Here is a 67,649-nt window from a genome sequence, read left to right as displayed (position 1 = left end):
ATGCATTTAAACGAATAGGCCTACATATTTCCATGCGTACAATATTCATGTAACAGTGACGTCATCATGAATCATCAAAAAGATATGTTTCCAGCATAGACATGAATTTATCTAAAATTTAAAACATGTCTTACAATTAGGAGTTTGTTTTATAATGACGATGCCAATTGTCTTAAAGTCCTTATCACGACATGTCTTTGTGTTCACACTTATTCAAATCATGAGATTCTTGGCACTTAGATTACGACTACAATTTATTATGGTTTAGATACTTAACTGACATACGCATACCATATTCAGGTATACGGGCATTTCGATGAAAACATCTAAATACAAGGTATAATTATAATATGAAAATCGAACTTGATACCAGCCCTTATGGGCTACCAATGGAGACTAGGCAGAATCGCAGTTATCATGGTTATGTATTCAGATTTTGTTTTGGGTGATCAATTCGAGTCCCTCGAGCTGAGATTCCGGAACTGCAATGAGCAAATCATCATAATGACTAACAAAGTGACTGAGAATAATACATGCACCAGTTTCTGTTTCATAGAAAGTTGTTACGTTTTCCAATCCTCTGTAGGCACACAGGGATTTGCAAATCACCTTTGGCTATAACGCCATGGTCGCGTGCAAAATGATTGCAGCTTATCTAACTTGTAGTTTCCGAATAGGGGACTACCGTGCTTATACATATTAATCGGATGATAGACCCCGTCAAAGAGTAAATTGCGGATATCGTATACCATTGTCAAATCCACTTTTTGTTCTGTACACAGTTTCACTGGACTCTTATGAACCACTGAAGCATTACCAAATCATGGAGTATAAGAATAATCTTATGTTATTTCCTTGAAACGGCTGCATTTGTATGAGCGGGAACAGTTTGGCATCATACATGACTAAATGCATGTATTATACAAGGTTTCAGGACACTTTGAACCGTGTCCCCCCCCCCCCTTCCCTAGGCCCATTAGTGTATGATCTTTGTCCTTTGAATACATTGCCCATATTTTTCAACGAATAAGCATCTGGATGCAACGTAGGTATATATAAAATGAACTTTTTTAAAGGAAAATACATTTAACCACTTCAGAAATAACTATGGAACAAATAGCATAATATTGACACGTTCCCTTATTCCTAAATGACGTGACAGAAAACTTTCCTCACCGAAATCATTCTGTCGTTATTCAAGTACAAGACATTGATGATTATATACCTAGTTCGATTAAAAGTATACATGGAGTCATTGCAAAAGTATCTAATGAATAGCATGCTTCAGAACTACATCATTGTCATTTATTCTATGACGCTAATAATAGAGTAATTGTTCCGCCATACTGCCTGGCAGGTTGTAGTCCTCCTACGACGTTTGTTCAGCAAATAAGGCACAAAATAAAATTTTGTGAATTTTACACGCTGTTGCCAAAGTATCTAATCTTCTTTACCACTATTCTCAGACAAGTCATAAGGTATGCTGATGCTGTATGAATTAGAAACGGAAGCTTCACAAATATTCACCATCTAACAAGGTAAAAGCGAAGTGATGTCTTGCCCACATATCGAATTTGTGATTACACTGATTTTCAAATGTAAGCTCATTGACTTTTTGACTGTTGACGGAGTCGGACTTCACCAATATCAACACTTGACAGCCATCTTTAGATGTTCTGGGGAGTGAATTTGGTGGTCATATAGCTCAAAAGTGTGGAAAGTTATTAAAAGAACACCACAATACTATGTCGACAGTGCTTACAAGGTGAGATACAAAGAAAGAGCACGAAATGACATTGTAGAATTTGACAATGACCTACAATATTTGACCTTGAACGCTGGCACCCACAAGGTGGTAGAAGTAACTTCATCCAATCGTACATACATATGCAAAGTTTCATTTGGATACCTCAAACAGTACTTAAAGGGGAATGAAACCCAAATGTACCCGTGGATTGGAGCAATATCATAAGAACACATAAGTGAACATGGAAAATCGTATGATCCAGTGGAAGTTATGCATTTTTTAAAGTTTCAGTGTCACTTTCATGTATGGAAACGTATATGACGAAAATATCAAGGGAATTCCATAAAATCTGATTCTAAATGAAAAGTACAAATTGCCTCCACTTATTTGTCGTTGCCATAATGTTAAGGGTAATATTACCCCCACCCCCTTCTGGAAGAAGTAAATCAAGTGCTCCTTTTGTAATGCTAGAAACGTGAAACTATGCCTATTTTCTTTACATTTCTTTATATAATTTTCCATAGTTGACGTCAAAGATGTAGCTTTCTCATCTCGTAATGGCGGCACTGAAACTCTAAATATATGTGTATATATAGCTCTTCAACGGATTTTCCGATATTCCTCAATTTGTGACGATGTGTTCAACTGCTAAAGTAATCTCCCTGCATTAACTTGTCCACTTGTACTTTTCGTTTCATTTCCCTTCGTGATACAACGTTGCCATAATCGATAACAGACTGATGTACGAACGGAGGGACAAGCTGAACAACATCATTTCTCTGGTGACAATTCCTTGTAAAAGTATACACCATGAAAACTTTAGGCTGGTAAACTATATCAAGACAATTATTGAACAATATTGTTAATGAAATGCCGTAGGTTTTTCTTCGTGATAGTTGCCTGTACAGATCAAGGCTTGCAATGTACTGCTGAAGTATGCATCGGGTGTTTCTGCCTTGTCTGGGATACTGAAAGCCACAGAGCACAGCAGGCCGGAAACATTGTAGCGAAGGAAGACACGATTGTATACAGGAATTCGGGCAGATTTCACAACCATCCAGCCAAATAGTGCGCAGCATTCACAGTGAAGATTGTGGGATTTAGTCCTGCCAGGTTCTGAAAGAGATTTTGGCATGAATAAATAATGACTGAATAAAATTTCGAAGGAAATAGGTCGTTTACACTATAGGCGGTTTTGTTGCTTACATAAACTAACAGGTTGCAACTATGACCATTGACCAGAAAATGGAAAATTAAATTGATTGCATAGATCTACTTCAGGTTTCTAACGTCTTTTGCTGAAATAATGAGAAATGGTTTTGAAATAGCTGCGATATCCAAAACAGAGCAATAATAATATAATATAGGACTCACTTTTTATCACGATCGCTGCGTTTTATTTTGTTTTTGGATGGCTCATCCATTTCAAAACCAATTTTCATCAAATAATCTTTAGAATTCCTCTTAGAATGGCATACTCTCTATTATTTCATAAGTAGGTTCTTGGTATATCACAAAAAGTTAAAAGCCCAAATCCTCACCTCCACCAATACTATACCATCCCTTTAAGCTTTGATATTGGTTTCTAAACAAATCCGGTCGGATAGATTTATTTCAGCTCTTTGTCATATAAGTAAAACATGATAATGTTGCAAAGAAATATTCCTCTTATATTTCTAGTCACAAAGCAGATGGAATTCCCGTCTCCCATAAAAAAATAAAAGTGCAGCACTTACTTTGTCACAGACATACAGCATGTCCTCTCCAGGCAGACGGGGAATTAGGAGACAGCATGCCGACATCACTAAGTTAGAGCTGAAAAAAAAAAAGAATAAATGTGGAATAGCCTGAGTAAAGTCATGTTGAAAAGAAAAATGTGGCGAATTTGGACTGAGATGAAAATACACACCTTTTATGTAGGCCTGCATACATTTATGACATAGGGCATATTCAAATATTCCCACATTTTTCCTGACCAACTCAAAGTCTTCATAACATAAAATAACAAAGTAAGACAACATCAAATTACATGCCAATTTAACATCAGTTTGCTGTATATTTTACACAGTTAGGAAAGGAGTAAGACTTATAGACCTCAGCCATTCAGCCGTTGCTGAGCTTGCCACAGATGATGGTCCGGGTGCTGGCCATGGCAATGGGTGTAATGATGCCCATTATGGTTGACACCTCTAATCCTGCTACCACACACACAAAAAAGTGAAAATATAGCCCCCTCTACTTATTCATAACATTGATTTGATTTACTTTGATAATACTGGTTACAGAAAAGTAGATTACCCCCCCCCCCCCAAAAAAAAAAAATTAAATAAATAGATAAATAATAATAATAATAAATAATATGATATAAAATAAGATAAATAATATATAAATAAATAAATAAATAAATAAAAAATGAAAAAAATGAAGATTCTTGCGGGGTAGAGATGCTGCCTGTATGAGTTACAATCCATCATGGAGTTTTCAGGAAAAAGTCCAAAAAAAAAAAAAAAACTGAGAAGACGTAGAACGGAAAAGGCAAGAATGAATGATCGCAATGGTCCACTTGAGTAACATATCTCTCGATTATAGATGGTATCAAAAATTGCACTATAGTCTTATCAAATTTTCCGCAACCCACTAAACGGTGGCTACGTTATAGTAACTGATAAAACTGCGTTCATGTGTAATAATACGCTTTAATATAATATACTTCACGGATATCACATGCTGAAAATCTAGATGAATCAATAACCTGAAAATACATATACAAGTGTACATGTATTACGGATTAATCCATTAATGAAACTTACATATTCTGTTGAGGAATCACTCTGTCCTTCAGAATTGCATATCAGTTTACGTGATCAGGAGAATGCGCGCAAATTATTGTATCTTGCTTGAATACCTGAAAAGGAAAATCAAGTGTCATGAGTTCAAGGCCACTGTTCATGCGTGTGTAATAATTTTGCAGAAGAGCTAACTTATGTAAATGTGACTACATAACTCTCTCCATGGCAGCTTAATGTATAGTTCAATTTTTATGCACTGCCTTGCTGCATACAGGGTGAACTTAAGTCTACCACTAACACTACCTGACTACAGAGAATTATCCCAGCATAAAGATAAGCGTGCAATGTTTGCCATTATAAGTTTAGTTAGTACACTAGTCTATTTATCCATAAGTTTATCAACAATTATTCATCAACTTCAGTTCCGTTCCTTTTATTCGTTATTAATCAAATGTGGTATGGCACGACGCGATGTATTATCCTTGGGGATGTGTGTTTGTGTGTGTGTGGGGGGGGGGGGAGGTGGCGTAAAGGTTATGTTAAGGATACACTTCCTATAGGAATATCCGATTCCACGTTTTCTTAACTATTTTGTTTTGTTGTTGATCGGTAAATATAAAGAATTACTTGAAATTTGTAATTATGTATGTGTTCACTGTATTGTGAGTATAAATTATGCTTGTATAATTGTGTATGTAGTAAAAATTGTATCATTTATAATGTGTACATGTACATGAATATATGTGAGTTTATGCATGTATGTAGATATTCCTATGTGCACGCCCATGTACCAACAAAAAGAATTTCCTAAATGAACAATAAATCTGAAATCTGAAATCGGAATGCCATGACGTCTTTAGCAAGACATTTTATCGCTAAAGCTGCTCTAATTCCACAGAATGGTTACGAAACAAAACAAAATAGAACAGAAAACAGCACGCATAAAACTAGCCAGTTTTAACAGAACTCTAAAATGAACATTTTAATATTACTGCCTGCAAGCCTACATTATAAGACATGGCTATACAATCAAAAACATAACAGATACAAGAAATTTGATGAAGGGTAATATCGAGAGTAAGGCCTTGGTCGAGAACATTGTGGATATTTCAAATCATGCTTTACGATGATGTTTTAACTCACCATTTTCCACGTGGTAGGAATCTGCGGGGTCTTGATATTATGAAGTGGACAAAATAATTTTGAAGTCAGAGTTGCAGTAAGACGCTACGAAAAGCCTCAGAAGAGCTGATCTGCTATGGAAATGGAATTTGCGCTAGATGCTCAGCTCAAACACGCATGCACGAGCTGTACAATGAGCCATCTGGGAGTCAACTTATGTGCACATAAGTTTGCACGACTCAACAATTTATTGAATTCATAAATCATGTTCAAGAAAAGAATGAACATGCCCACACCAGGTGACCAAACTACTGGGTCCGTGAATTGACACTCTAGGAAACATCCATGTCATTATTTTGCATCGAATGTATTCTATGGATTAATAGGCGTTTAAAAAAAAATTCCACTTTTGATTCTTAATAATTCAGTAACTATATATCAGATAACACTATCATTGATATGGGAGATAGTTGTATAGTGTACAATTTCGTTGGAGGTGGTTTAAAACACAAATCAGTTTCATGAAATCCATGATCAATTTCACAGTTAGGTTACAGATTTTGCTCTATTTCCAACCCTCTGTACAAAATTTTCACTTTGCACAGGGGTCAATGGGTGTGTATGGGAGTATGTGGTTAACACCCTGACATTGGTGTTGAACAATAGCCAGGGTTTTAATGCTTTATTATTTATTCATGAGAAATTCCACTATCACAGCTAGTCTTTATTCATTCTAAAATGTGGTGTTTGCAAGCACACGGAAACATGTGCTTACATTTTTCATGTGCATGCATTTTACCCTTAGGCTTTACCGTGCATGAATCCATGAAAAAAAAAGGGGAAAAAAATCAACCCTTACAAATAAATCGTGTAGTTTGCACCCTTATATATCCGCGAGTTTGCTCTCTAAATGATTTTAGTTTATCATTTCCTTTACGTTCACTTAATAATATATGCATACATAAAATGTGACAATGGTATGAATAAAATGACAATGTGACAAACAAACAAACAAAGCAAACAAACAGCAAAAGATATCAAGTGAAGGGGTGAGTGAGAAGGCAATTGGCCTTATTTAAAACTAATCTCGGAAAAGTAAATACATTGTATATACAGAGAAAAACATTGGCACACACACACACACAAACAAACACACACTCACACATACACACACATGCATACACAGACAAAAACATGGACCAGCGCATATTAGCAATACACAAGATGTCATTTTCACAAACACACCCTATCTTGCTATTCTCTTATAAATTCGTAAAGTTATTGGTAACTTCCAGAAAACCTTTCAAGTAAAATACGTTTTAAAGCTTCCTTAAAACTTTGTACCGTTTTCTTACATTTCACATCAGAGTGGATGGAATTCCAGATTTGAGGGCCTTGAAAAAATATTGACTTTTTTTTTCTGTCCCGAGATCGAGTCGCAACAAAAATCTTTGGCGTGTAGTAGGGTTTGACTCCATCATCGCACAGTAGGCATGCAGGGAATGCTGTGACATATTCCATTTCGATTGGTCAATACCAGACGAGCAGTCAAGTATTCTTCGTTAGCTTGTTCGCAGACCCTTTCATCAAAGACTCAACTTCATTTAAAGATGCTCCGATGAATGATTATGAAATTATGGGAGAACATCAAGTTTTATGATGTCTTTAAAAAAAAAAATGTACATAGTAGCACCACGACGGTATGCAATATTGTATTCAAGTGTCAATCAACATCATATGGGTCTTTCTTTGAGACTTGTTATGGGCTCAATATTGCACCTTAGCAAGAATGAACCACAAACAGGAAGATGTCTTTGTAATGGTAATTACGTTTCGACATCCCAACCAATAAGAGATAGGTTAGGTGAATGTTAAAGACACGGGGATACACGAATAGAAATTGCTCAAAAAAAAAAGAAATAAAACGAACATTATTCTAATAGGCATGCCTGGGCAGTAATCTGATGTTTCTATTGATAGAGAATTCTATTTGAAGATTCATATCAGTTTGCTTTGTCAGAATCATGAGGAAAAGTGATAAAATAAACCGGCTATCCAGGGTACAGTTTAAACACTTTCACATGAAGCAGCTCTGATTAACACTTTTGCACAATAATATTTCTGTTCAGAATTGACTTTTGTTTTATATGTTTTTATCTTAAAGTATAGGATTTCATTTGAAGCAAAATATAGCCAAAATTATGTAAACGTCCAAAATGAATCTTCAGATTGCTCAGTGAGAAGGCGGCATCGAATCCCGATCAGCGAAGGCACAAATGCACCTGTGGAATTGTTTTGTACAGCAATAGAAATCTGACGACTATTTGAATAATTACATCCAGTTGGAACTTCATCTGTTAAACCTCCTAGGTTATGTGTACAATGTGATTGGTCAATACCAGACAAGCAATCAGGTATTCTACTTTTGTTTTTTTAGTAGACCCCTTTCATCATGGACTCAACTTAATGTGAAAATATACTCTCGATGAATGATTATAGAATATGAAAGAAATTTAAGTTTCCTGATATCAAAAAATATATGTTCATAATATCAGCACAAGGATATGTAATATTGCATTTTAGTGCCGAGCAACACCATAGGATGGCCTTTGTTTTGAGACTAGTTTGGGGCGTAATATTGCACCGTCAATGACCGTGGCAAGATCGAACCCAAAATGAACCATATAAGAAGCAAAGTTCCACCATTTTCTCAAATCGTGTAGTTTGCACCCATTTTCGCGACTTCGAACCCTTCTAGCTCCCTTATTGAACCTTTTTTTCTTAGTGTGTGTGTGAACAACAGATATTGTATAAGAGCCACATTCAAGGCTATAATGTTCCGCACGAATCTGATTTCATTGTACACAAGTTCATTATTTCAAGTTCAAGTTCAAATTTATTTCATATTTCCATTTCCTCAATGATGACATTACAAAATTATTGACAACAAAACAAGAGTACAAAATATATACAATCATGTCTTTTGATTGTAGAAGAAAAAGAAAAAGAAAATATACTTGACACAAATGTACATGGTCACATCGTATGAAAATGTCACTAGTAAGTATAAGAAATATGATGGGGCCTACATAAAAGCTTTAAAGCTTGTAAAACTGTAGGTTCCCGAGTTCATAGGCATATAATTTTACACGGAGAACGGATATGTTTGTCTTGACCAACAAAAATTACACCAGTACAAAAAAATAGATGAGTAATAAACTAATGAACCACATAGATATCGCACAAACCAGACTGCATACAAATCTCGCAGTGTTTGAATAACAAAAATGCTGTATTATTAAAAGATGTATCGGTACCATGAAATAACTTAAGTAACTTGGTGCTGCGGACAAGGACAAAAGACTGGGAGCATAAAAAGGTTGCTAAAGGCTTGGTAGTGTGTATCCACTAAGTAATAACTGTTTTAATTTGCGTTTGAAGGTGAATAAAGATAAGGAAGAAGTGATATCTAGAGGGAGATCATTCCAATATCTGGGTCCAGTAAATATAATTGTCTTCTTTGCAAAAATAGTGCAATATTTGATGACTCCTACAACATTTAGCCAGAAATTTATCAAGCTGCTGCAATAACCTAGACACGAACGTAGAAACAAACTAAACAAGAATCTTGCTTTCAACTATGAATGCGTGAATTATTCCACTTGATTAAATAACTGATTGAAATAGCTTGCATAAAAATTAGCTCTTATTCCCAACCAAAAATATACAAGCAAAACAAAGTGACGAATGCATGGATTGAAATGAATAGTACTTGAAAGTAAAGACATACACACAAACAATGTCAATTACAAGTGGCTCTGAATATCTTTTGAAAGCTCCAATAACATCTACGGTATTAAAGAATTATACACTGCTGAAAATGTTTGGAAATCTCGAGTTTGATTCATTACCGATACCAACCAAGTTGTACTTTGTCCATTACACAAACCATAATCATGCTGACCTCAAATTATCTAACATGAAGAAGCCACCTTCTTATTGTTTAACATCAGCAGAACACATCAGGTTACTGTCTCAGTCCACAATTATCATGTCCTTCTCGGCGTTAGTATAAAACTTCTGTATAGTTATAGAAATGCATCCGTTTGAAATATACCCAGCCTCATTTTGAAATGTCAATGCAAATTACACAATAAGACATAAAGAAACTATAATTAAAAGGACGGAAGACAGAAAGTGTAATCAGAGGAACATTTATGTCTGTATATCAGAATAATATACAAGAGTAGGTAACTAAATATTTGAGTTCTGAGTATTGAGAAAATTATACTTGTGTCTGGAAGACAACATTGGGGCACCTCATTCCCCCCCCCCCTTTTTTTTTTGGGGGGGGGGGGGAGATAACCCAGCGAAGAACTGGAATTCAAATGTCATCGTACTACGTAGATGACAGGTAATCCACGATGTGCAAGTTCAGGTTTACTTGTGATGATATATTATGTATGGTTGTGTTTATCTGTTTTTTTAGTGTGTATGTGTGAGTGTACATAATTATGTTAATGGCTTTGTTTCTAACCTTTTTCAAACAATCTATCTCAAGGCAGGTCCCCATCCCATCTCAAATAAGTTGTCGTTGCACTACCTTTAGTGTGTATGTCTGTGTGCTCAAATGGGATGTTAGGACTTATAAGAGACCAAATAAAAAATGAAAAGGTATTTCATAACCCCCTTTTATATTTCTCATGAATAAAACAGAAAGAGAAATTAAAAAAACACCAACTTTGGCATGTTTGAAAAGAAACCTCCTGGCGAAAAGACATTTATATATATTTTGTTATGAAAAATTATCTGATGCAGGTGGATTACGTTGTAACTCGAAGTCAAAGTGGAAACATCCACGTGGTCCCTACGACCGGGGGAGGGGGAGGGGAAGGGTTAAGGAGAGAGTATGTAATGTGAACACTATAGCTTCAGATTCCAAGCAGGAGACACCCATTCCTGCCTACATTTCATTTCCGACAAGCTGCACAAATACTGAACTCTACCTATATAGGTTGATCCATGATACATTATTTACTACTAATATTGGTAAAGTGCAGCCTGGAGGCTTAAACTGTAGTGGCAGTTATTGGTTGCCTTTGAACCAACGATGGTGTATAAGAGTATAAGGTACCAAGAAATAAAATATGTACATGTAAACATGGAATGAATCATAGCTTACTCTTTATTAGGGGAATGGGTGTGCCCGCACTGTCAATACTCTCTCTCCGTCTCTCTCTCTCAAAAAACAAACAAACAAACAAACTTTGATGTAGTGGTATGTGGCTACAGTTACTTAAATCTGATTACTTGCAGCATAATTTAGGTTATCCTTACTGCTTTATGTGATAATCTATTAGTCTTCGAACGTGTCATCTTTCAAGAAAGAGCTTCTTTCTGTACTATCATAATCATCCAGTTCAGATGAGGGAGGTATGAATGGGGCAGTTTCCTCCTCTTCCTCCTTGCGATAGTGGTTGTGCTCGTCGCCAATTTGAACTTTCTCCACAGTGCGTGGGGACAGGATGATTTTGATGTTGACGTTCCCTGAAGCACTCCCGCGGATTCCTGACGACTCCTCTGGGTGAGTCTTGTTAGTCTCCTCAGCTTTAGAAGCTACGCCAGGCTGCTGGGCAACTTTCGCAGTGGCTCCAGGTAGGTCAACTTTCTTGAAACTTTTGGACGAGTCCGAGTCAGAGTTCAAAGCAGCTTCAGGTTCAGGGTTACCCCGCAAATGAACACTGTTACGTCGTTTGTTTCCATGGTGACCGTTTCCATTCTTTTCGGATCCAGATCCGTTCACAGACGACATACTCTGGGCATTGTCGTTTGCCATGGGTACGATGGAGCGGCGACGCACTCTTCCGTTGGAAGGGTCGACTGCTGCATCGGGTCCGCTTTCCCCGTACAGAGGGACGGCATCACCGTACGAGTTTTCAGTAATCACCTTCGTTGATTGAGGGATGGTTGTCTGTCCTTCAAATGGAATGTTGGTATCAGAGCAGACTGGCCGACCATCGACGCGAGACTCCATTCCTTCCGCACTGGTAGCTTGGGGTGACAACAGAGCTTTGTGATACTCGGAACGAAGCCGTGAAACAGGAGTCGATAGAGCCGAAGAATTCCGGGTAGAAGGTGTACCATGGCTTGACACAGTACTTGACGGTCGAGAGCCTTGCATGTATTCTGTAATCATATCCGGCATATAGCTGGAAGTAAAGCAACAAAGCAGTTAAATCAACTGATCACACATAGATTATACGTCCGACTTTCAGACAACAAGCACTGTTTACTATTAGATACATTATGGTGCAGTATGCTACCTACAATGCAGATGGCAGACAGCAGACGTCTAATGTACGTGAATGTGCATGAATAATCAAACTGAACCACAGACGATTTATTTTATAATGTAACACTTTTTTTTTTTTCTGGGAACAAATTCAAATTCTTAACTTCAGATTGAAGGGAACGTATCATTCCAGTCATATGCCAATGCTGTATGTGAAGGCATGTCGAACATTATTACAAATTGTATTGTTTATCAAGACTTTCGCGCATGCCACAATGTGTAATATAACCCTGAAATTCTCTGTAACAAACATATGTAATGTACTATGTATACAATTAAAACGTATATAATCCAACTACTTTTTTAAGGGAAGGAACGCATTCAAAGACAAACTCACCGTCTGAATATGTCACGGAATACCGACTCTTCGGGAAACTGCGATTGCGGTGAATATACCGTAGGATTGTAAACTCCTGTGAAATATTAGAAAATCTGTATTCCGTCAAACTGCATGACACAATACCAAAGAGAAATAGCTACTTATCAGGATATAACAGTGTTAATTCTAGTCATCAAGTAGCCTACTTACAAGTTCACCCGTCTTTGTGATAAATGCGTTTTGGAATGACGATGAAAGCAAGATATGTTTATCCTAGACCTGCATGAGTCATGTAAATGATATTATTTTCGTGATCTTGTGCAACTGATTGACAAATTGCCCTTCATCGACGTAAATAAGCACTGAATTGATCAGTGTTTTAGTAGTAGCCATGATAAAAAATCATGGGGGTACATACTCGAGCAGGATTCGAACCTACGACCTCCTGATCACCGGACAGGCGTCATCTCCACTAGACCACCGAGCTTTCGTCCGAAAGCAAGTGTTGGTTCTAATCCTTATAGCATGCATCGGGTACTGCTTTGTTATTCAAATTCATGAATTTCTTCCGTCGAGATGTTTTCTGTGCAACTGATTGACAAATTGCCCTACATCGACGTCGATGTAGGGCAATTTGTCAATCAGTTGCACAGAAAACATCTCGACGGAAGAAATTCATGAATTTCGTGATCTTGTTCATATGAGATTCTAATTGCAGCGTCAAAAGGATATTTCTATTCATTCCAAACATCATTATTTTTTGTCGCAGTTTGTAAAATCTTTCGTCATCTGACTACTGTTAATATATCAGGTTGCAAGACATTATTTCCATTTCTCTCTTTCAGTTATGATACACAGACTTTGACGATCAACACATCGTAACAATATCCCCCGGCTAACTATTTGTGCCAGACATAGATATGATCATAATTATTTTGTTCTCCATTTCAGCTACTATATTGTGAGGATATTCGACAAGTCTCCTTGCAGCAAATACAAACATCTGAGAAATACCTTATACAATCGAGCAAAACGTTTCATCGCCGAATCTTATATTTCATTCATTCATTCATTCATTCATTCATTCATTCATTCATTCATTTTTTTTTCAATTTCTAACAGAAACATCTGAATATCTTACAAAAATTAAATACAAAAATTTTGACATCACAGTTATTAAAAAGAGGTATGTTTGCAGGATATTTTTCATCATACGGAAATGCTGGAAATTGGACCAATGATATCAAATTTGGGTTTTTACAATTTTCTCTTTGAAAATACAGACTGATATTAAAAATGCTCGTGCAAGCATGACCACATATTCATGATTAAATGATGAAAAATTAAACATGAAGATAATTTGGTTTCAAGTGTATAGATGGTCTTCATACTTGATGAGTGTAGATTGGGTGATTGACCAGGGGACGACCGGGGTGTCGATTCGGTTGATTCAGGCAGCATGGCCGACTCGCCCGACCCTGAACTCTGACCGGACGAAGATCGTCTCAGGTAATGGAAGAAGGCAGCGATGCCGAGGACTAGAACGATGACGAGAATGGAGGCGAGGGTGATGACGACGATGATGTAGGTCCTCGAGTGCCCCGATAGGTTGTTTTCCTGTGATGATTTCCCGATATTGAGGTCTCCTATGTGATAGGTGAATAATATAGAATTCTACAGAATTTGTGAGCATTGTGACATGATGAAAACCTAAAATAACCAGCCAGTTCAGTTCGTCAGACGAGAAAAGAAGCAACAGCTAGCATAGTTGAAAGGCTGTGCTAGACATGCCCTTTCCACAATTTATATTAATGAGTTTTCTTTGCCTTGTTTAAAAATAGAGGGAGCTCTAAATGAAAAGTTCATTTAAGGCGTTCTAAATAGGTTCACATGATTCATATAGTAAATCCAGATTTTGTGGTTGTTTGTTATCATCAATAAATCATTGTGTGACCACTTAAAGGTCCAGTTTACCTTTGGGAACAGTGATTTTAAAAATGTTCAAGATATAACATTTGATGCATATGTGTAGGTCTGTTGTATCACAAAACATCCTACCATATAACACTTTCGCAATAAAGCCTAAAATATAGGGAGATATCAGTATTTTTCTCAATAAACCGTAACTGTAGACGGTTTATTCTGGAAGCATTCTTATTATAACTATTGTTCACATTTTGTGAATTTAACAATACTTAACATCGATTATACGGACTCAAATTTTTACAGTGGTTGTTTCTATCCTTAACTCACATTTCAGAACTATTTTAAAGCACTAATGCTGGGTTTTTGTTTCATCTGCAAATGGTAAATTATGCCTTTAAACTGAACTGGCTGCTGCTCTGTATGTTTAAAAAAAAGAGACATGCGGGTTTGTGGAAATTTAAATTTTTTAGGCAACTTCTCCAAGCTAATAGTCGACTCAGTTGGAAAGAACGTCACACACTGAATAGTGACTAATAAGGCCTGCATATTTTATTCACATATAAATTTTTGAAGCAGTATCATTTTTGACAAAAAGAAATGCATAATCAGGAAGAACAGAATAATAAGGATGTGATCTCTGGTTCACTCTTTTATGATTAATAATTGATTCGTTTATTGATTTTCTTTTTTTTTAGGGGGGAGGGGAGGTGGGAAGGGAGGGCTATGCATTTGTATTATAGGCCCAACTGCAGCTTAATTTGGCAGACCTACACCGTGATTACCAGAGTTTTGTCATCTGGCCAGGGGGAGGCTTAAATATAAACATAAATTATTATCAAAAAGATGATGCAATGTACATCACTAGATTTGGTTGAGAAGAGAAGCTATGGCAATAGAAATTAATGTATTGACAAAGCCATATCATGACTCCCTTAGCATCGATTCTATTACCTTGTACGTCTACATGGGTGAAGTGCAACAGGACAGTTACCTGACTCCATATCGATTACATTGGGTTGTTGATCCACCTCATTGTTTGCCTGTATTATGGCATCCGTAGGTGGCGCTCTGTCCGTTTCCTGTGCTTCCCACCACTCTTGACACTGCGGTGTGTTCCGAGGGTTGTCTGCGCACCGGTTCGGGCACGCACTCGAGTCGAAGAATGCACCTGGATTGTCTGCGTCTTGAAAGAATCTGCAAACCATTTGGTCACGAAGTATAAAATAACAGTTAGAAATACAGCTTTCATCGTGCAGTACAAAATGATGCATTACATTATGTGACATGATAAATTTGTCGGTAGTGTTTTGATTCAGTTAAAGAGATGCTCTAGCTTCGGTTGAGACGAGAATGCAGAATGTAACTTTTTGTGAGATAATGAGAAACCTCCTATGAAATATTAAAGAGCATATCTAGGAGGAATTCAGAGCTTAATTGATGAAAACTAGTTTTGAAATGGTCGAGGTATCCAAAAACAAAGATGCCCCCCCCCCCCAAATAAAAAAAAAAGAAAAAAAAGTGCGACCCACCTTTTATTGGGACCACTTTGTTTTACTTTATTGTTTATTGATATCTTGGTCATTAAAAAAAAAAACAATTTTCATCATAATTTTATGAACTTTGAAGTCCTCCAACAGTAGTATGCTCTTTAATTCATAGGAGGCTTCTGATTATCTTGCAAAAAGTTACAGTCTGAATTCTCCGTCTCAACGAAAACTAGACCATCCCTTTTATTATTATCATCATTATTATTCATGGTTTATTGGAATCGTGCTGAATTGTGCGCATTGTACATAAAAAGCACGATGCATAATAAATAACAAAACTGTCTAATGCTTTTTCTGCAAATACAATCATGAAATCATAATCACATACAGAATAAAATGCATAAAAAGTATACATAAAATTCCAATACTTTGCTACGAAGAAAATGCCTCTTGGTGCATTTCGAACATCTGTTGAGGTGCCTCAGGATTGTGTCTTTGATCATGATGGTGTGTGTGTATTATGTGTATGTATGCGGATGTGTACATAAGGCCCCGGAAGCCTGGGGAATAATGGGTAGTCTGGCTGAATCCGATCTTTACACCTATTGACTGCCCACCGAGTTACATTCGAAGATCGCAAATAGCGCCCGTCAACGAATATGTGAGTCGAAACACAAACCCTTATCGGTAACGGTCGACTCCAGTCGAGTTTCTTCAGCTGTGTGTTTACTTACACGGGAAATAGAGATTAATCTGGACACGGAGATTCTCGAAGATATCCGAGCAGGCCAGCCTTCCCTCTCTCCATGGCAACTCCACGTACGCTACCGGGTCTTCAACGAAATTAAAGATCACTATCACCTCTGTAAGATAGATAATTATGTAGCTTGACACCTACAAAAGATACTTGCATCAGTCTTACCCAGGTAAGCATGAACCACACACTGCATCGCTGGTACTGTCACATGCTTTGAGTACTTCAGAGTTGACACAAATACGGCATGGTGTACAAGAATGGCGCGTACCGCCTGGGGAGAAAGTTCCCTCGTCACACGGGAGACAGCGCGCATCGCCGTTCTTCCCGTTACCACACTCCTGGATTGCCAGCCAAGAAATGCACGTAAGAAAACAAAACAAAGCAAAGCAAAATATAAAATAAACTGAAACAAACACAACTTTAAAGTTAAAATCAGATTCGAAATAAGAAAGCTATAATATACAGAAATTTCATATGTTTTCCACGAAACAGCAAGTAGGCCGATCAGTTATAATCACACAGGCAAGATTGATAAAGAGATACTTTTCTAAGAGTTTGTTATATGCCATGTGATGTTTTAACGACGTTTCTCTGTTCCCTTTAATAATGAAAAATAAGGTGGCGCTTAACGTACTTTCTAGGAATTCTGTGTTTTATATTAGCCACAATAACACAACAACACAGTTTGCCGCAAGTTTGTCACTTATGGGACCAGCCATGTTATGCTGGAATCTTGTTTACTTTCTATTAATGACAGGCAAAGTGAGCGTACGATGATTCAAATTCAGCTCATCTCATACACCGACACTACGTAAAAGTTTTTGACACAACTATATAAGAGCAGAGATTTTGACTTCAGTTAATGTACCTTATGGCTCGGTCACAAATACCATTTATATAGAAGTGCTACGAACGCCGTACGAACGAATTTTAGACAATTACGTAAGATCTTCTTAAGAAGGCCGTACGAAACCAGCGTTCGTAGACCATTCGTAAGTTCGTAGCCTGGTCGATTGTCTTGTCCAAGATTTTTTTTTTTTAACTTCGTACGAAACCCTCTCTTCGTAAGGCGGCAGTATATACGAACTCCAGAATTCGTACGAACAGTGACATTCGGACGGACACATCGCTTTTACGAACCTTTGTGACCGTACCTTTATGAAGACATTACAATTACATTGCACTTTGTCTACATCTTACAAAGATTGCATAAAAAGGGAAAATAGCTCTTGTATTTTTAGTGTGTCGCCATCAAACCTCTGCAGACAAAACACAAGAAAACAAATCCTGAATATTCAAATTGTGTATAATGCTTCACTGCTTGGATTATCCATTGAAACACTGGCTTTCAGTAAATGTACTGTACATGTATTTGATAAAGGTCAAAGGTGCATGTGAACACCGAAATAAGTCCAAGAATTCTGGGGACCAAAGCTGCTGATGTGGGAAAAATATTCTCGACCTACAGATGCCGGAATAAAAACCACAGAGTTGATTAAGTGGAATATCGAAAACTAGTGAAATAGATACTTCGAGACAGAGAAGTATATTGATGAATCGCTTAGTACATTTACAGACATAATATTAAATATGGATAGACTGATGAGAAATATAGTGACTGCATGAGGTCGAAAGATGATAATTCTGATAATAAAAGTGACCCACCTTATCAAGTGCTTCTCCAGGTTGGCACTGTACACACATCTTACATAGACCGTCTGTCTTCCCTAAGTAGTATCTGTTGCCATGGCAATCATCGCCACACACAGGAGGCACAGGATCGCTGCACTGCTGTGTTGAGGAATGACAAACTGATTCCTTAGAACATTCAACGATTCGCTCATCCACAGCCACTAAAAGCATATATCTTCCGTTCTCTTGGCTTCATAAAGACGAAGAGATTCCAGTTTAACTGGGTACAAGTTAATTAGCCGGAATGAATATACTTACTACCAGATAAAATGTGAGGGTATAGAAATGTTTTGTTTGATGATACTTTAATCTTCTCGTGCATTCTTTGTCCTCGTATTTCATTTTTCCTCTGTTGTTATCATCAACACCGGTGTTTTACTTTCTTTATTCTCTTTATTGATGAAACTATCTCTATCTTTTATTCAATCCCAAGTAAGATGAAACAGCGGAGTATATATATATATATATATATATATATATATATATATATATATATGACACGTAAAGATGACACGTAAAGTCTTCATGAAAGGTTGAAAAATGGCAGAATAGTGTCTTGCAAAATTTCGTCGTGAACCAAACCATTGTCTTTATCGAGGACAACGTGAAGGGAATCTTTGTCATGAGAGATATCACAAAGTTCTGAAGAGATAAAATATGGTAGTAATGGGTTTGTTATCTCTGTGCGTTCTACGTTTTTTCTGATATAAAAATCATCACCATCGCCATTATACCATTGTCATTTTTTCTCTTTCTTTTCCATCCCATTATTCGTCACCTTCTCAAGATATGTGAGTTTTTTTAATGCAACCGATTGACAAATTGCTCAGCATCGACGTGGAAGAATTTCATGAATTTGAGCATGGTTTTATTTTCCTAGTATCGTGTGTTCTGCTTTGTTTGCTAACATCCATCGCGGTGCAGTGGTTGCTTGGTATAATAGCTGGAGTAAATGTCTTTGTCCTGTTGTACCTCATTCGGGTCCATGTCACGTGTCTCAGCCCACTTGTTGCACTCATCATTGTCGGGTTCAGCGTCAGCACATTGGTAGGGACAGGAGTTGATGTGCGCGAAGCGATCAGACCCTCGGTAATAGCTGTATGGAACGAACATTGATGGAAGATTACCAAAAGGTTCATCTTAAAGCAAAAAAAAAAATGTGACAGAATAAACAATGATGGAAAAGGAAAAAAACAAACAAACAAACAAACAGAAATAAACTATAGCATGGGTATTTCATGACCAGGTAATATATTATCATTTCATTTCTCTTTTATGATAAATGAATTCAAACCAAGAGAAACTAATGATGTTCTCTAAATAACTATGGAAACTTATTCTTAGTGAGGCCTGTGAGGGAGAAATGTACAAACGCAAATTAATTCAACCGCAATGAACCTGAATTCCGTTCACAAAGCACAGGGCACGGTCATTGTATACCCGACCTCGTCATGTTTTTCCATCCATCACGTCCTTCATGTCCTTGTTGTGGAACTCTCGTAATACAGCTACATGATATTTTTTCAAAGCAGCAGCAGTCACGCATGAGAAATTCCTTGAAGAATTCCCAATACACGTACCGTGATGGAAACACATTTCTATAGGCAGCCTCACATTCGCCCACACACACTGAGCACATAAGAACAACAATAAAGAAAGAATCTAGGCCTATTCTGAGGGGTGGGGTGCGTTCAAATCCTTGAGGAATTTTCAAACCTTTTGAAGGGGGAGGGGGTTTTCCCCTGGACGCCACCAAAAGATACGAGGCTAGCTGACTTCAGAATCCCCCCCCCCCCCTTCCCTGTACAACGATATTCAGCACTCACCCAGGTAGGCAGTCCCCACACGTTCGGTCGCTCGTCGACTCGCACGTCGACGTCTCCACCGTGTTGACGCATGAGGTACACACCGTGCAGTCTCCGCGGCCATCGACGGAAAAGGTACCCTCGGGACACGGAGTACACGTCCCGTTGCTGTGCCTTCCGTTCCCGCATGGCTGTTGGAGTAGATGGTGAGAGAGTTACCAAGAAGTTACCAAACAGTTAAGACCATAGTCGTACCCAGGATTTTTTAGAGGGGGTGTTCAGTGGCGTACCGTGGGTCAAGACATTGGGGGGGGGGGGGGGGGGGGGGGCGCACCTCATGGAAGCAACATCAGAATTGCATAAGTGTGCAATTAAATGCGAGCGAGCGGAGCGAGCGAGGTTGAAAATTTTGACATTTTACAGTCCCCAAACTGCCGTTTGTAGCTATATATATATTTGATTTGGAAATTAAGGGGGTTGCACCGGGTGCAACTGCTGGCAGTTGCTGGCAGCAACATCAGGAGAATGGCATAACAATTAAATGCGAGCGAGCTTGAAAATTTTGACATTTTACAGTCCCCAAACTGCCGTTTGCAGCTATATTTTTTCGCTTTAGAAATTAAGGGGAGGGGGCGCACCGGGCGCAACTGCTGGCAATTACTGACAGCAACATCAGGAGAATTGCATAACAATTAAATGCGAGCGAGCGAAGCGAGCAAGCTTGAAAATATTGACATTTTACAGTCCCAAAACTGCCGTTTGTAGCTATATTTTTTTCGCTTTGGAAATTGAGGGGAGGGGGCGCACCGGGCGCAACTGCTGGCAATTACTGACAGCAACATCAGGAGAATTGCATAACGATTAAATGCGAGCGAGCTTGAAAATTTTGACATTTTACAGTCCCCAAACTGCCGTTTGCAGCTATATTTTTTCGCTTTAGAAATTAAGGGGAGGGGGCGCACCGGGCGCAACTGCTGGCAATTACTGACAGCAACATCAGGAGAATTGCATAACAATTAAATGCGAGCGAGCGAAGCGAGCAAGCTTGAAAATATTGACATTTTACAGTCCCAAAACTGCCGTTTGTAGCTATATTTTTTTCGCTTTGGAAATTGAGGGGAGGGGGCGCACCGGGCGCAACTGCTGGCAATTACTGACAGCAACATCAGGAGAATTGCATAACGATTAAATGCGAGCGAGCTTGAAAATTTTGACATTTTACAGTCCCCAAACTGCCGTTTGCAGCTATATTTTTTCGCTTTAGAAATTAAGGGGAGGGGGCGCACCGGGCGCAACTGCGGGCAATTACTGACAGCAACATCAGGAGAATTGCATAACAATTAAATGCGAGCGAGCGAAGCGAGCAAGCTTGAAAATATTGACATTTTACAGTCCCAAAACTGCCGTTTGTAGCTATATTTTTTTCGCTTTGGAAATTAAGGGGAGGGGGCGCACCGGGCGCAACTGCTGGCAATTACTGACAGCAACATCAGAAGAATTGCATAACGATTAAATGCGAGCGAGCGAAGCGAGCGAGCTTGAAAATTTTGACATTTTACAGTCCCCAAATTGCCGTTTGTAGCTTTATTTTTTCGCTTTGGAAATTCGGGGGGGGGGGGGGGGCGCACCGGGCGCAACTGCTGGCAATTACTGGCAGTAACATCAGGAGAATTCCACATAACGGTTAAATGCGAGCGAGCGAAGCGAGCGAGCTTGAAAATTTGGACATTCTACCGTCCAAAAACTGTCGTTTGTAGCTACATGTATATTTTTTTCGCATTGGAGGGAGGGGCCGGTGCCCGGTGCGCCCCCTGGATCCGCCACTGGTAGTCATGGGTGTCGGTTTATGTTCATGATTGGGGGAGGTATGACCAGCGAGGGGGCGTCGAAGTGACCAAGCGGGAGAAGGATGTCCAAAATCTGCAGTTTATATAGAGCGTCCCCTAATTTGTTTGTGTTTGTGAGTGTGTGTGTTTCATATAGATGGAAAAGTTAGGAAATAGGCAAGGTCAAGTCTTATTATTGGCAATGCAAGGCATTTTAATATAGACTAGTATGTAAGGCAACACTGCAAAATCAATGATCAAGCTTTGATAGCAAATGTGTACAACCTATCAAACATTGCGCAACATTGCAGCGACTCTTTTTGCCATTCCGATATTCTGAGTACACTGCGCACATCCTGCTTGTATTCAAAATGCCAACCAGGAATCACGCTGAATCACAATCTTTTGTCGTCTCCGGGCTTTTTGAACAATGTTATACCTCTTTAATTATATGGTTGAAAAAAAAATCTTAGAAAAACATCTTTTTTTCTTGATCATCCTTTCATGTCGATTTCAAAAGCAGTTTACTAACCCTTGAATTACCATTTTCGTATTTTTTTTCTTTTTTTTTCTTTTTTTCCTTTTTTTTCTTTTTTTTTAACCAGCGGATTGGGGGGGGGGGGGACACGTGCCCCCATGCCCCCGTAGTTACGCCACTGTTCCTAGACCTAGATATCTAGTGAATTTTAGGCGCAATAAAGTCATCCAACCACAATTTGTAGACTCACATTCAGTTATCTTTCAGTTTTAACTTTCAGTCATTGAAAAAATTCATATCTACTATTACTAAAGATTACCAAGTCCATGGGCTATTACTAATTACATTGAGTAGCGAGTAACTTGCTACTCCCAGAGCTTCCAGAGCTTGCTGCTTCCAGTAGGCTACTATACTGACTTTACTTGGTAGTCAGTGGCGTATCTAGGGAAAACGGCGCCCGTGGTAAAATTGCGCCCCTAATTTCTGAAAAAGTGTTCAACCCCAACCCCATCCCGGTAGGGACTTTAAAAAAGTCCTCATGATATGCTTTTTGAAGCACTTAAGAGGGGTCTTTTGAGGGTGATTTGAATGTAATAGGCAACCCTAAATTTTGATATATTTTGGCGAGCGAGCGCAGCAAGCGAGCCGAAATTTTTTATATTTCAGTTTTATACATAACATGGAATTCTTGTCATTTTTGGTTATTAAATCTTCGAATTACAATTCTAATCATAGCGACGGCCTTATAGATAACGATTTATACCAACAGTGTCCAACCCCATCCCGGTAGGGACTTTAAAAAAGTCCACATGATATGCTTTTTCAAGCACTTAGAAGGGGTCTTTTGAGGGTGATTTAAATGTAATAGATATTGAAGAATTTTGGCGAGCGAGTGCAGCGAGCGAGCCGAAAATTTTTGTGTTTCAGCTTACAAAACATGGAATTCTTGTCATTTTTGGTTATTAAATCTTCGAATGACAATTCTAATCAAGATATAGTGACGGTCTTATAGATAACGATTTATACCAACAGTGCTCAACCCCAATCCCATCCCGGTAGGGACTTTAAAAAAGTCCACTTGATATGCTTTTCGAGCACTTAAAAGGTTTTTTTTTTTTGAGGGTGATATAAAATCTGATAAATTTTGATAAATTTTGGCGAGCGAGCGCAGCGAGCGAGCCGACAATTTTTGTATTTCACCTTACAAAACATGGAATTCTTGTCATTTTTTGGTTATTAAATCTTACAATTCTAATCAAGATATAGTGACGGCTTCATAGATAACGATTTATGCCAACAAACTAAGGACTTGGAAAAATACTCTAAATTACTACGAGTGGAGTGAGCCGAAATTTTTATATTTCCACGTCATCATTACGTTTTGTTCTTCTTATTTTAAAAGATTTTTTTTGTTTTGTTTTGGATAAATTTTGGCGGGCGGGCGCAGCGAGCGAGCCGAAAATTTTTATATTTCAGCGTTACAAAACATGGAATTCATGTTTTGTTTTTATCTTGTTTGATATGGTTTTCTGCTGCCCCCCCCCCCATTCTCCTTCCCCCCCCCCCCCCCCCCCCCGTCCGGGCGAGGATTTTTTTTCTTCTTCTTCTTTTTTTTTTCCTCGTTTTTTTTTCACGTGCCCCCCTTGCCCCCCCCCCGTAGATACGCCACTGTTGGTAGTTGATACTACTAACTTAGCATGCAATGTGCTGCAGCGCAGCATGCATTGTACACACATAATATTATGCATCATACACAATTTACGGTACCGCGTGCGGTATAATACCGGTAAACGGTGAACATTATGCGCAATGTATCTTCGCGATTCGGTCAGAAAGCAAAGCAGGGATCGGGAATGTCTACTGTTTGCGCGTCAGCTTCGCGCGCGGTGCGGTAACGTAGTATTAACACGTACTGTACACGAGTTCTTTAGTGCGTATAATACTAGTATTATGTAACTCCATAATGTATCATCATCCACGCAAACATTAAAACAAGGAAGAGAGAGAGAGAAAAAAAAAATGAACGCAAAAGAAAGGCGGAATTCAAAACGGAAATAAAAGCGGTAAAGACAGCTTTTGTTTTATTTGTCAACATCTAAACATTGCTGAAGAGGGGTGTTGAATAGCTCCACCTCCCTTTTGCCCAAGGGAGGTGTTTGAACACCTCAAACACCCCCCTTTTGGCAAAGGGGGTGTTTGAACACCCAAAACACCCCCCCCCCCCCTCGGTACGCCCTTGGTTAAGACAAAGCACCCATCCTTGGGAAGTTCCTGAAATAATTAAGGCCTAAACGACATTATAATGTGACTTCGTTTTCATTCTAATGATATCAACTTCGATTGATCAGTGGACAATTCTAAGCTAACTTATTTTACACCAAATAGGAGATTGATACTACCAACTTATCTACAGTATTCAGTGGATGCAATTTATCTAGCATTGACAGGTAGCTGTACAGCTGTACATTGCATACGATCATCTATTTTGTCATGACAGGGCCTACAAGTCGGATTCGTGTTAAAATAGCATTTAAACAAGGAAAAGTAGAAATTACGCGGTGCGTAATGTATGTCCCCGCCGGAAGTAGCATTTTGTAGCAAATGTACAATACAGGTCAAAAATCAAGGTCAAAGGTCAAAGAAGTCAAAGGTCAAAATTCTGTGTAGAAGTTCTGAAGCCCTCACCTAGTGCCATCACATAAAGCAAACGGAATTGAAATCGGGTTAGAAATGGCGAAGGAGTAGCATTTTGTAGCAAAATGTACAATACAGGTCAAAAATCAAGGTCAAAGGTCAAAGAAGTCAAAGGTCAAAATTCTGTGTAGAAGTTTTAAAGCCCTCACCTAGTGCCATCACATAAAGCAAACGGAATCGAAATCGGGTTAGAAATGGCGAAGGAGTAGCATTTTGTAGCCAATGTACAATACAGGTCAAAAATCAAGGTCAAAGGTCAAAATTCTGTGAAGAAGTTTTGAAGCCCTCACCTAGTGCCATCACATAAAGCAAACGGAATTGAAATCGGGTTAGAAATGGCGAAGGAGTAGCATTTTGTAGCAAAATGTACAATACAGGTCAAAAATCAAGGTCAAAGGTCAAAGAAGTCAAAGGTCAAAATTCTGTGTAGCAGTTTTGAAGCCCTCACCTAGTGCCATCACATAAAGCAAACGGAATCGAAATCGGGTTAGAAATGGCGAAGGAGTAGCATTTTGTAGCCAATGTACAATATAGGTCAAAAATCAAGGTCAAAGGTCAAAGAAGTCAAAGGTCAAAATTCTGTGTAGAAGTTTTGAAGCCCTCACCTAGTGCCATCAAATAAAGCAAACGGAATCGAAATCGGGTTAGAAATGGCGAAGGAGTAGCATTTTGAAGCAAATGTACAATATAGGCCAAAGGTCAAGGTCAAAGGTCACAACTGAAATTCTGTGTAGAAGTTTCAAAGCTCCCATGTAGTGCTATCACATAAAGCAAACAGAATCAAAATCGGCTCATAAATGACAGAGAAGTAGCAAATTGAACATTTTGATCACACACGGACGCACACACAGACGGACGGACAGACAGACGGACGGACGGACGGACGGACACACACACGTACGGAGCCCGTTTCATAGTCCCCTGCTCGAACTCGTTCGGCGGGGACAAAAAAAGGAATACCAGTCCTTTAGAGAAAGAAAGAAGGGAAAAACGAAGAGAGCTAATGCATCATGTACGTTGCAGAAAAAGCGGAATCCGTTCCTTTTTTGTTTTGATCATTAATGCGACACACACACACGCACACACACACAGAGAAAAAAAACCCAACAAACTCGGGGTATTTATAGTCTGATTTTGGATACAGTAAGTGTACGCATGCACAAGTTAATTGCCACTGTCTTTGAGTGAATGCCACTATAAGTATACTACTAATAAGCCAGTTCGGAGTTCTAGTTTGAGCATGAGCAGAAAAAGGTCATTAATTTTGTACCGAGAGACAAGCTGGTTTTTAATTTCACTGAGATAAGCAACTGTAATGCTATGATTATTCATGGAATCCTTATAAATAGTGCCTGCCAGTACATCCACCTGACAGCAAGCCTGGTATTTGGCAATGTTAACAGAAAAAGTTTGTTAATGTATTCCAAACAGCACAATAAAATAGATGCTTCCCAAAGTGTTGATTGACAAACCATTCTGGTCACTTCATCTACACAGGTTCATTCTTTGTTAGAATACGAGTTCCATAAATTGCTATGTTGGGCAAGCTGCTGTATTATGTCGCTTTGAACTTAGTGAAGTGCCTAACCAACTGAGAAAAATGAAAGGTCATTTGTGCCCATGTGCACATGAGCTATCTCCGAACTGGCTTATTTGTGTGATTCCACAGAGATTAGCGGTGCCTAAGCAGGAGATTTCCCGTGGATGTCACATGACCAAAAACATGAATAAAACTGGCGATCGAGCCGGGCAGCAAGCATTTACACTGGTTAAAAAAAACCAAAACAAACAAAAACAAACAAAGATACAAACAAACAAACAAACAAACAAACAAACAAACAAACAAACAAACAAACAAAAAACACTAAAAGAAACTGCCGAGTGTCGAAAAACTCCGCCCCTCAGAAAGTTTTTCTCGATTCCGGTCTTTCGCTTGCATACCGGTAGTCGCATGTCTATCATCAACTTCCGAGAAAAAAACAAACAAACAACAAACAAACAAAACCTAAATCGTGCGCCTATCAAATAAGGCATGTGGCAGTGTAAATGTCCCTATTAATGACATTGCGGATGGCTTGTGGATGCATTCATAAAATATTTCTAGTTAGTTGTTGCACCGTCCATGCTTGCTATGTATTGGGGTATGTTCTATATACGTCTTTGTTTAGTTGAAGTGATTTCCTATATCATATCAGGGAGGATATCCACCCCCAATATTGGTAAAATCTAAGATAAAAGAAAAAAAAATCTCTACAGAACGTTCCAAAAAAGAACAAAATTCTGATAAAAAATGATAAGGGAAATATGACATTTTTAAATTTTACTTTTCTTCGGAAAACATTTTTTGATCAGTCCTTATAAACATACAAACGAGCGAGTTGATGATGTCACGCCCTCACAATATTCATGTATGTTGTAGAGAAATTCAGGCATTTTATTTCTTAGTTCTTTAGCTAGAGTAGAGGCAAAACATATTCCCATACCAAAATTATTACATGTTCCCATACCAAGATATATTACAGTTAACATTTGTCATTTTTGGGGTGGTTTTAAGACACGTTTTATATCTATACAGTTGAATATGAGATTTTTGTCATTTCTGTATATGAAATGAATGAGAATTGTGAGAGAATGACATCATCACCTTGGTAATTTGAATAGTAGTCATAACGACCGGTCAAGAAGTGTTGTCCGAAAAATTTTGAAATTTCGAGATGTTATAACTTTCTCAGCGTTTCTCCGATTTTGATCATTTTTGAGAACGTTCTGTAGGATCTTTTTTTTTTTCATCAGAGTTTCTCTATCTTTATGGGCGGATTAATTTTCTCTTTAAGTGTGGTCTGCTCAAATCTTACTAATGCCTTTAATGTTGATGCCAAACGCTGAATAACGCGAGTGGCTGAAAAAGATTCAGAAGCGTGATGGTATGTTTGTACATAATGGCCCGAATTAACGAAGGTGGTACAGTCTGAAAGACCGTAGTTTTGATGGGTTCACGTCACGAGACCGACACTACCGACAATCGTCTATTAAGGTAGCGTTAGGTATTCGGAAAAAAAAACAGATGCATCCATGAAAACAGCTATTGTATTTCACGATATAGTGTACTGTTCGGAAGATAATGACACAATCCACAAAATGAAGGTGAATCCCTGCGATATACATCATAGTTACAGAGAAAATTACAAATAGATCTTACTGCAAAACGTCAAAGCAGGAGGGTAGAATATCTAAAATAGAATAAGTAACTAGTGAATCGGGAAAGAGAAGAGGTAAAATTTATATCTTGTCCATATTCTAGCTAAAAACTGGTAAAGCCTATTAAAGATAGCACGATGGCATTATCAATGCTCTAAATTAATCCATACATCGTTATTGTCCTCTTTTAAATTCATTTGTGTTTTTTGTCTCTTTTTTTTTGGGGGGGATGAAGAATACTTATTCTTCTATATTTTTTTTTTTTTGGGGGGGGGGGAGCGGGGGCATGAAGACTACTGTTCAATTTGTCTACTTGATAACAATGTCGCTCCCTGACACACTTGCCCCCCCCCCCCCCAGAAGTATGTAGAAATACATATTTGATAACGTTCATAATTATGTAGATGGTCATTAACTCCATCTTTCAATTGATAGCGTTACGAAATTACACCCGCCAGTATGTTATTTTTCCGTTCATGGAACACCCTGTACAGGTGATTGTCATGTAGATGGCGCTGTTTATCCTGTCGGTCTCGTGGGCCTTCTTTGCCTACTGTCGGTCTCGTGGGCTTTCTTTGCTTAGTGTCGGTCTCGTGAGCCTTTTTAGCTTATTGTCGGTCTCGTGGGACTTTTTTGCCTACTGTCGGTCTCGTGGGCTTTCTTTGCTTAGTGTCGGTCTCATGAGCCTTTATTGCTTAGTGTCGGTCTCGTGGGCTATGTTTGCTTAGTGTCGGTCTCATGAGCCTTTGTGCGTAGTGTCGAACTCATGGGCTGTATGACTCCTGAGCCGTATAACTCGTGGGCTGTATGACTCATGGACCTATTATTGATGTCGGTCTCGTGGACCGTATGACTCGTGGGTGTCGGTCTCGTGGGATGCCCCCGTTTTGATTGGGGCGCCAAGTGTCGCATGGCCTATAATTTCGTAACGAAATCAGTCATTTCGTCGACGAAATGATTGATTTTGTAACGAAATATTCCATGCGATACATACTACGGTCTTTTCCCATGGTTTAAACCATGGACAAGATTGTGCCATAATCCTTCATGAATTCGGGTCAGCTGATTGTTTTTTGTTTGTTTGTTTTGTCATTATAAATTGTTTCTTTATAGTTATTACCTTATTTAAGGCTTGTCCAGCTGGACAGGAAGGACACTTGAGACAAGAATTGCCATCACCACTTAAATAGTATCCATTCCCCTCGCAGTCGTCTGCACACCTCGGTGGGGTGGGGCTGCAGAAAGCCTGACATGGAAAAAGACATGATATTATTTACATCTTATGTATTTTTTTCTTTTTAGACATGAGAGGAATTAGGTAAGGTAACTATGTACACTGATGTACGCCAGAGATATGACATCACAGGAAGACATTGTTCACATGCATGACCTTTACTGGTTGATGTATATAGTGTACTCGTAACCAGGATCATTACTAACAATGACAGTATACCACGTGATCACAGGACAAGACTAGTAATGGATGAACTTGAAAATGCGAAACACATAATCATGGAAAAATAACATAGCAGATATATAAATATTTAATTATTGTAACCTATTGCTGGATACACTTGGCAAATGGGAAACTGACAACGAAGCTAATCAAGGCAGGTTCCTTTTATATATAATATTCGTTCTTGAAAAAAAAATGTATGTATGATCCAAACGTTACGAATATTAGCTCAGTAAATGACTATGTAAGCATTTTGTTGATTTGTTGATTTGTATTGATTTTGACATGCAGAAATAAAAAACTGAACTGAACTGAACTGAAAAGGCATATTTTTAAGACCATAGGACAATAGACAACCACTGAAACTAAAATAAACCCTGATTTTCAAGTCAATCATTTTCCCAATAAAGGAGGTTTGAAATCTAAACATAACATACTATTGTACGTTCATTATCGCCTATGAAAACACTAAGCACACAATATGTTACACATTGAAATAGTAATACTAAATCAATCCTATCTACAGTAGGGGCCTATAATATCTATATTCAAGAATTACATAAATCTTCATCACTAATCACAAGAACTCAACTTCAAACTTACTTCTTAATATGGCGCAACCCTCCTCACAAAGTTATTACCTGTTTTTGATTGTTGTTAGGGTTTTTTTCTGCGTTTCATAATTCTCAGAAATTGCTATCTTGTAATACGATCACATAATTACACTGATTTTGCATTTTACAGAACTATACAGAAACGCTTACGCCCCTTGTCTTATCATGTCACGAATTTCCAGGAATGATTCAGTGTACTTTTACTTGAGTTTCAATGAACTAGAAGAGTGAAGGCCTCCAAATTCTTTAGAAGTTCATGTTGGACACAGCAGACATCAACCTACAAACTAATTTCGTATTTACATCCTTGTTCAACGCAATCAGCTGTGGAGACATGGACGAAGAGTTTGTGTTTTATTTACACGAAGTTTACCACATCAAAACCTCAAGTGTTTACTTTCGGTATACCGGTATGGAAAGTTTCATATCGCTATAATAGTAATATTTCCCAGAGGAGTTTATTCATTGTTGTTGTTATCTTCTTCTTTTTTTCAAGTGGACTTTTACATTTAGGATTCAGAAAGATTCATCCATGGTATCATGGAAAAAAAAAACACCGATGTCTCATCAATCCTGAACTCAATCCTGGATTTCAGTAGAGAGATAGATATAGATAGATAGATAGATAGATAGATAGATAGATGGATAGATAGATAGATAGATAAATGGATAGATAGATAGATAGATAGATGGCTATACAGATGGCTAGATAGATGGAGAGATAGACAGATGATAGATCAGATAGACAGATGGATAGATAACGGTCTTAAGTCCGCTTCGCATTCCGTGAAAACTGCACAATAAATTGCATGTTATTCTCTGAACGAGCATCAAAAATTTGTAAAGAGTTCATTTCTATTTCTCATTTACAGCTCTTCTGGTGTAAAGCAAGCCAATGATTTCATGATATGCAAAGTGTAATGATTATTATCTTTGGTCCGTACTTTTTTCCATGCATCATGATAGTTTCGATGAGTTTTAACAAGTATATCTTTTATTTGTATTAGAAACCTTTGTGAGCGGATAATCTTTCTTATCACCATTAACTTTTTACCATTACAATCGCTGTTATGCCCAGTATCATTGCTATAATTTTAACCATAACTTACATTATCACTAGGATGTAATAACTATACAAATTTAATGTATCATTACCGTATTCATCATGTTCAAGTCTGCTGAAAAGAACGCAGTGTCCCACCCAGTGTGATCACAATGCGTTTACGTATAGTCAGCTATGTGAAAACGCTCGAATCTAACAGTGCAAAGATCATTTCACAGCGATGTGTGTATTTTTTTCACAGATCGCAATGTTCCTTTTCACCATGTTTGCATTGTGAATGTTAAAACGCTCGAATTTAGCAATAAATGACGATATTTCACACTATGTTCACAATATGTGCACAATGTGTTTCACATTGCATTTTACACTGTGGGACACTGTGTTCTTTCCACCAGGGCAGGACTAATATGATTATTAAAACGCTTTAGATGAAGGTTTGGGCTGTCTTGCAAACAATTACTCACTCTTGGCAGTGCGTTGACTTCTTGGGTGATGAAGAAAAGAAGAAAAAGTAGAACTGCGACTCCAAACAGATTTGGCAATCCAGCATTTGCCGCCATGTGTCTTTAAAGGTGTCCACATCACATGTCACAACCAGGACATCGTCAGTTTATGGTATCTGAAAGGAGATAGAGAGACTACAAGTATCATCTACTCTGCTTCGCACATTCTATACAATTCCACACAATTTCCCAATGAGTTATTTGTAGCCAACTAGCAACAACTTGCTAATAATTATTCAAATTGATGACTTTTGTTTGTTGGAAGTGATTGATAAATGGTCCTTTGTTGACGCAAATAAGCGCCAATTATTTACGCAGTGCTCACAGCAACAGCCATGATAGAAATCATGAGCATGTACATCTCACCCAAGTATGATTGTATTTTCATGATTTTATCGTGGCTGCACCCAGAAATTCGTAATGATAATCAAATCTTGTAACACTCCATATTCAAAAGCTGACGGCGTCTTTCAATAATTCTACTTTAAAAAAATGAACAGTCCTAAATACTACTTTGTGAGTTTCACTCACAAGAAGTTCTTAGCCTCGAACTTCTTCTTATAGACAGCATCTCTTTCTCCTGAAAATTATACATTACGATTATCAACGCCCTTATTGATATTTTTATTGATATATTGCACATGGAATTGGTCAATGATTATGACTTTGATTAAAACTAACGATGCTTGGAGAAGGCAGAAAATATAACAAGAATTTTTATGAAATGTTCTGGAGTCGAAGCGTTGAGGTATTCTAAGAGATATAATTGAGCTGCGCAGACCGGGTGCGTATTAAACCTCTATTGAAGTTTCATTATTTTGCCTAGAGAGGAGAAGAAGAAATGAAAATAATACTGTGTATATAATACCGTATTGTGAGGATTAATCAAGGATAATAGGCCTACATGTATTTCATTTCCCAGAGATCCCCAACTGATTCTGTCATCATTGCGTTCGTGATCTTGAACGAAACAGATTCTCAACACTTTGCTTTTTTTTGTCTTAGACTAGAATGAAACCTAATTATCATAAGTGAATGCATCACCTGTGTTCTACTTTTACATAGTACAACATGACAGTGAATTTTGAGGATTTTTTTTTTTATCCATTCAAAAGTTATGAGTTTCTGAGGTGTCGGTGCCACCATCGAGGACTTAACATTCCGTGTCATCATCCGCATGGACAACAGTAAGAGGGTTAAATGATTTTCACACATTGTAATTTGTGTTGCATAATACTAAAGCACATAACTTTCTACCTCCAATTCAAAAAAGGGGAAATAAAATTTTTATCCTTAACATTTTGTTAGCATAACGAGGAGGGAATGAAGCTTTTTAGGAAAATGAAATAAAATCTGTGGAATTCTATGTATCTTCTTTATATCGTTGTCCATGCGTGACTTCATAAACTGCAGTTTTCTTCATTGCAAATAGATGTCTATAATCATTTGTGTCAATAATAGTATGGAACACATCAGTGAAGATTAACGAAAATTGGACAATCCGGAGGCACCCAAAATGTATGAATTATGTTAAGTGTTGGTGACACCATCAGTGAATTATAATCCCAACCCTAACCCTAACTAACCATAACCATAACACTAACCCTAATCCCAACCTGAACCCTAACACCAAAACTTAACAAAATTTATAAATTCATGGATTTCCTCGCCGACTTCACTGGTGTGTCTGATACTAGTATTGTCGAGTGTATAGGTATACACAAGCCATGGGTCACATTTGGGTTTCTTCCCTTTTAAAGATATTTGCAAATGATCGCTACTTATACCCATAATCATTGATGCAATACCGTTGAACTACAGACTTATTATCAGATTTAATCTTACAATGGTCTTTGGGCAGTGCCTATACCCCGCACATCTTAAAAGTAATGTTGACTTTACAATAATAACAATCACAGCAGTATTGATTTAAAAAAAAAAAATGTTGACCGCTGTTTTACCTATGAAAACAAGTGGCTAGATAAATTCCGCGTAATGAAATCAACAAACTCTTGCCAATAGCAAAATTGGTATATAAAATACCTTGCATGTATGCATATAGAAATACAATCTCTTACGGTGACGCAAAGATGATAAAGTCTTGCGATTTTTATGTCCAATATAGAGAAGGACATACAGTGTATAAAAGTGATATTTATATTATGCATGATTATGAAAGGAACCATTGGACGATATAGTATGAAATATCGCAATGATAGCATTTTCAATATTGTTGAGGTAATACACTAACATTGTATTTTTTTTTTGGGGGGGGGGGGGATACCGTATTTTTATGTTACGATGGCTATTGGTATATAGCCATATAGTTTGAGTTCATGGTTGTATATTTTTACAGTGAATTGTGTCGTCAGATCCACCGCCTCATCTGCTGAACATGCAGTTGTAGCAAGAACGGTTATTAGTTTTTCTATCATTATAACATAAACAAGAAGTTGAAAGGGGCACTATAAAAATCAACTTTTATTTTCCATATGATTACTGGCATCACGATCATTTTGTGTTCCACGTGCAATAAAGATAGAACTTTGATATCGAGTACTAGACTATTCTTTGTATCACCGCCCTCGTTTATTCAATCTTTATTGCGTATTATTACAGTGACCGTATTATACGTATACTTACATTTAAAAAGAACATCTGGTGCAAACAGTAAAACACATCAATAATAACGGAAATTGTCTCTCAAACTTACGAATGTACAATGCTCTAGTAGTCAATCAGTTTGGGGCAGAAAGCAGACAATTATCTATACATAGACAGCGGTGAATTTCTGCACGACTGCCCGAGTCTAGAAGCCAGTGCGGAGAAGATTCGGCGAAGATGACACTCAGGTCTCCGTGCCTCGCATGTAGACAACTATACTCCGCAGCTATGTGCCGATTACAATCGCTCATAAGGCTTAGTGAATTCTTCTGTGTACAGCTCGATATCAGAATTGACAATTACGACAGACGTGAAAAAATGAAACGGGTCGTCTCCAACCATAATCCCATCACACCTTTCAACATTATGGAAAGAAGAGGCTTTGAACTATAATACAAAACTACATTTAACGAGCGGCACATTCCTCGTCGCAGTGCACCGCATGCATGTATGCATTGTGGTTTATAGTCACTTTGTATATGTGCACCGTGTATTCTCTCAACGGAACCAAAGTCCATCCGGATTGCGATCGATGGAGTGGAAGAGTTTTATCCTTTTTTGACTATTTGTCTGCCTGTATAATAACGATTGTGTGGCTATCCATTGTCAACTGCACGCAGTTTGCCACTGCACCTAGCTCTTTTCATACAATAATCCTATTATTGTACAATATTTTGTTCTCATGCTGGTATTCATGCAATGTCAAAGGTTGCCGAACAACGTACCATATTATATCGCCTGGTTTGTCTCACACAAACACAGGGGAACGTGTTCTACATTATCCTGGTTTCCGAATAAATTACTACGACATAATAATTATTTTGTCAAGTCCCTCCTTTAATTCTGATTATCGATATAAACATATAGTTAAGAAGTAATCTATCTTCTTGTCGTTCTCTTAATGTATTTCTGAGAGTCCTACATCGTACAAGCTTTGCTTTTGAAAAGTGCGGTTATGGGATCCTTCATTTTCATTCCCATCCTTGCACTATGCGTATTTATGTGTATACCTTAAAAAATGCTATTATGTTGTTACTCATGATCACATGCATTTTGTTAATTCACTTTTTTGAAATAATTACAAATATGTTCTGTTAATGAATTGTATAAAATTTTTCCTGTTTATTTAATGGAAATGAAAGGAAAATGAATTGGATTGAATAAAGTTGAATCGCATTTTGTAAAGAATTAAGTTTACTTTTATTCATCTTCAAAATTTACTATGACAGCTGACTTTAACAGCGTGATCATCAGCACATGCGTGGACTCATTGAGATGAAAATTTCTAGATTGCCACTCAGGCGTTTCTCTTCTCATTTTATTTCGTATCATAAGAGTATGAGAACTGTTTAGTGAGACACCTTCACTATAATATTAAGACGAAGTCATTGGACAACGCAGCCCGTTTATTGCCGTAATCCATATAGTATTTCTCTGTTATCAAGCGCAGGTAGATGATTTGACTTCGAGGAACACCCACCTCCATTTTGATTTTGTAATACTGTATCTGGGATAATTATTCCACTTAAAGCTTCTATAGCCCAGCATGTCCGAGCATAAAACGCGATGTTAAAGGACAAGTTCACCTTCATAAACATAAGGATTGAGAGAATGTAGCAATATTAGTAGAACACATCATTGAAAGTTTGAGGAAAATCAGACGATCCGTTCAAAAGTTATGAATTTTTGAAGTTTTTGTGCAGTACCCGCTGGATGAGAAGACTACTGCAGTGTATGAATAACTTAGATGTCACATGCGTACAACAATATAAGGAAAATATAAAGAGAATTTCACAAAATTCCATCTTTTGAAAAAAGTACACATTCCCCTGACTCGTTACCGACAAATGTTATGGGTAATATTATTCCCCCTGCCTTTAGAAAGAGGCAAGTCAAGTGCTCTTTTATTATGCGAAAAAAGTGAAAATATGTTGAATTTTCTTTTACGTTTCCTTTATACTGTTGTACGCATATGACTCACAAGCTGTAGTAGTCTCCTAATCCAGCGGTTCCAACACAAAAATTTAAAAAATTCATAACTTTTGCATCGATTGTCCAATTTTCCTCAAACTTTCACTGATGTGTTCTACTAATATTGTTGCATTTTCTCAATCCCTATGTTTATGAAGGTGAACTTGTCCTTTAAGTTAAATCAACCTTAAAATCATAGTCCATGAAATTTGAGAAATGTCAATGACTCTATAATCATCATAAAGAACTTTATAGCCCATAGTGACGTCATCACTTCAAGTCATTGTTTATCATTGGAAGCAGTGATAAAAAACATGTTTGAATAATCACATTTGATGCATATAGGCCTACATGTGTAGTGTGTGTGTGTGTGTGTGCATTATGATTGTTTTCGTCATTATTGTCATTCATTTTCATGTGCATGTTTTTGTAAGGATTTTTGTAATATCATAACTCATTTCGTCTACTCGCTGCGCCTTGAGCACGTTAGTTATGTGGAATTGGCGCATCACAAGTACCCTGTATTATTATACTGTATTCCTATCATTATTCAGCTGTATAACGAAACATCTTACCCCCTATAAAAATTTGGCAACAAAGTCGAAAATATCATCAGGGAGGAGATATTACTGCTTTTCTCAATAAACCATAACTGTAGACTGTTTATAGGCCTACTGCCGAGTTTGATAGTATCGTTCACATTTGTATTTAACAGTATCTATAACATTGATAATACTGATTGATATTTTTACGCCCAGGAGTAGCCGTGTTATTCGTAACTCAAATTTTGTAACTACTTATTATGAAGCACTAAAGTTGTTTTTTTTTAAATCTGTGCGGTCTGCTTGTCATACCGCATCCTTATTTTTTGAAGAATATAGGCAAATTGCAAGTTTCTTGTTTGTGTGCTTTAAAATGATTAATAAAACAAAATCTAATCAAAAGCGAAGATTAGGTTACTAGTGACACAATGTGCATGATTTTAAAATAAAAAAATGAAAATGATGCAACCAAACCAACCAACCAACCGACCAACCACTGACCAACCAACCAGCCAGATACTAGTAACCGACCAATAATAAAAGCCGAGAAGTCAGTCTTATTAATAGTGCTAAGCGTACCGATGATTTTTCTTATCGATGTATTATACGTGGCTCTGATAAAGAGAGTGATGCAACTGTGAACACATGCACTTCATGACGCCATGAAGATTCATTCTTTCGTCATGAGCACATAAAGTTGGTTTGTCTGGAATATTGCCATATGAACTTTGCAATCAGATTATCTTAACACTTCAGCAACTGAAGATTCAGTATGCTTTCAGAAACCTAATGGTCTATCGCTCCCTAGAAGTATTATGCAAAATATATATATCACTGCATGCAGTGTTTTGTCTATAGGCCTACATGTAAGCTATGTGTATTTGAAAGCCTATGAAGACTTTACCAAGAGACTTGTGTATCATGTGTATCATAAGAATAATTCTAATATACTTTTGCTGACCTCCTCTTTAAAATTACTTAATTAAATAGGCCTATGCTATATGAAAACAATGAAAATAGTAAAGCATATTTACTGAAGCGGATCGAATAGGGTCTGCACATCAGAATTAGAACGCAGGGACTGTAGGACCAATAGGGTTCCTAGGCCTATAATCATACCTACACAAGGGGTAATTACAAAGTAAGGTGTAAAAAATCAGCAAAGCGATAGGCCTTTACTTTTCGAATCAGTTTCACTCAAGGTCGAGGTCAGCGTGGACTCATTATTTTTTTCTTTCAGGACTGTTTAATTGATTTTCATGCATCTTGAAGAAAAAAATATACACAGCATTTCTGATCTGTTGAAAGAAACTCAGCTTTAATAATATTGTACATGATGATATAAATGTTTGTAGATTTTTTTGTATGTTTGGAATATGGACCATGCCGTGCAAACATAATACAAACTGACAAACAAACAAAACATTCGTAGCACACACAAGTACATCGATACTGTACTTCTGGATCCCGTCTGATCTGTTGATCGCCACCTGGGGCCGGGCTGCGAACAGTATGATGCAATACTCCGATTGCAGAATACATGCGTGCGCTTCTTCGTGTACGTCCCACACCATTCGTGAGCTAGCTGAGGTACCGAGTTGTTGGGCACTTGCTTTCAACCAAACTGCAAGCAGAGAAAATGGCTGATTTAGCTGATACTGCAAGTAAGCTATCAATGGGTAAGTGACTACATTTTGTTTTTATGATTGGTAACCCAGTAAAAGGACTTGTGCGAGACACATGCACAGACCATATGCCGATTCTTAGGCTGATTGAGAGAGGGAAGGACCGAATGTGGGTTGGGTCGCAGCAGCCTGTTGAGGTGATGCATGCAGCCACGCACGAAATTGAATCCAATGCAAACGTGTGCAGTGTGTGTCGGTACCTCGCCTGCGTAACACAAGCGTTGCCCCACATATTGAATTCTGTGTTGTAACCACTCTTCCGTAGACTGAATTGGTTAAAAGCAAGATATAAACAGTTTAAATCAAAATGTAAAAAAAAAAAAACAGAGCTACCAAGTCTCACGCATTCTGCGTGAGACTCAAGCATTCTGCGTGAGACTCAAGCATTTAGGGCCTGTCTCACGATCTCACGCAGGGCACCCATTTTTCTCACGCATCGGGTGAAGTCTGCAATTTGTGCCAAAAATAAGAAGTATAGGCGGATAGCTGAAAGGATTCAAGTGATAGTTGCAATTGAAGGTACATTTCCCTTTTATCTTTCAAAATTAGTAAAAAATAGTCACTTAAGTATGCACCAGATCGCATCATTAAGAGCTCATAATTAAAAAAAAGCTCCCTACCGTGGGAGGGGTGACACCCTCCTCGTTCGCGCGCGTATGCGTGTGAGCGCCGAAACGCCGAGTCATGAAAATCTCACTCATAAAATTTTTTTGAACTTGGCATCTCTGAAAAAAGCAAGAACAAGAATGACCAAATGTGTTGAAAAGACGTTGTGATATGATATCATGCTACACCTATCGGCAATGTGCTACCAGTTTCAACAAGGTTATCCCCGAGGACCGAGAGGCCGAAGTTAATTTAATGCACTTGTCAATGTAATGACTCGCCCCACTACCCCCGGACATGGGTGCGTCATTTCCTCGTTTGGTCCGTCAAATTTGTGACCCAGGTGTTCGTCATTTGTGACCGGCGACAACGGTTTCAGGCAAAAGTCGGGAATTTTGAAAATTCATTTTTTCACTGAATCACATTGCCCATTTCCTAAGCTTTGCATTGATATAAAACACTTGTATTCTTCGGCACCATAAGTGGGCATAGCAAGAGAAATAAAATGCACTTTTTAAGTTGTTAGCCTGACAAAATTGCGAGAAAACAGGCTTTGAAGATTCACCTCTTTCTCAAAGACTATGTCCGAGCGTCGATGCGAGGGGAGAATCACCCATCCGTACGATGGTGCCAATTGATGTTAAGCTCCGCCTCTAGCAACCACATCGCCTTCTGATTGGCTCACTGAGAGAGTCAAATTTCCCGGGCACCTTCCTCGGAGCTCAGCGCATGGAGCCGAAAAACAATGCGTTTCGCTCGGGTTTGTTTACAGTGCGTCTTTCAAGATGGCGAATACGATAATTGCACGTACGGCGTACATGTGTGTGGTGCACGCATTACGCAATGGCATCCACACGCCATGACCAACAGGAGCGGTGGCGAATCCACACATTTACAAATCGCGTTTTCATTGTGGTTGATTTGTCTATATCATTGGCAACCCTTTTGAAGGCAGAAAATTGCTTGCGCTGGCAAGGGTCACGCTTCCTGTTTGTGTTGTTTTTACAAGACACGCATATGTTGCTTTGTTCGGTGGTGCTAATTAAATCAAAACAAACAAACAAACAAACTCGACTCGTTAGTTTGGTGCGATCTTGACGTGTAGTATTTGAATATAATTAGTCACATGTGACCGCTCCTTTCCTCTCATCTATTCCAGTACCTTCATGCTGTCATAATTTCTACTACTTGTACAAGTAGACAAGTTTGAGAATATCTAGTTTTCTTTTCACACGGTTATGTCATGCTACATGATTTTTGTTTCACTTCCGTTGTAGAACATTGCGATAGAATAGTTTCGATAGAAGAGCACGCACTACAGAGCGAGCGTATATAAACCACTATAGCAAGAACAATGGAGCATGTAATCGTGCACGCGAGGACAAAGCATTCCCCAAACGCTGCAACTGGTGTCTCGAAAGCTGAATTATGTAAATGTATGCGACGCACCAGCCAATCGCATGCGAGACCCCGCGCCGTAGCAACGCTGGGGATATTGGCGCGGAGTTCGAAAGAAGCTCGAAACTGACGAGTGCGATCCAACATAGGGTGTTTAAAATTCCATTTTCGATAGGAAAAACTTAGTCTTATGCTATGAAATTTAGTGTAGATGTAGAAAACATATCAAAGATTCGATTTCTGCAAAAAACCTAAATCGACAAAAATAATGGTCAAAATCTTTGTACCCCGCCTAGGAGGGAATTTGCTCTTGCGACTTTTGCCTGAAACCGTTGTCGCGGGTCACATTTTACCAGCTTTGTCCGTCAAATTTCTGACCGAGGGGTGCGTCAAAATCCCATCATTGTCGGTCAAATTTTTGACCGAGGGGTGCGTCATGGTACGTCACTGGGCTATGGAAAATATCACGCATTATTTTAAACCAAGGGGTGCGTCCTGGTACGTCACTTGGCTATGGAAAACTGCACGCATTTTTGCACGCTACCAGTACCGGATACACATACCGTGGGTGAAATTACAGTGAGCGGTGTCCCGCGGCAAGTGAAAATCAAATTCGGGAAGTGTTTTGGAATAAGAGGGAAAAATGCTTGCCAGAATCTGGCAAGCACATAATTTAAAAGCCACCCTTTCTCCTTACATTTTCTCTCCAACAAACCCATGAAATCTGTGGTGACAAAGGCGAATTCTTGACAGTAAAAGAAGCGGCAGCAGAAGAAACTGCCTGCAGCATGCCATTTTCTGCTCGCGGGATGCCGAGCAGACGCGCGACGCTGTTAGCTGTGCGAATCTCTACGTACAGCGACTAGGCTGTATGTATACTCGCGGGAATGCCGTGGCGTGGTGTGTACCTGCGCTGCAGCTGCAGCAGCAGTATGCATCCACCGCACTACCAATGGCCGCGCACACACAGCGCTTCTGCACACATGTGATTGTAATTGTCATGTATGGATTGCATGCACAGAATACATACTACTGCAGTACTGTCTGTACGGAATATCGTAGCAGCAGCGTGATGTACGGTGAATGACGGTACGGTGCTTACAGGGCGAAACTTGCCGAAACTTTTACAAATTATGTTTACAAACCAAAAGAAAATGAAATTGCGTGAATAAAACGTATGCAAAAATCGTTTCAGTATTTACGGGGGTGCGTCAAATGTACCGGGGATGTCCGTCAAAAAAGTGACCGAGGTGTGCGTCACTTTCAACGTGTTGCCCGTCAAAAGAGTGACTGTGGTGTTCGTCACTTGCAGCGTTTTGTCCGTCAAAAAAGTGACTGTGGTGTCCGTCCAAAACCCCGTGTGGTCAGTCAAAAAATGACCATGACGCACCCATGTCCGGGGGTAGTGGGGTGCGTCATTACATTGACAAGTGTATAACAATAAATTTTTTAGTTTAAATTTAGCCCCTTTATTAGGCCCTAACTAAAAAGGCAGTGTATACAACCACACGCGTGTGTCTTTACCATCCAGCCACACGAGTGTGGTTGTAGCCATGGCCCTAATTGCTGGATACAGCCACACTCGTGTGTAATGTACATGTTTATCCACAAATTCCACACACGGTGAAGCTTTTTATTGCGTAGTGGGAAAGTGTGTGTGGCCGGTGGCCTCATCAACACGCGATCATGCACCACAGCAAAGCGATGAACATGAACCTATCTCCTAGATTAATCCCATTTAATATTATCACACCATCTAGACAAATTTCCTTTTTATGCCTCCGCCACGAAGTCCGTCCTTCCGTCCGTCCGTCCGTCCTTCCGTCCGTCCGTAATGAATTTTGTGGACAAGGTAACTATCAAAACCTTTTGAGGTATCCTAATGAAACTTGGCACATATGTGTATTAGGGGGTGAAGTTATGCCTATCAACTTTTGGGTGCACATGCTCAAGGTCAAAGGTCAAAAGGTCAAGGTCAAATACATAAAATTTTACTATTTCCACCATATCTATGCAATGCCTGAAGATATTTTCATGAAACTTATTGTATACGTGTATTACCCAATTAAGATTCTCTGGTGAAAGTTTGGGTCATGAGGTCAAGGGTCAAAGGTCAAAAGGTCAAGTAAAAATATTAAAACTTCTCCTTTTTCCCTGTACCTTGGAAATTGTTCAAGGTATCTTCATGGAACATAGTATATATACATGTACTGACTGGCAGTGATTATCTAGAGAATTTAGGATTCATGGGGTCAAAGGTCAGGGGTCAAAGGTCAAGGGCAACACTTCAAAAATTTTATTATTTCCTTCATGTTTATGCAACACTTGGTGTATGCATGTATAACCTAATAGAGATTCTCTGGAAAGTTTTTTTTCTTTTGTTTCTGCCTCAAAGGTCAAAAGGTCAAAGATCAAGTGAAAGTGCTAAACTGATTTTTTCCTCCATATCTCGGAAGTGACTCAAGTTATCTTGAAACGTACTACATCTATTGTATTTATGCATGTTCTGCCTGACAGTGATTATCTTATGAATTTTAGGGTCAAAGGCCAGATGAAACTGGTAACAATTTACTATTCAATACAGAAATTGCACTTTTTCTCCATACCTTGAAAATTACTAAATGCATAAACCTATGAATTTGTCAAAGTCAAGTTAAAGTCCTTAAATCCCAAATACATGCTCTCCTATCATCCAATTAAACCTAGGTCAAGGAAGGTGAACATTCAACACATTTGTGACAAACTTGTCATTTGAATATTTTGCCAATTTTGTGAAAATATAATCACACATTGTCCACATGTACTATCTAGACCTATTAGGAGAATCATGCATTATGGCGGAGGCATACCAGTCGCCATAGCGACATTTCTAGTTTTCATTTTTAACTTTATTCTCATTTTCTTGATTTGATGAGGTGAATTAATGTTACAATTGATTTTGATACATCGTGTCGTTATTGAGACTTCGCCTTCGTTCGTTCAGGTACTCGCAAATCGCGCATCCATGATCCAGCGTACACAGGCAGCCGGCGCGCGGGTCTGGGTCCCTGCTGGGGCGGGCGGGAGGCACAACTGCGCTGGCTAGGCTGCAGCTGCGCTGAGCGATCGCTAGCACACCACCAGCAGTATAGCGCTATCAATCCAAAGACCCCAATTACCAATTTAGCAGCAGTTGTAACTTTGCTATTAATTCTGAACCCATCATATCAAGCAAACACGATGAGAATGGAGCGAAAAATATATTTGTAAAATAACAATATTAAAAGGTATGAAAATGAGGTTACTTTCATCACTTTGTGAGCAAGCTGATTGTGTGGCGTTTACGTGTTTGACATGCACGCACGGCGATCATCTTCTCCGTACCGTGTGTGTATCCCTATGTACATGTACATTACACACGAGTGGGGCTGTATCCAGCGACTCGGGCCATGGCTACAACCACACTCGTGTGGCTGGATGGTAAAGACACACGCGTGTGGTTGTATACACTGCCTAACTAAAACTAGAAGTATTCTAGAAAAGAAACTAATGCCAGTAATGGATATGCATGGATGGATTTGAATAGTGTCCCTTAAGGGTTTAATGAGTGAAGTTTTTGAAAACAAAAACAAAAACAAAAAGTGGTGATAATTATCAATTTATATTGTTAATTGCAAGACCCTGACGACTGAGTAAGAGTCTTTCTTTTCAAAGACTGCAAAGTGAACATCATGAAACTTTTCAGATAAGTTTCAAATGAGTTCAACTTTTCATGGAATCTCCATAGCTAGGCCATGGAGATTCCAGCAATAATAATTCATTAAAATTGAAGAAAAGGAACAAAACCAAATTCAAATATACAGTACTCTGGCCGTTTGCCGGCATACGAGAGTAAACTTTAGCTTTACCAGGACTGGGGTCAGTGAGTGGATATCACATGATGATGTCATTGTGTGGATTGAATGCCTGCATTGTGTGTGTTTTTGGTATTCTACTGAAAGGAGGTGTCTGATGTTTTAATGATCCGTGAATGACATGTACAAGTGTTCTTGGAAAGAGTTCCATATGTACCCCCAGCTATGCGTTATGTATTGACCGATTCTGTGAGGCTATTTGTGTATCGGCATGGGCAGCGCCATTACTGCGGTGTCCTGGCCGACCCCCCCTCCCACTCCCCCACCCCTCTCCCTACATTAGCACGTGCACGGAATGGAAACTGATGCATGGTTGTTTTAGCCAATAGGCGTCTCGTACTGAGTGCTCGAACGCTTGCTTAGTGCGCGAACCTTTGTAACAAGTGCGTGTAATCCTGCTACTAAAGTGCGCGATAAACATGTTGCCCGTGGGGTAGGGAGAGGAGGGGGGGGGGGTCGGCTGGGACACCGCAATTTAAGCTAATGGCTGCGCCCAGTGCCACAAATTGTCTGCTGCCCTCAACGAACCCGAATCGGTCAATAAGTAACGAATAAGTTTAGGTGGCTATGGGATTAGGATTAGAGTTTACTCAGTTTAGGATTAGGGTTAGGGTTAGGATTAGAGTTAGGGTAACATTGATCTCGGTGCCCTAGGGGAATGCGGACTTCAGAGAAGTGTATAATGGGGTACCAGTACATATGGAAGTCTTTCCGTGTTCTTTATTTCCTCATTGGACTCATTCCTTTTCATGGTTCTTGATTATGCTTTACCACAATGTGCACCTAAGTATGAATGTTAGATTAAATCGGTTGAAAGGTCAAGGGAAACAGAATAGCCCCAAATCTGTGTCAAATTAGTGTTCATACCTCTTCGTGTCTCCTTTGTTTCTTCATGCCTTCCAGCAGACAAGCCTTCTGTGCTGTATATATCAGAGAAGGAGGGAAATGATGATACTGGAGATGGCTCAGAGCTGAAGCCATTCAGGACTCTCATGTGTGTAAGTACACTCTCAATACTTTCTTTTAATGTAGCGATCACTTTATTATGCAGGGTGCTGCGTAACTTCTTTTTTTTTTTCACCACTTGCCTGGTCAGGCAAGCAGATTTTCAAATTGTTGCACACGCTTGTCCGGACATGATTTTTTTCCTTGCCCAAAAAGAAAGTCCAGAATGAAAAATAAAAGAAAATGATACAGAAAATCACTTTATTATAAGTCAAGGACTTTCTAAAAGACATATCTTGTGAATAACACAGTACACATTCATTTGCGTGCTGATACTTTGAAGTAACAAACTTGGTTCAGTCTATTTGGGCTTCATGATGTATCAATGATAGTGTTGAAAGAAGTTGAAGTGGCATTTTAAAAGTGGGTTGCATCACTAAACAGTCATTATCTGTTGGCTTTTGTATCCATGGATGACTTTGTAGATTTGTAGGGGGGGGGGGGGGGGGGGGGAACGTTACAAAATGCTTGCCTGGCTTCGATTTCACTTGCTGCGGCACTCAGGTACAATGGTGTGTAAGTGCTTAGGTACCTAGCTTTATGTAATTCTTCAGATCTCTGTCGTAATCAGGTGGTTGATGTTGTTTTTACATAGACTGAAGGAGCATTGTATACAATCCCTCAGTGCCTCATGAATGGTTTGTGTGTAGCAGCTGCATCACATGACCCTGGTTTTGTATTTGATTCTCAAGACTGCAACAGAGTAAAGATTACCACCAAAGTGAGGTAGCCAGGAAACTTGAATTGAAAAGTTTCATTCATTGAATGTTGAAATGGTATTGGAGCCATGAATGTCTCCATCAACCCTCAATGAAATGCTGTCAAATCCTGAAATTAAAGAAAACTTGAGTTGCAATATGTGGGGTGAGAACATACCTATTCTATGTGATGTTTTAGAAATCTGATGACAGCTTTCATCACTCTTGCATGAAAAAAGTGTTTTGGGGTTTTTTTTTAGTTGGTTATTTATTTGATTTTATATATCAACCCTTTACCCACATTTTTTTGTCCTCTTTTCTGTGATGTGGTTTTTATCTGTGAAGGCCATGAAGGCTTCGGGAGAACCATTCCCCAAGTTCATGTGTGATTCCAAGACGGAAGGAGAGGTAAGGCTCATTTTGATCTTTCCATATACATGTAAAGATGTGTTTCCCTGTGGAACAAGTCTGCTGATTACCATGAATTATAGAGATTTGGTTCATGTTTATTAGCACAAAAGACCTAAAGAAACAGGATTATCTTTTTTTACTTCTTTATTGTTGAGATTTCAGAATTCCAAACTGATCTGTAAAGTGAATCCAAATTACTTCAATATAGGCTTTATTTTAAAGGGGCTGTACAGTACTGGTTAAGGTGGGGATTCATGTTTTTTACATTCCTAAGTGAGGTAATGAGAAACCTCTTGTGAAATATGAAAGAACATGTAATTTTAAGAAGGATTCAACGTTCATTTGATGAAAATTGGTTTTCAAATGGCTGAGATATCCAAAAAAGTGATAATAATAAAATACTACATGTACGTGCCCCAACTTTATTAGGATCTCTTTGTTTCACCTTGTTTTAGGATGTCTCGGCCACTTCAAAACCGATTTTCATCAAATCAACTTTTGATACCCCTTAGAATTGCATGCTCTTTGACATCTCATAGAGTGGTTTCTGAATATCTCGCAAAATGTTAAAAGCTAAATCCTCGCCTCGACCAGAACTGTACACACCCTTTAATGTTGCTGATTTTACAAGCCTGACTTGAAAACACAAATAAGAATGATTCATTCAGACAGTGTGTACCTCCCGAGTTTTTGTTGAATTTGACATGATGATAATGAGACAATACTAACTTCAGTGCTACAGTGATTGTTCCAAGTGCTACTTCACAGCGACTTCCCATGCTGTTCTTAGTTACCCACGCCGATGAAAATCGGCAGGGGGTTATGTAAAGGGTTCCGTATGTTTGTTTGTTTGTTTGTTTGTTTGTTTGTTTGTTTGTTTTTTGTTTTTTGTTTGTATGTTTGTTTGTATGTATGTTTGTTTGTTTGTTTGTTTGTTTGTGTACACGATAACAAGAGAACGGGTAAACGGATTTGCACGAAATGTTCAGGGAATGTTTGGATAATGACAGGAAAGAATCGATTAGATTTTGGTGATAATCGGTTGACCCTTGCAAATTCTGTGTGACCTTGAAGTTTTGACCCCATGGTATAGTGACCATTCCGAAAATTTCCCGTTTCTCACTTTGCGATTTTCCGCTACCATACGAAAACATAAACTCCCCAACGATCCGACTTCGCTGCTCAAATGTTCGTAAGAATTCCGAAATTTACGTTTAGGCCTATTTGAGGGACTATGTCCTTCTAGATTTATGAAAGTTCGTTCTCCGTCATCACAAACTGGCCCGTATTTTGATGATTTTTCAAATTAACATTGATTGTTTTTTTCGTTGGAGGAGCATTTTGCTCGGTCGCAGTCACACTGCACGATATGCGTGCTCAATGTCAATGCGTGTGCAAGGCCGCTGAAAATGCATCGCGCTCTACACTGTTGGTGCAAAATTGCACCGGGGACGTTGCGGCGCTCGTTGGTGGCCGAATACTGGTGCAGTAGACATTTGCATTCAACCTAGGGGTAATTGCCTAGGGGGTACGTAAATTTTGTTTTTCTTTTTTGCTTTTGTGGATACCATCAAAGATCGTACACTCATACGACCTTTGATATCATCACACTCTCGGCTTGCTATAATCAAAATATCCCGCAAGAAAACGGCGTATTTCTCGATTTTTAGCGCTTTTTCCGAGACCCGTCGCGTAGACAATACTCTTAAAACTGGACTTAATTCGCGCGCGCTTGGAAAAGTTCCGATTCTGCACTTTTGACGGTGGAATTTGGGATTTTCGATGGATTTTTGGAGGAGACTTAAGGACTTTCCTGTACGTGAATGAGTGTTAATACCGTATGTGTAATGATGTGATTTGCGTGTGATGTGACTGTAGAACCAAAGATCGTACACTTCATTGTACGATCTTTGGTAGAACTCACTGGCTGGTGATAAAGCACACTGGCAATTAAGTGGCCGAATTCTGGTAGATGACCGAATGCACATTATGTTTACCCCGACTTTGTACTTAGGCGTGGGTCTGCCGCCTTTGACGGCCCCTCTCTAGTTTGAATATATTTTCTCATAATGCTGGGTAAGATAAACTTTGCTGATGTGAAGCTTTTTGCAATGGGTTTATTGATAGTATGCAGTGTTAAATAAAGCTAAGAAAACTAAGAAATGGCGTAATGTACTGATTTCGAGAATGAATAGAAGTTAACCAACATTCATGAGAAAAGCATGTGACTAGATCATAAATTATTGTGTGCCAAGATTAAAATCTACATCATTTTTTTTTTTTTGGACCCATTCTGTTTAGTTGTTCTTTGTGTTTTGTTTTTGTTTGATTTCTGCTTTGAATATGTCTGTGTTAGAGATGGGAAGAAGTTTCACAGGCCCAGAAGAAAAAGTTTGCCAAGCTGTATGCTAAGGAGCAGAGGAAATCAGCTGAGAAGGAAAAGAGAGAGGTAAGTTGGTTTTTCTGTTTAGGGTCAAAATAGTGACGCCTGAGTTTACCATTGTATTGTTTATTCATTGAAATACTAGCTCTCTTAACTTTTTGGTAATACAAATTTTGCAATACATGTATGTAGTTATATAATTGTTTTTCTTCCTATGCTACTGATAATCAGCTGCAACACATTATCAGTAGCATAGGAAGAAGAAAAATGTGATGTGCTAAAAAAATAAATCAAGAAATTAAAAAATCAAGAAAGTATAAAAAATACATGTATGAGCATAATTGAAATTAAGATCTTACTGTTTTTCAGACAAAATGGATATAGTCTTATGTTTAATATAATATGAGTATGATGTACAAGGTACTTTCAATTAATGTTAATGATCTAACTAGTATGTATTTTATGGTGATCCAGTACAAATGAAGATGTATTCGTTGTGATACCATACCAAAGGGAAAGCAATAGTTCAAGTACATTTTGGTCAAAGAGTCACAGCCTCTTGTATTTTAAGAAATTTATGGAAAGAGCACCAACATTATGATTAGAACTTGTAACATAAGTATATTGTTTCAACTTCTTTTTTCTTTTTCCTTTGTTTTTATGTTTTGTTGAGGCTGAAGATGCAGAGAAAAGACAGAAGAACCTTGAGGAAGCAAAGAAGATAACGATTGAGGAGGATGCAAGCTTGCCAGCAGCCAAGTTGGTACGTAGCTGGCTTAGTTACAGGGATGCCAGTTTTTAGGCAAAGGCCTGAATTCAGTCCTGGTAGTTAAAGCTCTTTTGTGTACAAAGTAACTTCATGGGGATGTGTTTCAGGCCCTCTCTTTAATTCTAGCTGCCATTCCTGTTGGTTAGATTTCAGGACATTCTTTTCGTACAATAATACACAATTGTGATACATGTAGCCATGCGGCATTGCAGTGTACATGTGATGGTATTGTGATATTAAGTCGGGCATAATGTACTGTTATGGATACATGTGCATTGTACTATCATTTCTGGGCACTTGATTGTTCCGCGGAGGAATATGTAAATAAAGGAGTTCGACAAGATGACCGAGATCGACCAAACACCTTGTTTGAGAGTCTGGGTATTTTGGTGGTTATGATGGTTCGTTAGGCCAAATTAACCTCCCGTAACAGTACCAAGTGTGAACATCACCAGTGAATATATGCCCTTACAGTGTGTTGCATTGCTACAACATCAATTTGATTGTAATATAATATATAATTTTTTCCATTGGATGTATAAGACACAAAATCATGCAACATATTTCTATTATAAAATGCAATTTTCATCAAAACACCTAATAGATTCGATTTTGCCCCCTGCATCAGTTATATATTGTACACCGAGTCAATAAGTCACCATTGACCAATTGTTCTTGCCGTCTAGTGTTCCTAATGCATGTATTCTTTCATCTTGTTTACACAAAGAAAATTTACCATGAGACTATCCATGATCTGTTCGGATGCTTTGTAATGTGAGCCACTATTTGCAAGGGAGGTTGAATCCTTCTGGCTTTGCTATTGGGTCAGTGATGGTGTTGCACCACGGAGGTGGGCCTACCTCCCTGGTTGCACATAACATGAGTTGTGTTGGAGGAGGGAGGTAGGAGCCACCTCCCTGGTTGCACATAACATGAGTTGTGTTGGAGGAGGGAGGTGGGAGCCACCTCCCTGGTTGGAGATACACTTTGTAGCATCAGACCAGCATCGGTGCCAGTCAGCCTGTGAAGAAGGGTGGACTTGAGTGTGCCTGAGGTTATTCACATTGCTGAATTGAGGACTGTGTCAACTCGTTTCGTGTGGCAGCTGTTGACCCATGAAGATGAGCAGTATTCTGCAGTTGAGTAGACAAGGGCCTTTGTACTGCTTATCTTTATGGACATTTCACTCATGACACCCAATGGATTGATCAGAATGATCAAAAAAGAAAAATATCAGTTTATTTTGGGGTTTTTTTTCTGTGATGTATTTCTCCGTATTTCCTGTCCAGATCAAGATAAGGGATGCTGCAACCCACAGGGGAACTCGCATCAAAGTCTCTGCGTGGGTCCACAGACTGAGGCGACAAGGTAACATCAGTGAATGAGCTTTGGAAGTGTTTTAAAATCTTTGCTTTTTGATCAAAATAGGAACTCTGTCATGTTTTTCTCCCACTCTTTTGTTCTCTTGATTCATATCTTTATCTTTCTCATTTTCCCATCCTGTCTCTCTCACCTTACATCTCTCTCTCTCTGTTCTATTCTTCATACAGCTAAATGTCTTCAATCTCTTTGTTTGATAGTGGAGGTACGTCATGTAATGGAGGTATTATCTCCAATGCCATGCCTATATTCACTTTGTGAATCTTATCTCTTGCTGGTCCAGCTTTCTTTTATGTTTATGCTATTCATTTATTTACTCCTTAAATTGCTGTAGAAGACCCTCTGACCATCAATATATTGAGGAATGCTCTTTTTATGGAATACTTAGTACACAAAACTAAATGAAATATGGATGAATGTAATTATGTCACTACATTTGACAATCAAATGTGTTGATTGAATTGAGGTGGTTTCCATGCTATTTTAATTCAAAGCCTATAATTCAGCATTCTAGTGCTTGGACGTAATGCTGAAATTATTAATTTCAGAAAGATCTGAAATAGAGATGTATGGCAAAGGAAGAGGTCTGTGTTATATTTGACAGCTTCTTATGTATTGTTCATAAAATCAATAAACAATTCATGTGTAAAGCTGCTTTTTGATTATGATCTCCTAATGTCACTGAATGCAAACTTTGTCCGTATTTTGTGACTTTCAGGGAAGACGCTGATGTTTATTGTACTCAGAGATGGGACAGGATTCCTCCAGTGTGTGCTCAATGATAAGTTGGTAAGTAATGGAAATGAGATGTGTTCTCATAGTCTCTGTGCCAAGTTTTTATACTTACTTCTTTTAGCTGTTTTGCCTCAGTTACTCCAAGCCCAATTGCATATTGGGTATTTGAATAATCTTATTAAAAATAATTAGAGGGTAATTTGTCATCTAGAAAGTATCTCGTGCAGATCAATACTTCAATCACCATGAGACTTGTTTCAGTACATGTGGTATTTCCAGCGATGCTTTTTCTTCTTTCACTGCCTGCTTGTTTTAGAAGGCCGATAATCTGCTTTTTGCTCTTTTTCTGTTTAGATTTAAGAAACTTTCTGTATCAGTTGAAAACTTGACATCTCTACCATCCATCATAAAGACTTGAGTAAGAGAAACTAATTCTATGTTAGACCTCAAATGCTTCTTTCCTGGTAAGAAAATTACAATAAATGAAATACATACCACATGGTATGAATAACCACATGGTCCATATTTTACTTGCCCAAGACTCGTCTAAACCCATGAGGGATTAAGAAAAATGATTCTTCAAAGTACACTTGTATATGTCTATGTCTATCTCTCACAGTGCCAGACATATGAAGCTCTGATCCTGTCTACAGAGAGCACTGTGACATTGTATGGAGTTCTCCAGGTGGTTCCTGAAGGAAAGAGTGTAAGTCTCTCAGATAATGTGTGTCTCCATGCTACTTCCCTGCTGTCTCTGTCATCATTTGTCTGTCTGTCTGTCTGTCTCCCTCTGCTATCTTTCTCCCTGTCTGTCTGTCTGTCTGTCTGTCTGTCTGTCTTTGTCAATTGTCAATCTGTGTCGTCTGTTTATCCATCTGTCTTTGCTGCCTCTCACTGTCCGGCTGTATTGGCAATCTCTGTCTGTTACCCTGACTGTGTTTTCTCTTCATCCTTTTCTCTCACTGTCTGTCTGTCCGTCTGTCTATCTTTCTTTGCTAACTCTCTCACTGTATACCTTTGTGATGCTTCCCTGTGCCGTGACAAATATTGATGAACCAACTCCCCACCTTTTCACCTAGAGCGAATTCTCTGAGGTAGATTTCATGATGCTAATAAAGGATGCATGCTTGCTTGCTTCTCTTTTCAGGCTCCTGGTGGACATGAGCTGATTGTGGACTACTGGACACTGGTCAGTGCTGCACCGGCTGGAGGGGCAGATAACCTGGTCAATGAGGTCAGTTTTTTTAGTGCATGCTGGCAAACTTATGTATACAGCTTTTCTATGGTGGGTAAGTGAGAACAAAGTGGAAAGGATGTGGATCATTTCAGTGTTGAGAGTCTGGAACATCGAAAGCTGTCATAATGTAATAAAAAATAGTGATGGTTACTTTGTGTTATCTGATATACTTGTAGTAATGGGGCAAAGTTAAAACATTAGCACCTAAAACATGAATATCTTGTCACAGCAATGCTGTCTTTCCAAGATGATATTATCCCTTAGATCATGTAGGTAACCACAAGACCTAGGCGAGATGGGCTCATTGTTGTGAGACAATTTGGAGACTAATCAAGACAGTTTTTGGAAGGAATGTTATGTCTCCCGTTTGGCTGACAGTTTGTAGTGACTAGGAAGTAGCCTCAGTCAGTGTACATACAGTACATTTATGTGATACTCTGATATATTGAATGTATATCAGTATTTAAACTGAGACAGCATTGATAAAGGTTATCAGCACTGAGGTCTCAGTGAGCATCTTTGAGCAAATTGATGATTGGTTTGTGATGAATGTATTTCTTGAGTATCTGAGAGATTAGCCAGCATGATGAAATTCAAATTAATAAATACTTGTGTCAAGTTGTTTGTAATTTAATTGATTGACAAATTGCCCTTCATTGAAGTAAAGAGTCACTGACCATTCATGCCATTTGAGGCCAATTTGTCAATCTATATTGCACTGATAAAAGTTGATGCTGATTTTGATGTCTGATGTGTGGTCACTCAGGAGTCTCATGTGGATGTCCAGCTTGACCAGCGGCACATGATGCTGAGAGGAGAGCATGTAAGTACCTCTTCCAAGGATTCCTCACCCAACCTTTTATTCCTCTTTATGAACACCTGTCAATGACGTCACCTGACTCCTGAAAATTTTTAATTTTACAAATTTGATTTCATTTGTTTTACTTGATGATCTCTAAGGTTAACAGGTGTGTCGGTAGTAACACCCAGTAAAGTTTAGAATGATTTAGAAAGCTGGTTGCACACTTTGTTTTCCGACTTGAACCAAGTCAATGGAGTCTACCTGTTAGATACCAAGTACTCCTAACAGAAGCATTCGTTTGATTAAATTGGCAGTTCATCACATGAAGAAGTTCGTATGCTGCATAAGGTTATTGCTAATACAAAGAAATGAACTTATGTTCTAATGGTTAAGAGTGATGGTCCAAATTCTCTTTCTTTCTTTTTTCTTTGTAAAGAAAAAGAAAAATGCACTGGTCCAAATATCATGCAACACAATCTTTTGTTGAGCATCCACAAAAATTTTTATTGTATCTTGTGATCTTTTTGCAGCTGTCAAAAATCATGCGCATACGATCTGTGGTGACTCAGTGGTAAGTACTATAAGGGCTGTGTACAAACATACTTTATTTTTCATTGTTGGTGTTTTTGCTGGTTGTATGTCATGTTGCAACCAGAAAACCAACCAACTGAGCACCAGGATTAAGAATGGAGAGTGATCATAAAAAGTGGGAAAACTGAGAATATATTTTGAACCATACTTTTTTTATATTGGTTTTGTGGTCTTGTCCCTATTAACTCTTTATGTGCCACGTTCGCACGCCCGACTCAGTCGACGGCGTGCCAACTTCGGATATTTTGCTCAAACGCACAAACCCACCCAAGTTGATTGATAAATGACCAAATGCCGCAGTACAATGAAACTGTTTCTCTTACTTCTATTCCAGCCACCTGTAGCGTGTATTTTATGTGGTGATTGACTATAAAGGGGTGTTCCCTACTGGATCTACAAGTAAATTCTAAGTTTCTGTCACTGTTTTTGTGTGCAAAAGTCATGCCTCTACAATAGTGTAGCCAGTGGTTATTTGAAAGACAAGCAATCATAGATTTGTCACACAGTCTCCAAATAATTTTGCACACAGGGGGTTCACATTGTGGCACATAGAGAGTTAAAAGACCAGAACATGCAGTCTTGTAATAACTGTTTAAAATTGTTAAGCAGTCCCCACCAATTAACCACTCTTTACCTTAACCCTAATCAGGCCGGCCTTTTTTGGTTATGCTAAAACTGAAGACAGAGGACTGTTTTCCATAGGAAATGTACACAAAATCACAAAACTGTGCTCGTTTTGGGGTGACATGCCGTTAAGAAAATGGTTGTGGCTTCACAAAAGTACGCGCAAATGTCGCAAATTTGGTCTAAAAAATTGCTCGAGACGAACAAAGAAGGTCAAGAAGCCTCATGTTGTGGCCTTCTGACATTATGGAATTTTAGCGCTAAACGTTGAGGTGGGCGGATTCCGCCCCCTGGTCATGAAATAAGTGCTAAGAGATTAAAGCACTGTTTGTCTTCCCTTCTGCTCTAGCTTCAGAGATCACTACCAGGCCAATGGCTACTGTGAGGTGAGTAGACACTGAACATTTTTTTTTGTAAAATCCTATTTTTTTTGGCCACACTACAACATATATCACAGTATCCCTGGACTTGAAGTATATCAATGTACAGTGTTTCTTTGCAGGCTGTACTTACCCCCTGCATTGAGTCATTTAGCTTGAGAAATGCTGAGAATATAATGCTTGATAACCCAACCATTGTGAATGCTATACAACCATCCAGTCTTGTTCAAGGAATGTTCTTGATAGACGTAATAAACCGTTGGTATTTTTGCAGTTTTAACCAGTAGATATGATTTTTAGTATTCCTGGTATTTGAGTGTACAGTAGATGATCTTCTTACATGTATTGTCCATATCAAAGTTTTTGTAAAATGTTTACTGATACATTGAATATGTGGCACTGTCTTGTCATTTGATTCATTTTCTTCTGGTTTTGGACGAATTTGATTGCCTGCATTCATCTTAAATCACTTCACTGAAGTAAAGCCATTCCAAGCCTTGATTGTAATTCTCTCTCCCTTTCTCTTGTTACCTAGGTGACACCACCAACAATGGTGCAAACACAAGTTGAGGGTGGTGCAACACTCTTTAAGCTGAACTTCTTTGGAGAAGAGGTTTGTTTCCGTAAGAATCTATGATATCATTCTAGATTTATGTGTTGCATATACTTGTGGGTGCAGCCTGTAATACTGTATATGCTGTTATTTTCACGTACAGATATTTTCCCGAATGAGGAGGTCACAGTCGTTTTCGCGAGATGTTGTTTTCGCGTATTGACACAGAGACCTTTATAAGGGCACTATTACCTTAGCGAATAGTGACATTTGCGTGTGTTGTTAAATTCGCGGTCCAACTGTGATTCGCGAAATTTGCAAAAATTAAACCCTCACGAAAATAACGGCTTATACAGTAGTGAATTGCTGGCGGTTAGTGTTTGTTGTGCTTTTACTAGCCTACTTTCAGCTACTGTGTGGACAACTGTTATTTATGATTGGCAGTTGAGTGACAGGTTTTTTATTAAGAATATTTTCTATGAATTATCCTTGGTCAACCTCTATACATGTTGTTTTTTTTATTTTTAAATCCATATCAAACTGTTTCCTATTGAAATAACTGGTGAAGTTTTTAGCTTTCTGTAGACCTAAGCAACTTTTCGAAGGGAGTTGTGTAGATCATAGAGCCAAAGAAGATATGTAGGGTCTACATATGAATTTGTTCAGGAAATCCTTAACCAGTTTATGAGTGCACTTTTGTGAAATCAAATTTACACAACAAATAAGAAGTAAATGGGTGCCTTCATATCGATCTTTTAAATTTTCTTTCTTTCTTCTTTCTCTAAGTAAGAATGACAGGAAGAACAGTGATGTCCTCAGGCCCCTGATATGAATTATTTCTCTCGAGATTCATTTGACCCTAGTATTCTCTGCTCTGCATTTTTCACAGCAATACAAATGACTCATTTATATTATGCCTTAATTTTGCTGTTTAAAATCTGAAAAAGGCAGGTGTTAATGTGTGTCTATGAGAAGAGATCAACCTGACAAAGTTTACCGTTGCCATCTCCCTCACTTATAGGCCTTCATGACGCAGTCCTCTCAGCTGTACCTAGAGACCGTCCTACCCTCCATGGGGGATGTCTTCTGTATAGCACAGTCCTACAGGGCAGAGCAGTCCAGGACCAGGAGGCATCTAGCAGAGTAAGTTAGCTGTATTGCCAACAGAGAAGGCCCTGAGGAATTTGCTACTAGTTACAAATTTGTTTTACAAATTGAAAATGTGTAAATTCTTAGTGAAGTTTCTGGTACTTTTTGAAGTCTTAAAGACAGCCAATCCCTTTTGCATGCAAATTTTTGAAAAATTGGTGAGAACACTTCGGTATTGAAGAAAACACTATTTGGAAACCTCCTGTAAATTTTGAACTCAAGAGGGTCTGTATTTGTTTAGTTAAATTGACAGTTAAGATTTGAATAATTTTTGCATACTACGCAAAAATTACAAATCTAAATACTAGTCTAGTTTTACAGACCTGTGTGATGCACTTAGTTGTACATGTAGTTCATGTAAGTGGTGTGTTGTTATTTGCCATTGATAACAAAGTAAGAGAAGCTCGTGAAATCTTCTTTTCTGACAGCTTTAACATGCGTATCTGTTGTTCGAAGTATACATGTAAGTATCATATTACAGCCACAGGAGGATTAATATATGCAGCTGGCTAGTACACAGAATACATATGTACGTTACGGTGAGCGTTTGGTGCATTATTTGAATTTTAACGGCTAACAACCTTCAAATATCACAGAAATGTTATAGATTTACAATAGTCTTGTCATTCTGGTGGAATATATGTTCAGTGCTATTTGGGAAGGAATGCAAAAGGGAAGGGCCATTTTTAAGAACAAGATGCAGGGATAATTTTATGTCTTGTAGAAACTGGGGTATTGCATCATTCATACACTACACTAATATCTCTTGATAAATGTAGGATATAAGATGTAGGTAATCTTCATCAAGTCATTATATGACTCATAAGGAGAATCTTAGTCTAATAATTTTCAGAGTTGAATTAAGGCTGTATAATTTCTAAAGATGTTGATATCTGTCCATACACAAGGTACACCCACATTGAGGCTGAGTGTCCATTTATTTCCTTCAATGACCTTCTGGATCGGCTGGAGGATCTGGTCTGTGATGTCGTTGACCGTGCCCTGGCTTCACCTGTAGCTGATCTCATCAAGGAACTGCATCCTGTAAGGACTTCTTCTTGTTTGCTTCTTTGTTATACCCCCGCCAAACGAAGTTTGAAGGGGGTATATAGGAATCAGCGGTCGGGCGGTCGGTCGGGCGGTCGGTCCGTTGCAAATCTTGCGTCGCGAACTACTTCCACAGTTTTCAACCGATTCCCATAAAACTTGACACAGATGTGTACCTTGGGTTGTAGATGTTCAAGACATATTTTTTGACAGTACCCAAAAGTACATTGCCATGGTAACGGCATATTATGGGCAAAAATGGGTACAAATCTTGCGTCGCGAACTCCTCCCACAGTTTTTGATCAATTTTTATGAAATTAGGTACAGATGTTCATCTGAATATGTTAATGTGCAAGACACATATTTCCGCAGTGGCAAAAAGTGCGTTGCCATGGTAACGGCATGTTATTGGTAAAATATAGGGCAAAATGCTTCATGGCAAAACTGCTTCATCAGTGTTCTTCCAATTCTCATGGAATTCATATTGAATGTTTGTCTTAGGATATAGGTCAGCATGACACATTTCTTGACAGTGACAAAAAGTATGTTGCCATGGTAACAGCTCACATATTATGAGCCAAAATGATGGAAAATTTTGTGTTGCAAACTACTTCCTCAGTTTTTGCCCAATTTCCATGAAACTTGGTACAGATGTGTGCCTTTGGTTGTAGATGTGCAAGACGCATTTTCCGACAGTACCCGAAAGTACGTTGCCATGGTAACGGCATATTAATGGCAGAAGATCAAGGAAAGATCTTGCGGATTTAACTACTTCCTCAGTTTTTTGACCAAAGCTTATGAAATGTTGTTTTGACCAAAGCTTATGAAATGTTGTTTGGCGGGGGTATAACTAGTCGCTGTAGCGACATTTCTAGTTTTGTTCAAGTCTCACACAACTTTTGAGACCTAATCCGCCCCCCTCCGCTTTTAGCATAGCCGAAAAAGCCTGGCCTGCTTAGGGTTAAGGCAATTGTGACATTCGCAAATATTGTTGCTCATGTAGGGATTTATGGAGTAAACTTTGTTTGATGGTATTGCAGGAATTCCAGCCTCCCAAGCGTCCCTTCAAGAGAATGGATTACACAGATGCCATCGTCTACCTCAAGGAGCATGACATCAGGAAGGATGATGGAACCTTCTACGAGTTTGGAGAGGTGAGATGCATTGTGGGTAGTGTTTAAAGATAGCTGAGAGAGTGGATTTCAGCTGTAGTCTGGAAAGGTGATGGCATAAAATAGTCGGAAGGACATTTTTGAAGAACTCGCCTTCCCTTGACACCAAGGACCGCTTTAACAAGATGAGCAGAGTACTGGCAGTAGGTGATTTGTATAACAAAATGAGATCGGGTTAAAGCTAGATGCAAAGGAAAGTTTGACAAAAGGAGATAAACAATCCATATAGAGTAGTGACAGGCAAAGTTTAGTACGTTTGGCACATCAGGATATGCACTTCCTTGCTGCCATGCAGTATCGGATGTTAGCCATTATCATAGTTGTAGAATTCAGTACACATTATGAGTTGTAGAACTGAAATTCAAGTTGTATGATTGATATTTCAATACCTTTGTCCAACTTACATTCTTGAATTTATGGTACTTTGCTTATTGACTGCATGTAATGCAAAGACTGTTCAAAGACCGTGGGTTATATCAGGACAGGTTTTGACGGTGGGGGACCTTTGTTGTTCCTTATGAAGGAGCTGTGACCTCGTTGGATTCAGTAAAGTGAACATGTTCTCTGCATTTGATCTTCATGAAAACTTGATGCTGTTTGCTGACATCCCCATGGTGTAAATCTTTCTTTCTTTTTGTGACTCTTACGCAGGATATTCCTGAAGCACCCGAAAGGAAGATGACAGACCAAATCAATGAGGTGAGAAAGTTTTTAATTTATTTTTTCTCAATCTTATTTCTTCTCCAATGGGTCCTTATAATTTATAGTAAATCATGTGTATATTCCTCCAGTTAGAGATGCAGAAGTTATCAGTGTTTTAATGTGCAATGTAAATGGCTGGTTTGTGAATGTAGTTCACATTGTAGCTTAATTTACATGGTATTTTAAAAGCCTTCCTGAAGATATAGCAGTGTGACTAATAAATGGATATGACTTTCTCCATTGGTCATTTTAAATGGCCATCAAGAATGACAGTGACTTTCAATTAGTTATATAACTATTTTAAAGTAATTGATAATCTCTCATACTATGAGTACATAGCCAGCCAAGCATTGATTACTATCATTCTGTCCTACCTGCAGCCAATCCTGCTGTGTCGCTTCCCAGCCAACATCAAATCCTTCTACATGCCACGTTGTCCTGAAGACCAGCGTCTCACAGAATCAGTAAGTTTAAAGCAATGAATCGTGTTAGTGAAAAGATGAGTAGCAAATCCCTTTGCACTATGAGTACCTTGTAGCATTATTTGCCTTTAACTCACATTGAAACAGTTTTTTAAAAGTTCAATACAGTACACCTGGGAAGTCACATCATGTTCAGAAGTACAGTTTGTTTTCATTATGCTAACATGCAGAATTGCTTGCTTTTATTTATTCTTATTACCTTTGCCAAGGAAGGAGGTTAAAATGATCATTGGCATTGGTTTGTCCCGCTCTGTTTGCGAAATAGCTCCAAAAGTTGTGTACGAATCAAAATGAAACATGTAAAAAGTCGATATTGACACAAGGAACACCTCATTCAGTTTTGGAAGTAATCTAGGAATTTTTATGGATTTTTGTAGGATTTTTCATCTTTTGGCATATAAGGTCAACAAACTTGTGGTTCAAGCTGCATAGTATGTGCTGGAGGTTTACACATGCACACTAAAGTGCACGCTCTGCTCAGGGCAGGGTGCCGTGCAGTGACGTAAAGAAAAGGCTTCTATTGTGGGAAATTGCTTGAAATGAGTTGCTGGCTTGGCGGAGGTCTGTGCTCTCCTCCGAGTACTTCTCTAGTTTTTTATTGTTTTTTTTTTTTTTAGGAGTAAATAGTTTGTTTGTTAAAACTATGATTATTGGTACCTGAAAATATGACTAAATATACCATTCACCCAACTTTGAAACTCTAGCATTTTTCCTTTTCACCCTGTCATATATACTATGTTGGTAAGATGAATGTCAAGTTTAGAGAGAGAAAACACACACACAGAACATGAAATGAAATGAAAAAAAAAAACCAAACAAACAAACAAAAAATCATGCATTAGAGACAAGAAGAAAAGCAGTACCTGAAAGAGAGACTTGCTGACATTTTGTCCTGTAGGTTGATCTACTGATCCCTAATGTGGGTGAGATTGTGGGAGGCTCTATGAGGATCTGGGATTACGAACAACTGATGGAAGGCTACAAACGAGAGGGCATTGACCCCAGCCCTTACTACTGGTACACTGATCAGGTGAGTCTTCTACCTTTGTCATGGCCCCCTGAGTGAGTTGTCGTGTCACTGGTTGGAGTAATGTGTTGAGAGACTTTTCTCAACAGTTAGCAGTAGCTCTAAACCAATTTTGCCTATACACATCATTACTATACATTATATCCCATGTGATTGGTCTAAGTTTGCAGTCATTTTTGTTGTTCTATTTTGTAGATGAATTGTGATGCAACCTAAATAGATTTTTCCCTCTTTAGGACCAATTGGTTGCATTGAATCATGGACTGATGTAGAATAACAAGTCCAACCTATGTAGTTCATCCCACATAAATATGGCTTTCTCTTCAGCCATCATTGCCACAATGAAGTAAGCATCTATCCCAATACACAATACACCTTTAGCTCTACGAGTGTTCAAAGTGGAAGTGGAAGTGTTTGAGATATACGTGTACACACGTGTTTTCTTTACTTTTTACAGACTCTTAATCGATGAACTGTGTTAAATTGTGTGATTGGTTAATTTGTTCTTTAGTAACCAAAATATTGCCATTGTTCTTATCTATTCTGAATGAACTTTTCTCTGTAATATGTGATTTTCTGATATTTCAATCAGAGGAAGTATGGAAGCTGTCCCCATGGAGGCTATGGACTGGGCCTTGAGAGGTTCCTCACCTGGATGTTGAACCGACACCACATACGGGATGTCACTCTTTACCCACGATTTGTAGAAAGGTGCACCCCATAAGGACATAGCCTCATTCCAGACGCATGACTGATCCATAACAGAGTAAACATACATCAATTCATGTGGGAATTTTGTTTTGTTTTCATCTTATTGTATGTATGCATGATAACTATACCAGACTGTAAAGATATAATGTGTCTTTGTTTGTCAACAAAACTTCCACTTATTTGAACTCTTTGTTAGAAAGCAGCTCTTTTCAGCAGTATGTACCTTCTCACAATGTCAGCTTGCACCTATTGATGGGAAAAAAATGTTTGAGTATCCCTTTCTTAAATGAGGGGAAAGTGCAAATATTCAGTCACCTGATAAAACAGTTTCTTTGTTTGCAAGATGTGAACAAATCATCAATGGTGAATTGGGGACACTTTGCATTTCAAATTTTCTTTGATATTTCCTTTTCTGTCATTTTTTTTTCTGTTACCTTTTCAAGCTTGTAGCATTCTGTAGTAGATCTTTCTCATGGGGCTTCAGAGCCAGTGTCATTTAGCATAGAGGAATTACAACCGTCTTCTCCTCATGTAAATTACATTGGTACTCCAGAAATGAAGTCACAAGTCAGAATCTGTACTTAAAATGTATACCCTTATTATTTCTTGTTTTTGGATTTCACTGAGAAAGAGTGGAATACTGGACCATTGGATGTTCCTACTGCATGATCCTCATGTATAGTGATTAGGTAGGTAAGAAGTAGTGATAGCTATTTGAGCAATGCAGTTTCTCTGCAGCATGATTGAGAAATATGAAATATTACTGCATGAAGATATTTGACTAGAATAGTCAGTAAATCTTGAATTTTTACAACAGTGCTAAATGTATGCATGACTTGCTTAGAATACATCAAAAATTGTCAGCTCTTCGACATGCTGTACAATACATGAAGCTGCCACAGTGGTAGGCTCGTATTTAGATTTACCAACAAATAAAATGGTGGTATACATTGTATGTTGAATTTATAAACCAAGTGTAGAATCTCCATGGCATATGTCCAGTTTATGAGTTGGCTCTGTAAGGGAATTTTAGTATACGTTATGTACTTCTCTAACTTCATTTAATTTTGCTATGCACTGCATCATGATTTTTAGATGAATTTATTATTTCTTGTAATGCCATGAAGTCATTTGCCATGAAGGACAAGATTTTGTCCTCTCTTTGGAGGATACAGTTTTATGATGGATGGACAAACTCTAGTATGAAAGAATCACAAAATCATGGCAGCACAGCTTGAATGAGCTGTGGCAGTGCATGCAGTAAGCCTTTATGTTTCCAATCCAGTCGAACCAAAGACAAGGGTTTGAGTTGCACAAATTATGGTTTGTTATCTCTGCCAAGGAGGTTATGTTTTTGCTGGCATCGCTATGTTTGTCTGTCTGTTTGAAAAATAACTCAAAAGGTTGAGAACAGATTCGAATGAAACTCATCAGAAAAACTGGTACACTGTAATGACACAAGGAACAGATGATCTAAAATTTTGAAGTTATCTGGGCCACTGTCGGAATCCAAGATATTTTTTGTTAAATCATTTTTTTGAAGAACTATCAATGGCAAATAGGGCCACAAACTACGGAGTTCAAGCTGCATGTATTTGAGATGTGCATAATTATGCGTACTGAGCACACGCTTGGGGCGCAGCTAGCTTGTCATAGGCTCATATGAGTACAGAAGCATCTGTATTCTGAGAAAAAAGGGGCAGTTTTCAACATGCATGTATGGGTGGAAATGAGCTGCTTGCCGGAGGTCCGCACTCTCCGAGTGCTTTTCTGGTTTCATAAAACGATGTGGTGTAAATGTTTGTTTTATGCTATCACAATATAGAAATGTGAATGTAAAGAAATAATACTGTGTCATGATGAAATCAAGAGCAGAAACATCGCCCTATAATTGTATGTAACTGATTTCATAACTTGATATTGGCTAACAAAAGTGCATATGAAGAATGCTACATTAATGTGAGAGATTTTTTTTTTTCTGCAGTATATCTAAGGCAACCTTCTATTCTTTGTCTGGTATTCATGGGGATAGCTGTAGCTAAATGTTATTGTTTTGATTTTATGTGCTTGCTTTGAATTTTTTTTTTTTTTTTTGACAGTTGTCATTCAAAATGACCTGTATACGAACATTTTGTTCCTTCTTCATTTTCAAAAGATGCTGAACAACCTTTGAGAGTATATTTCTATATGTAAACTTCGGGACCTATTTAAATTTGATCCTGCTATTAGTCAATGTGTACAATTGTATTCCTGTGAGGAAAATCTAGGATTGACTTGTTTCTTGATTGGTCACTGCGCCATCTCTTCTTTAGAGGCCAAAATGTAAGAGTAAGTTTGTAGATTTAGACACTTTACCAACAAACCTTAATGCATAGCATTCCTGAACTCTCAAAAGAGGAAAAACAGTTTGATAAAGGCTACACAAGAATTACAATTCACAAACTGAGATGTGTAGAGTTCACAATTAAAGGGATGATATAGTTTTGGCTGAGATGGGACTCTATGTTTCTAACTTTTTTGTGTGATAATGAGAAACTTCTTTGAAAAACATAAAGAACATACAATTCTAAGAATTCAAAGTGTATTTTTATGAAATTGGATTTTGAAATGGCTGAGATATTCAAGAACAAAGAGAACCACTTTGTTTTACCTTGTATTTTGATACCTCAGTCATTTCAAAACCAATTTTGATCAAATCAACTTTTGATTCCTCTTAGAATTGTATGCTCTTTAAGATTTAATAGGTGGTTTCTAATCATTGTGCAAAAAAAGTTAAAATCTCAATTCCATGTCTCAACCAAAACTATACTATCCCTTTAAAATCTTAATGCTTTAGACTGAATGTGTACTTGCTGCAGGCTGTGCCATGAAAATTGTTATTAAACAATAGCTGTCTGGGTATAACATGGTGGTATTTGTATTCGTTCACTTTATAGTTATAGGGATGGTTTGGTTTTGGTTGAGATGGGGATTCAGCTGTCAGCTTGTGAGATGATTATAAACCATTTATGAAATATTAAAGAACTTACAAATCTAGGAGGAATTCAATGTTTATTTGATGAAAATCAGTTTTGAAATGGCTGAGGTATCCAAAGTCAAATTAAAACAAAGTGATCCGAATAAAAGGTGGGTCTCCATCTCGACCAAAACTGTACCAAGGAGGTTCAAGAGAATGGAGTCACAACTGTCTTTAATATTTCCTTTGCTAGATGTTCGATGCCGCCGCTCAAAAATACTTGAAGCATGTGCCAAACAGGATCTGCCACGCAGATAGGAAGACAATTGACTTGTGTCTCATTGAATAATCACCAACCACTTTCTTAAAGGAAGATATGTCTTTGTGATGGTAATTACTTTTTGCTATCCCTTCTTATAAAAGGTAGGTGGTACAGACACGAGGATGCGCAAATAGAAATTGCGCAAAAAATGCTGAAATAAAGATGAAAATTACTCAACTGGACATACCCGGGCACTAATCTGATATATCTATCAATAAAGAATTATACTTTAAGATTATTCCATATTAGTTTTATTTGTGGAAATTGAGTGGAAAAGTGATAAAACCTGCTTTCCAGGATGGTACAGTTTTAAACATTTTCACATAATACAGCTCTGATTTACACTTTTGCACAAATTTCTGGACGGGATTGACTTTTGTTTTAAATGTTTTATCATTAAGTGAAATTTCATTTCATTTAATAAATAAATTAGCAAAATATGGCCAGCAGTATGTTTACGTTCAAAATGAATCTTCAGATTGCTCAGTAAGACGGCGTCGTCGAACATCAATCATGAAAGGCACAAATGCGCCAGTGAAATTCTTTCGTACATCAATAGAAATCTGGCAACTGTTTGAATAATTACAGATAGTTGGAACTCCAACTCTTAAACCTCCTTGACTATACACGTACCATCCCTTTCAACGTCCTCTTGCCTTATGATGTGTGTGTGTGTGTGTGTGTGTGTATGTATGTGAAATGAATTGAGATGCTCAAGGATGTACATGCAGTGTTTTAATTTTACTGTGACTTCTTAAAGGTTTCATGACATGCAAATGCATGTTGATTTGTGTGGATTCATGATACAGTGCACTCCCGTTACAACGAACACAGTTACAATGAAATTTCGTTATAACGAAGTAAAATTTCTGGTCCCAAAATTATCACCATTAAAGTCTATGGTACAAAATTCGCTTATAACGAACACGGTTATAGCGAAATTTCCGTTATAACGAAGTCTTTTCCGAGCGCCACAGACAAAGAAAAACAAGAGAAATGTGCTCCGTTATAACGAAATGCTAATTGCTTTCGGAAATACGTAGCGGAACAAGCATTTACAGCGTCTCTGCATGTCTGTCTCATCACTACGCGTTCGCTCCTTGTGTCACGCACAGTTTCTGAAGGGAGCGATTAATATTGTAATACAGTAATCCCAAGGCACATTTCACATAGCTTTCCAGTGTATGCTGAGGATTCAGCAAACAGAATATGATATATATGCATGGTTTCCTTGTTTTTGTTATATATTGTATTGTTCGGTTATAACGAAATTTCGTTATAACGAAAGAAAACTGCCGGTCCCGAGCATTTCGTTATAACGGGAGTGCACTGTACCCTCAACATCATTTTGCTTCTTCAAATTACTTGAATACGCCCACCAAAAAAAAAAAAAACCTTCCAATCCAAGAATCTGGTTGTAACCTAATCTGTCAATCATTGCTAAAGTACTAATATGATTAACAAAAGACATTGGAATGCACTCTCCCCAGTTTGAGCATAACTTACATGTTCCCTCGCCATGTCTTTTGTTAGTCACATTAATATCACAGAAATACGTAAATGACATAATCTAAAGTACCATGATGTTGATTGTTCAAAAAAAAATCATTTATGCTAAATTATGCTAATTTATGCATAATGATGCATGAAATCAGAGGATTTGGTATAAATCACTAAAGAAAGCTCAAAACAGGCACATTTTGTGTGTAAATATTCTTTTTAGTGTCCTTAGCAACTGTAAGAGATAAAAATTGTGCCATCAGAAAAAATTTCTTAAGTATTTTATTGTTTTTTTAATTTCTTATGTATTTCCTTGTTTTTTCGACTCTATGTTTTTCATTATTTTTTCGATGAAATTTGTCCGCGACATTGTTTTGAACGAGAAACTATGTTATTAATTGATTTTAATCAATAAAACCCCCAAAT

General features: G+C 38.3%; 2 protein-coding genes and 1 long non-coding RNA gene across 3 annotated transcripts; 1 reads left to right on the top strand and 2 right to left on the bottom strand.

Annotated features, from left to right (window-relative positions):
- Positions 1–10,177: 10,177 nt before the first annotated feature.
- LOC139707988 (uncharacterized) lies at positions 10,178–18,284 on the bottom strand. Its single transcript, XM_071619978.1, has 6 exons — positions 18,165–18,284; positions 16,665–16,837; positions 15,247–15,449; positions 13,721–13,975; positions 12,348–12,423; positions 10,178–11,867 (listed from the first exon to the last, which is right to left on the bottom strand). The coding sequence occupies exons 1-6, from the start codon at positions 18,201–18,203 to the stop codon at positions 11,015–11,017; spliced, it is 1,599 nt and encodes a 532-aa protein (XP_071476079.1). The 5' UTR covers positions 18,204–18,284; the 3' UTR covers positions 10,178–11,014.
- Positions 18,285–29,312: 11,028 nt separating this feature from the next.
- On the bottom strand, positions 29,313–34,837 carry LOC139707987 (uncharacterized). Its single transcript, XR_011709314.1, has 3 exons — positions 34,542–34,837; positions 31,790–31,944; positions 29,313–29,438 (listed from the first exon to the last, which is right to left on the bottom strand). It is a non-coding gene; the product is annotated as an uncharacterized lncRNA (long non-coding RNA).
- Positions 34,838–38,758: 3,921 nt separating this feature from the next.
- On the top strand, positions 38,759–62,511 carry LOC139707974 (asparagine--tRNA ligase, cytoplasmic-like). The gene is made up of 20 exons (XM_071619965.1): positions 38,759–38,827; positions 45,424–45,585; positions 46,636–46,698; positions 49,058–49,150; positions 49,758–49,847; positions 51,143–51,221; positions 51,952–52,022; positions 52,588–52,674; positions 53,116–53,202; positions 53,972–54,028; positions 54,538–54,578; positions 55,572–55,608; positions 56,138–56,215; positions 57,177–57,298; positions 58,213–58,348; positions 59,392–59,505; positions 60,175–60,222; positions 60,606–60,689; positions 61,606–61,737; positions 62,327–62,511. Exons 1-20 carry the CDS (start codon positions 38,759–38,761, stop codon positions 62,456–62,458), a joined length of 1,782 nt encoding a protein of 593 aa, XP_071476066.1. The 3' UTR covers positions 62,459–62,511.
- Positions 62,512–67,649: the final 5,138 nt, after the last annotated feature.

The sequence above is a fragment of the Diadema antillarum genome, unplaced genomic scaffold (genome assembly GCF_040938485.1).
Source record: "Diadema antillarum isolate AM-2024a unplaced genomic scaffold, OU_Dant_1.0 seq00001292_RagTag, whole genome shotgun sequence".
NCBI lineage: Eukaryota > Metazoa > Echinodermata > Echinoidea > Diadematoida > Diadematidae > Diadema > Diadema antillarum.
Note: the sequence above shows the minus strand (reverse complement) of the source record. Positions and strands in the feature narration are given on the sequence as shown.

Coding starts and splice junctions, on each gene's coding strand:
- LOC139707988 (XM_071619978.1), bottom strand. CDS start 18,203: ATGTGTGTACAGTGCCAACCTGGAGAAGCACTTGATAAG. Junction 16,838..18,164: donor CTGGAGAAGCACTTGATAAG/GTGGGTCACTTT, acceptor CTGGCAATCCAG/GAGTGTGGTAACGGGAAGAA. Junction 15,450..16,664: donor TGTGGTTCATGCTTACCTGG/GTAAGACTGATG, acceptor AATGGTTTGCAG/ATTCTTTCAAGACGCAGACA.
- LOC139707974 (XM_071619965.1), top strand. CDS start 38,759: ATGCCGATTCTTAGGCTGATTGAGAGAGGGAAGGACCGAATGTGGGTT. Junction 55,609..56,137: donor AGGCCAATGGCTACTGTGAG/GTGAGTAGACAC, acceptor CTTGTTACCTAG/GTGACACCACCAACAATGGT. Junction 61,738..62,326: donor ACTACTGGTACACTGATCAG/GTGAGTCTTCTA, acceptor TATTTCAATCAG/AGGAAGTATGGAAGCTGTCC.